General features: G+C 45.2%; 1 protein-coding gene across 1 annotated transcript; it reads left to right on the top strand.

Annotated features, from left to right (window-relative positions):
• Positions 1-12,132: 12,132 nt before the first annotated feature.
• Positions 12,133-53,598, top strand: LOC140395848 (uncharacterized). The gene is made up of 10 exons (XM_072483939.1): positions 12,133-12,191; positions 15,799-15,844; positions 16,734-16,769; positions 31,391-31,672; positions 35,537-35,833; positions 35,966-36,256; positions 36,380-36,676; positions 46,666-46,971; positions 48,575-48,880; positions 53,217-53,598. The coding sequence occupies exons 2-10, from the start codon at positions 15,814-15,816 to the stop codon at positions 53,351-53,353; spliced, it is 1,983 nt and encodes a 660-aa protein (XP_072340040.1). The 5' UTR covers positions 12,133-12,191; positions 15,799-15,813; the 3' UTR covers positions 53,354-53,598.
• The last annotated feature ends 7,350 nt before the right edge of the window (positions 53,599-60,948 follow it).

Raw genomic sequence — 60,948 nt, 5'->3', positions numbered from 1 at the left:
CCCTGTTTGAGCATGGTCTCGGGACTTGTGGCTACCGTGGGGGCTGCTGCGGGGGTGATTTTGTTGAGTTCCTGGTAATCGATGGTCAGTTGCCATGATCCATCGCGCTTCCTCACTGGCCAAATCGGGGCATTATTAGTGGAGGCTCCTGATCTGAGTACGCCCTGCTCTAATAGGCTGTCGATAACTTTTGCGATTTCTCCCTCTGCCTCTTGGGGAAATCCATATTGCTTTTGGGATCTAGGGTCAGGTCCTGTGATTTGAACGGAACCAATCATCCGGCCAGAGTCATGTTTGTGGGTCGCGAATGCTGTCCTGTGCTTCTGCAGAACTGCCCGAACCTGCTTGCCTGTGCTAATTGTGGTCGGGTCAAACCAAAATTCGCCTACTGCGCTAATCTTGTTTGCGTATTCCCCTATTGTGAGCGTTGCGGGAGCTCTTGCGGATTTTGCCATTTTCCAGACACATTGATTGACTGGATCGAAGGACAGATTGTGGGAATTCATAAAATCTAGGCCTAAAATGTGTTCTGCTGTGTGGTGTAGATCGACTAAAACTATGGGGTGCTTGGTGGTGATGTTGCTGATTTGAATGGGTACAGGGGTTGTGATGTGTCCCTGCTGTGAGTGGCCTGTGAAGCCGCTGAGGGTGATGGTGGCTGTAGTGGGCCACGTGTCTTTCTGGAATATGGTGGAGGAATTGATTGTGGGGCGGGACCCTCCTGTGTCCCAGAGAAACTCGATGGGCTGCCCCCGTATTTTTGCTGCAACTACTGGTTGGCCGGACCTATTCCAAAGGGTATCGCAGACCCAAGTGGGGGAGCCCGATCACCGTCAGTCTGTTCGTTCAGGTCCGTCTGATCTGAACGGGAGCTAACGCTATGTATTGGCTTTGTCCTGGTTTTATTTAGAGTGCCTGCCTGCTGGGCTCTCTGTGGCTTTTGTGGGGCATTGCATTCTCTTGCAAAGTGTCCTAACTGCCCACAATTGTAATACTCCTGTGGCTTTTGTGGGGGCTCTTCCTGCCTTCATTTACCCATGCGGGGTTCTGGTGTGCCTCAACTGTGTGTATGTCTGCATTTATTATACACAGTAAATCGCTACTCATGCATAAACTCTACTTTCCAGGCTATTTCTATCACTAACAGGCCTATACTTAGCTTCGGACTGGCCCACCAGGTCAGAGGAACAAATGGCCTTTCGTTCAGGTTCTGAAACTGCAGGATTCAAAAGCTGGTATGGACTGGTAGCTCGGAGCGCCTATCTCGTAGTGAGCATTGACTGGAGACTTACTTTTTTGGCGGCCGCTGGACAGTTCACTCTCAGGGGTTGCTTCGTGTTGCTGAGTGACCCTGTCAAGAAGGACGATTTGAACTTGGGGGCTTAACTTTATACTCCCCAGGGGCTTCCCGCCTTTCGGGGCGGACCCCGTACCTGGTTCCAAGTGATTGGACTTCGTTCCAATAACTTGGTTCGATTTTTCCAATACTGGAGCTGTTCCCTGATCGTTGGGCGGTCTTTAAGTGTCCGTTAACCTCTTTTGTGTTGGCTCCTGCTGGCGCCGAGGAGTCTGGCTTGGCCTTGTTTACCTTAAAATGTTTCAATTGTTCCCGGGGATCGCCCATTACTATGCAGATGGCTGCTTGTATCGATGCTGTCTGGGTTTCTGAAGAGTCTAATACACATGATTTCTGTCTTTGCTAGTCTTTGCCTGTGTTGGCTGAATATCCCTTCATCCTTTGCGGTTCTCCATTTTAAGTCGGGAAATGGCCAACTCAGATGGCTACAGTGGTCAAACGAATGTCTTGTACAAGTTAAACAAGACGTCCCAATTCCTGTATTCAATATTATGACCAATAAAACCTAACACGTTGAATGCCTTTTTCACCACCCTGTCCACCTGCGACTCCACCTTCAAGGAGCTATGAACCTGTACCCCTAGATCTCTTTGTTCTGTAACTCTCCTCAACGCCATACCATTAACTGAGTAGGCCCTGCCCTGATTTCATCGACCAAAATGCATCGCCTCACATTTATCCAAATTAAACTCCATCTGCCATTCATCGGCCCTCTGGCCCAATTGGTCAATATCCTGTTGCAATATTATATAACCATCTTCACTGTCTACTATGCCACCAATCTTAATGTCATCTGCAAACTTATTAAGCATGCCTCCTACATTCTCATCCAAATCATTTATGTAAGCAACAAATAACAGCACCGATCCCTGAGGCACACCGCTGGTCACGACCTCTTGTGTGAAAAGCAACCCTTCATAACCACCCTTTGGCTTCGGTCGCCAAGCCAATGTTGTATCCATCTGGCTACCTCACCCTTAATTCCGTGAGATTTAACCTTTCCAACAACCTACCATGCGGTACCTTGTCAAAGGCTTTGTTAGAGACAATGTAGACAACGTCGACCGCACTGCCCTCGTCTACCTTCTTGGCTACGCCTTCAAAAATCTTAATCAAATTCGTGAGACATGACTTTCCCCTTACAAAGCCAAGCTGACTTTCCCTAATTAGTCCTTGCCTGTCTAAATACCTGAAGATCCTGTGGATCAGAACACCCTCTCACAACTTACCCACTCAGAAGTAAGGCTCTCTGTAGTCCCCAGTTTTATCCCGACAGCCCTTCTTAAACAAGGGCACAACATTTGCTACCCCCTAATCTTCAGGCACCTCTCCCGTGGCTGCCGATGATTCAAATATCCCAGGTACGGGCCCGGCTATTTCCTCCCTAGCCTCCCACTAAGTATAGGGGTACATTTAACCAGATCCGTAGGATTTATCTATCTTGAAGAGCATTAATACCGCCATCACCTCCTTCTCTGTATAACGTACACTCCTCAAGACATCACTTTTTATTTCCCCAATTTCCCTAACATTCGTGTCTTTCTCAACAGTAAATACTGAAGAGGAATATTCATTTCGGACTCTCCCATCCCTTGTGGATCCGCACATAGATGACCTTGTTTATCCTGAAGAGGCCCCACCCACTCCCGAGTCACTTTTTTGCCCTTTGTGTATCTGTAAAAGCTCTTTGGATTTTCCTTTGCCTTGTCTGCCAAGACAATCTCATGTCCCCTTTTTCCCCTCCTGATTTCTCTCTGAACTCTACTCCGACAAACCATATACTCTTGTAGGGAGCCATTTGATCCCAGCTGCCTATGCATGTCATATCGCTCTTTCCTCCTTTTGACCACGGCCTCAATATCCCGAGTCAGCCAGGGTTCCCTACTTCTACCAGCCTTACCCCTCACTCTGAGAGGAATGTGCTCGCCCTGAACCCTATTTAACACCTTTTTGAAAGTCTCCCACTTACCAGCTTACTTGCCCTTGCCTGTAAACAGGCTCCCCCAATCAACTTTTGAAAGTTTCCGCCTAATACCCTCGAAATTGGCCTTGACCCAATTTAGAATTTTAACTTTTGGGCCAGAACTATCATTCTCCATAGCTATCTTAAAACTAATGGAATTATGTTCACTGATCCCAAAGTGTTCCCTCATTCACACTTCTGCCACTTGCCCTTCCTTATTCCCCAAGGTGAAGTCAAGTTTTGCCCCCCCGCTCTAGACGGGCCAGCCACATGGTAAATGAGGAATTCTTCCTGAATACACTTGACAAGATTCTCTTCATCCAAACCCCTGGTGTTATGACTGGCCCAGTTAATGTTGAGGAATTGAAGGTCCCCTGCTAGTACCACCCTTTTTTTCGGCAGCCATCTGTAATCTCCATACATATTTGCTTCTCGATTTCCCGCTGACTACTTGGGGGCCTATAGTACCGTCCTATCAAAGTGATCTCACCCTTCTTATTCATTATTTATACCCATATAGACTCAGTGGGCGAACCCTCGGATATATCCTCTCTCTGCACTGCCGTGATACTGTCCCTAATCAAAAACACAACTCCCCCTCCTCTCCTATCTCCTGGTCTATCTTTCCTATAACATCTGTACCCCGGAACATTGAGCTGCCAGTCCTGCCCCTCCTTTAGCCATGTGTCAGTAATAGCTATAATACCCCAAGTCCCGTATAGCTATCCATGCCCCGAGTTCATCTGCCTTGCCCGTTAGGTCTCTTGCATTGAAATAAATACAGTTCAATCTGTTTCTCTGCCTTCCACTTTTCCCCCTACTGGCTTTTGTTTCCATCCGCTCTTTACTACACAATACTCCACGGCACGGTCGCACAGTGGTTAGCACTGTTGCTTCACAGCACCAGGGTCCCAGGTTCTATTGCCTCTTGGGTCACTGTCTATGCGGAAATTATATATTCTCACTGTGTCTGCGTGGGTTTCCTCCGGGTGCTCCGGTTTCCTCCCACAAGTCCCGAAAGACGTGCTTGTTATGTGAATTGGACATTCTGAATTCTCCCTCAGTGTACCTGACCAGCGACTGGAGTGTAGCGACTAGGGGATTTTCACAGTAACTTGATTGCAGTGCTAATATAAGCCTACTTGCGAGAATAATAAAAATTATTATTATTAAATGTGGTTTGACCAATGATTTGTAGGGGTGAAGCTTCACTTGCTTTTATTTTATAATCGATGCCTCTATTTATAAACCCAAGGATGCTTTTAGCCTTCTTAACAACTGTTTCGACATGCCTGGCCACCTTCAGAGAATTATGCACTTGAACCTTGAAGTCCCTCTGTTCCTGTACTGCCTTCAAAGTTGTACAATTAAACCTATATTGTCTCCCCGTGTTTCTTCTACCAAAATGCATTATCTAACGTTTCGCTGCATTGAAGTTCATCTTCCAGGTGTCTGCCCATGTGGCCAACTTGTCAATATCCCTCTGAAGTGGCTCAGTGTCACCCTCACAATTCACTATTCTCGCTCAGTTAGCATCATCTGCAAATTTAGAGATCTTACCCTCAACGCCCACTTCTAAATCATGTATCTAAATCAGAAAAAGCAAGAATCCCAACACTGGACCCTGGAGAACTCGTCTTTCAACTCGTCTCCAGTCTGTGAAATGCCCATATATACGTACACTCTGTTTCCTATCTGATGGCCAACTTCCAATCCATGCTGCCAAGGACCCATCAATCCGAAACGTTTTTAACTTACTAACCACCCTGCCATGTGGCATTGTATCAAATGCTTTCTGAAAGTCCAAATATACAACATCCACAGCACTACCTTCATCCACTGCCGATGTCACCTCCTCAAAGAACTCCATTAGATTTGTCAGACATGACCTGCCCTGGACAAAGGCTTATTGACTGTCTAGTATTAACTTATTTTTCTCTAAGTGTATATTTATATAATCCCGTATTATGGCCTCCACAACTTTTTCGACTATTGATGTCAAGTTGACAGAACTGTAGTTTCCTGAGTTATCCGTTGCCCCTTCTTTAACCAACGGCATCACATTTGCAATCCTCCAGTCCCCCAGGACTAATTCTGTGTTCAAACAGGCCTGGAAAATTTCTGTCAACGGCTGTGCAATATACTCCTTTCCCTCTCTCAGCAATCTAGGATGTATCCCATCCGGGCCTGGCGACTACTCTACCTGCAGTGCTGCCAGCCTTTTTAGCACATTTTCTTTATCCATAACTATACAGCTCAATTGCTTAACACCCACATTTTCAACTGGGCCATTCTCACCGCCTTCTAATTTGGTAAAGCCAGAAGCAATGTGCTCATTTAGTACCATTGCCATACCCTCTGCTTCAATGAGCAGTTTACCCTACTTATCCCTTATGCGCCCCACTCTGTCCTTCATTAATCCTCCCATTAAATGCTTGCAGAACATTTTTTCTATATGTTTTAGCACAGCCTGCAATCCTTTCCTCTGCTTCCTCTTAGCCTTCCTTATTCCAGCCTTAGCCTCTCTCCTGCATTTGAGATTCTCTCCTGATTTCTATTGCCATTATTATTCCTGTATGCATCATATGCCTCTTTTTTCTTCCTTATTTGATCATCAATGTCCTGAATCATCCATGGTAGTTTAGATTTGAATGCTCTGTATAGATTTCTCATGGCTATAGACCTATCTTGTACCCGATTCACCTCCCTTTTTAAAGTTTCCCATTGGTCATCCACTGTTTTGTCCAAAATGCATTTCCAGTTAACCAGCTCCCATATAACTTTTAGATCCCTAAATTGTGTCCTTTTCCAGTCTGCGAACTTAATCCATGACTGATTTTTTCCCCCTTTCCCAACTTAATATTGTATCGTATTATGTTATGATCGCTACTTTCCAACGGCTCCGCCACTTCTCCACCCGCCCTGCCTCGTTCCCAAGGACCAGGTCCAGCACAGTTTGTTCCCTGGTAGGACTGAAAATGTACTGTTCCAGAAAGTTCTCCTGCACAGGCTGCAGGAATTTCTTCCCCTATCTGCCCACCACTCTACCCGTTTCTACCTGAGGATAATTGAAATTCCGAAATATCACAACCCGACTTGGCCTGCAGATTCCATAATGTGCCTACAAATGCTCTCTTCTCCCCCTCCCTACTATTTGGAGGTCGATACCAAATACCAAACAAGGTCACTGCTCCCTTCCTGTTTCTCACATCCAACCATATAGATTCCAATTCGGGAACTGCATCTCCTTCAAGTGCTCTGATACTATCTTTGATCAGGCCTGCTCCACCACCTCCCTTTTTATCCACCCTGTTCCTACTATCAACTTGATAACCCGGGATGTTAAGTATCCAGTCCTGTTCTGGTCTGAGCCACGTTTCTGTCAATGCTACGATGTCATATTCCCCGAGAGCAATTTCTGCTTCCAGTCCACCAATTGTGTTCACTATACTCCATGTATATACAATACATACAATTTCACCCTAGCCTGATCTCTTTCTTGCCCTTTGGGAGGCGACCATTCTTTGTTCACTGTCAACAATCAATCATTCTTTCACTTCCTTTTCCCTATTCCCCATCTTTTCTCTTTTGACCTCACCAGTACGTCTAAAACTAGGCGTACTAGTCAACCCCCCCCCCCCCAAACCCCCGGTTTACAATGTTTAAATCCACCCCCATTGCACTATTTACTCTCTCCGCTAGGAGATTGGTTCCATTACGGCTCAGGTGAGGCCCATCTCTTCTAAACAGCTTTCTCCTTTCCCAAAACTGATCCTAATGACCCAAAAATCTAAGCCCCTCCATTCGACACCATCCCTCAATCCACACGTTTACCTCCCTGATCTGCCTTTGTCTAAATGGTGAAGGTCGTCGCACAGGTAGTATTTCTGAGGTTACCACCCTGGAGGTTCTACGTTTCAACCTATTCTCTAAGACCCGAAACTGGTCCTGCACGACCATAAAACTGTCCCTCTAGGCATCTAAAATGTCATACCTGTTAAACAGCTACTACGGGTTCTGGGATTCCTGGACCTTCAATCTCGTTCCCTTTCGATGAATGGTCGCCCACTCTCCTGCAATCCCTACACTCCTCCTTGCTTGCTTATCACGATGTGGAGTGACTACTCTGTGGTACGACTGTTCCAGAAACCTCTCTCCTTCTTCTATGGTGCGCAATGAAGATCCAACTCAGCCACATATTGTTCAAAGACTGCTATCCTCTGGCACTTCTTGCAGACATGACTGTCCCGGATGTCTTGTGGATCCAAAACATCGCACATATTACATGCCACACACATCACAACCTGTCCAAAATGCCCGACCATACCTCACGGCGATGCACACTTTTGGGGCTCTGCTGGTTCTAAGCCACAATTAGTTGCGTCATTGGGTGTATGGGTGTCCTGAAGATGCGCTTCCAATGGCTGGACTGCTCTGGCGTGGCCGTCCAAAAAAGCCCTCGGAGGATCTCGCACATCGCTCTGGCCTGCTGTGTCCTGCACAGAGCTGCAACTGGAGGACATGCTGGAGAGGGAGAGGAGGAACGCCAGGCATCATCTGGCGGGAAGGAATCAAACGATGGCCAGGATGGGCAGGGCATAGGTCTCGGGCTCTCACAGGAGGCCACACAAAACGGGCACCAGGGCTATCAACAATGGGCCAGTTCTCCAGCTCCGCATGCGCTCTCCTCATTACCAGTCTCCTCAGTGCCATCATCTTCCTGGCTGGAATGTGAGATTGTGGGGAGCGGAGTGCTGATATTCATCTCCAGCTTCACATGTTCCCAGCGCCAATTCTGGCCCCAATGAATACGACGCCGGCGTCAGTTGGAATTGCAATAGTTTCACGTGCTGGCCCATTCGCATGTCCTGAGGAGCTCCGGGACTGGTGCCCCCAATGGGAATGGGGCACACTCCCAATTCAGTTCCAGCATCAACACCTGTGTCTCTCAAACTGAGGATCTCACCATTGTTTACAGAGGGACCGCCTGCAACAGATACTCCAGAGATATGTAAAGGAAATCAATACAGATCCAATCGCACATCTAAGCATAATGTACAGTCGTAAATGATCAAGTTGCTTCAAGATAATGCATCTCCGCCAAAGCACATTGAAACATAGCAGGGATGCACCCCCAGTAGTTCCTCTGAAACGTGCCTTTATTTTCTTGCTTTTAACAAATTTAAGTTTCATGCTGGTTTTGTTCTTTCTGCCAGGCACCCTGACTACGAGTGTGTAGTCTGCAAAGCGTAAGAGAATCACATATATATATACAGCTAGATATCTGCAACTTAGACAGCCAACGTGTAACCGTGCCATCGGCATTTGTTTCTTTGTAATGTTGTACGTGGAAGTAATTCCTTCTTGATCAACCTGCTTAACATCTCGGTTTCTATGGCAATACTTTGCCAAGTGTAACAGTTCTAAAGGTGCAGATAAGGTAGAGAGCATTTCTGGATATGACAATACCCCAAGCCGAAAACCGAGATTGTCATAGTGTGCAAACTTATGGTGCTGGGTTACCACGTGACTGGTCGAACGTGGGTCTATGTCTCTGCAATATGTCCAGCCGAAGTCTCAGTCGTAAATAGCATGTACGATGCTGGATTTTTGTATATTTATTTCTGTACCACGACTGAATGGCAACAGTTCAAACAACACTTTTAAAACATGAACTCCGTGTGGGATGTCCATCATTGGAGATACATTTCCTGTTGTCAGAAGAGACGTATGGAGAAGTGGACAGAATGAAATTTAATTAAAGGAACATACAATACAAAACAAATCCTGAAAACCGATTTGCTTTCAATACCCAGTGCATGCAGAGTCATTGAGTTGACCAGTAAATTATTTCTTCATATATTATGAGATGTTTCTCTATCAAATCTTAGCAGACGAACACGAAACAATCATACACAACATTAGACTCCTGGGAAGGTGGGACACACATCTTAGGAACGACTTAGTCTGTTAGCATTATATTCGCCGGATTACAGAAGAATGAGGGAAGATTTCATACAACACCTGAAACCATCGAGCAGGACTCGGCAAGGTAGCTGCAAGAAGGAAGTTCCCAAAAGTGGGGTGTCCTGAACAGGGAGGGGGTCACAGTCTGAGGATGAGAGGTAGACCATTTAGAACAGAGAAGAGGAGAAATTGCTTCACTCAGAGAGTGGTGAACCTTTGGAATTTGCTACCGCAGGAATTAGTTGAGGCCAAAACATTGTTTTGCAAGAAGCAGTTAAGTACTGCTCTTGGGGCGAAAGGAATTTAAGGGTCAAAGCGTGAACAGGCTATTGAGTCGGATGATCTGCCATAATCATAATGGATGGCGGAGCAGACTCGAAGGGCCGAATGGTCTTCCCCTGTTCCTATTTTGTATATGTGTATAAGTCCATTTGACCCATCACTGCTGGCTGAGTTCTTTCAGGTATTAAATTAATTCGACTGTTCCGGCCTTTCACCAGAGACCCATAATTCTTAAAAGTTTCCACCATACGGTGAATTCTTTCAATATTTAAAGAAAGGCATTTCATCGGTGACAAAAAAAACATCATTTCTATTTGTGTCGCTTGTGAGTGCAGTACTGTGCCTCTGACTAACTAACATTCTGTCCCTGCAGACAGTTTCTATTTACGGACTCTATGTAAACCAGTCCTCAATTTGAGCACCGTCTCTGACTAACATTCTATCACTACCTACAGTTTCTATTTACGGATTCTATGTAAACCAGGCCTCAATGTGAGCACTGTCTCTGACCTCGTGCTTCTGTGGTCTGAGAGGAAGATCACAGCTGCAATAGTCAGGCCGCCTGCACTCAGTCAACCATCGCTTCAAATCAAACCTCTTTAAGAAATCCTCGGCATGATTGAAAACTAACTGCTCAGAGCAAACTGTACTGGGTCTGGTTTAGCACAGAGCTAAATAGCTGGATTTTAAAGCAGACCAAGTCAGACAAGCAGCGTGGGTTCAATTCCCGTACCAGCCTCCCCGAACAGGCACCAGAATGTGGCGACGAGGGGCTTTTCACAGTAACTTCATTTGAAGCCTACTTGTGACAATAAGCGATTTTCACTTCATTTCATTTCCTCTCCAAAGGCCTTAATTGTACGTGACCTCCCAATTCTGGATATCTATTCCAGAACTCCATGTTTGGGTCCCTGAATTCTGGCTTCCTCCCTCGGCTCTGTTACAAAACAGTTTGACCGCAAATTCCTTCTCCAACAAGTTTCTATTGCCGTCCAGTTGCACCTGACTGTATGTGTCCCATTCACGTCTGTGCCACCGAGTCTCATGCAATTACATCTCATGGTCTCCCGGTGTTGGCAAAATGAATTGGTAAGTGGTGAAACGTGGAGATTTTCATTTCACATGGGATTGTTAAAAGGAAAAGCTGTGCAATGGGATTCCATGGTAACGTTAATCAGACACGTAATTAAAGAGGGTTAGCTCCAATATTCGGCGAGGAATGAGATGGTGTACAATTAAATTGGAGGCGTGTCAGTGCCTGCACCTCCTCCTGTGCTGTGGTATCCTGTGAATAGACTTATACAACAGTACATTCCTGATCTATTATCTGAACTATATATGAAACATGGCAATTTCAGGAGCCCTTCGTCTGTCTTCAGTCCCTGCAATGAAACTGACAGGATTGGAATTTGAAGGACTGTCAAACATTTATCCGAGCAACGGTACAAATAAAAATATTGAACTCAACAAGCGCTGCGGTACCATTGCTTCCAGTACCAGGATCCCAGGTTCGATTCCTGGCTTGGGTTACTGTCTGTGCGGAGTCTGCACGTTCTCCCCATGTCTGTGTGGGTTTCCTCCGGGTGCTCCAGTTTCCTCCCACAAGTCCCAAAACTCGTGCTTGTTAGGTGAATTGGACATTGTGAATTCTCCCTCTGTGTACCGAAACAGGCGCCGGAATGTGGCGACTGGGCCATTTTCACAGTAATTTAATTGCAGTGTTAATGTCAACCTATTTGTGACAATAATAAAGATTATTATTATATACATACACTGAAACACAAACACGCACACACAGAAACAGACAGACACATACACACACACACAGAAACACACACATACAGAAACACACACACATACAGAAACACACACACATACAGAAACAGACAGACACATACACATAAACACACACACAGAAGCACACACACACAGAAACGCACACACACATACACAGAAACACACACACACACAGAGAAACGCACACACACATGCAGAAACACACACACACAGAAACAGACAGACACATAAACATAAACACACACACAGAAGCACACACATACAGAAACACACACACAGAAACACCCACACAGAAACACCCACACACAGAAACACACACACACACACAGAAACAGACAGACACATACACATAAACACACACACACAGAAACATACACACACACAGAAACAGCCAGACACATACTCATAAACACACACACAGAGAAGCACACACATACAGTAAAACACACACACACACACAGAAACACACAAACACACACATACACACAAGGAAACATCCACGCACACATACAAATACGCCCACACAGAACTCATCATATCTCAAAGACACGAACAATACGAAAGTGTAATTTATAGAATTAACGTTCAGTTTCCAGCCGGAAGCTCTGAAGCCACTGGCATTGCAATGCTGGATTGTCCAATGTGCAGATCTGCTGATGTCCGTTGCAGTTGTCACGTAGTTGATTATTTCAGTCAACCCAACTAAATACTGACTTCCTGTTCTCAGAGGCTTTGATAGCAAGTTTGTTCTGTTGTGAAACGATGCAGCTTAACCAAGGCAGCCGGCATTCCGTGCAAGCAAGACTTGAAGCCAGACAATAAGCAGTGAGTAAACGGTGCATTTCCTATCACCTAAAACCGCCACAGGGTTCTTTTTGCCTGACTGATCTGTCGCAAATATTTGATTTGTTTGTTGCTACTTTAATAATCAATCGAATTTCTATTGTTAATGTAACATAAATACAGTCTAACACTTTAAGCGTATTGGCTACATAATTTGTGTTATTTTAATGCATTTTTATTGTGATAAATGTTATATGAAGTCTAACCTCCCAGCTGACTGAGGACAATCCAATGCTACCATTGTGAGAAACAGCAAGGGAAATCTCTTAGGTTCTGGTCAGTATATTTCCCTCCATCGCTCATGTTTGCAATAATCAGCTTGTTATTTGTCGAGACTGGCAGTGCAGAAATTTGCTGAGGGTTTCCTGTATGACAAAAACGATGGTATTAAAATATATTTCCTCATTGTCTGAAAAACGCTTTACGCCGCCATGAGATTGTGAATTGTGGGTAAGCAATATTTTTATTCAGATGTCTCTTTAACCGTGAGTAATAAAGCATTCTGTTCCCGCCAAAGTCATTATGTTCTTTATTCCTGGAGCTTTACAAAGAACCCCACGTCGGCTAGGATTTTGAGACAGGAACCTGCTGCCTTTTGTTCATTCAGGCATCAACGTGCTGACTGTCGGGACAGCCACAGAGTTTCACTCGGCCGACTGTCACTCCTCTGTGTTGTATTCTTGTGTTCTTTGCGTTCACATCAATGACTATTCTTAATTCCCATTTTAGAGAGGGAATATTTCGGTCCTTGTGCACCAACTTCGGGAAGAAAGAGGAGGAAATTTGGATTCAATAAAAACCTGAATTGAAAGCCGAAATAGAACCACGAATCGATTGTGGTAAACATCCATCTGGTTAACTAATGTCCTTTACGGCAGGAAATCTGCCCTCGCCAACAGACTCCAGATCCACAATAATGTGTTTGCCTGTTAAATGCTCACTGAAATGACGCAGCAAGTACTTAGCAACAGGAAATTCGGGATGGACAATAAACGCTGGCCAAGCCTGTGACACCCTCATCCCATAATACATTTTATAAGTGAGGGCGGCACGGTGGCGCACTGCTGCCTCACGGCGCTGAGGACCCAGGTTCGATTCCGGCCCTGGGTCACTGTGTGGAGTTTGCACATTCTCCCCCTATCTGCATGGGTCTCACCCTCACAACTCAAAAGATGTGCAGGGTCTGTGGGTTGGCCACGCTAAATTGCCCCTTCATTGGAATAAAAGACAAGTGCATGCATCAACATTCATGCTTGGACGTAGCGTCAGCCTCCATAGGACCTGGAACAAAAGTAGGCAATTCGGCCCATCGAGTCTGCTCCGTCATTCAATTAGATCGTATCTGATAAGCCTTACCTCCACTTTCCCACCTTATCCCCATAAGTCTTGATTCCCTTTCTGTTGATTTCTGCCTTGGCCATACGTAGCAACCCAGCCTCAAAAACCCTTTGTAGGAAAGAATTCCACAGCCACACTACCCTCTGAGAGAATAAATTCAGGCTCTTTAATGGGCGACCACTGATTCTGAGATTATCGCCTCAGGTCCTTGACTCTCCAACAAGGGGAAAGACACTCTCAGAAACTATACTGACAAGCCAGTTGTGAATCTTATCTGTCCCAATAAGGTGACCTTTTTCTTCTGAATTCCAATGAGCACGGACCCAACCTATCCACCTTCTGGTCATCAGAAAATCCCTCCATACCCTGGCCCAATCTACTGAACCTTCATTGATTGCTTCCAATGTCAATATATTTTTCCATATATAAGAAGACTGAAACTGTTCACATAATTCTTGGTATGGTCTGACAAGAGTCCTCTGTAGTTCCAGCAATGTTTATATTATGTTCCTTTGAAATTAAGGTCGACGCTCCATTTACCTTCCCTATTAGCTGCTGAATGGGCATGCTTTCTTTTCGTGATGTGTACAGGAGGACCTCTAAATTCCTCTGTGCTACAGCTTTCTGCAATGTTTATCCATTTAAATAATTGATTATTCAGCTCCGTTGTTCTTCTGTAACATGAACTGACCAGATGAGAGAAGAAAAATTTCAATATAAAGAAGGATTTCTACTTTGTCTTTAACCCACGATTATCTGTCCTCATTTGAACGGGTCGGGACAGATTGCCTTTTTCCGCCTGGAGTTCATTCTGTTCTTGTGCTGAGATGCAAGGGAATAGACATGTGCCTGTTTAAAACAGTGGCGATCTGCCCAGATTCTATGCCACATGACAAGTTAATTTGTATGTCGAATTGATGTTTTCAAGGCATCCGTGGCAAATCTATAATTTGTTGTTTATCTCTAATCGCCCTTGAACTGAGTGGCAGTTCAGCGTGAACCACAATGCTGCCGCCTGGGTCGCCTTTCGGCCAGGAAGCAGATTTCCTTCCAGTTAGTGAACCTGATGTCTCTTACAATCCCTAATGGCTTTAAGGTTCTAAGTAATCCCTTCAATTCCAGATTTTATTGAATTGAAATTTCATCACCTGTGGCAGGATGGAAACCGGCGTCCTGGGATACAGAGCAGTATCCTGGATCACTGGATTATCATCTGCACCGATAGCAACTCCGCCACTGCCTCCCCCAATTTCCGCCATTGTATATCCCACATTAATCGAATTTCAAAATCCAACACAACGCATTTGCATTTATGGACAGTTTCATAATAATGGTGGCTGCAAACTACAAGTTCACAAAATCTGACAGGACTGACGGAGGTCCTCGCACCAGTACCTTCCTTTAAAAATGTATCCAATTCGGCAACGTGAATATCAGTGTGTCCCTCGATTATTCTTTTCAATGCATATCTCTTTATTTATTCAAAGCTAATTTAGTTTTACTTTCCATCAGTAGTACAAGCAATCTGGGGTGATACTTTATTTTTAATATTCGTATACTTCCTTGTCCATTTGCTAAAAATAAATCTTGCCTTTCTGCCCCATCGTTATTAAAACCCAGTGCAAATTGTTAACTGGTATTTATTCTACGCGGTTTCCGGCTTCATCTATAACTTCGCCCCTTCCGTCTTCCCAACTTTCAGAGAACAACAGCAGATTCCATAAACTTTCACATGTAACTGAAAACATCAATTCTAGGTTCCAGTTCTCGAAACCACCTCTTCGCCTTCTGCAGTACATTGGACTCCTTCCGAACGTCTGGTGATAAGAACTGGAAACAATAAACCAGGTGGCTGCTTTAGCACAGAGCAAAATCGCTGGTTTTGAAAGCAGACCAAGGCAGGCCAGCAACACGGTTCAATTCCCGGATCAACCTCCCCGAGCAGGCGCAGGAATGTGGCGACTCGGAGCTTTTCAAAGTAACTTCATTTGAAGCCTACTTGTGGCAATAAGTCATTTTCATTTTTCATTCATGTTGCCTAACCAGTGGGGTTTTAACGTTTAGCATCACGCCATTGGGTCCATATGTTCTGCCTCTGTATATAAAGCCGCGGGTGCGGTATGCCTTTGTGAGAGTCTCGCCAGGTTACGCTGCCACATTCAGAATTTCCTCTATATGCCTCACCAGCCATGTTTTGTGTCTTTATTGAAATACAGAACTTGTTTTTAATTTTTCATATTCTTTCCAATAGAGATTTGCAGATATAATGGATTTGGATAAATCTGAAGTCGTCTTGCGTGAGTCCTCAAAATTTAATTCCCTGCAGTTGTTTAAATTAGATATTCTTTCTTTTTTGTAATTTTTAAGTAGCCAATTCTTTTTTTTCTCCAATTAATAGGCAATTTAGCGTGGCCAATGCACATACCCTGCACATCTTTGGGTTGTTGGGGTGAGACACACACAGGGAGAATGTGCAAACTCCACACAGACAGTTACCAGGGGTCGAGATCAAACCCGGGTCATCGGCATCATGAGGCAGCCGTGCTAACCACTGCGCCACTGTGCCGCCCTTAAATTAGATATTCTGACATAGAACAGATAATTGCTGTTTTCTTCACCATTTCTCTGTTGATTGTGATAATTTACCTCGATTGTCAGAAGGCGAATTTCTTAATTTTTGAGATAATCTGCCTGTTTTATATTGAGCATATTTAGATCAGTTTTACGTTGCATGGGATGTAAATTTAATATTTGCAGCCATCCTGTCATAGTAGAATTGTCGCTGGAACTATCCAGAGACCCAACGTAATGACTTGGGGATTTGGATTTCAATCCCGACATAGTAGATAAAGAGACTGGAATTCAATTGAATCAACATTTGGAATTAAAAGTCTAATTGTCTGAACTCGATTATCGCAAAAAGCCATCCAGTTCAATAATGTCCTGTCAGGGTGAAAACTGGCATTCCTTACGTGGTCTGACTTACATGTGACTCCAGACCCAGATCAATTTACCTGACCCAAAAATGCGACTTAGCTCAAGGGCCATTCAGGTTGAGTAATTGATGCTGGCCCAGCCAGCGATGCCCACAGCGCATGAATGAATTGTTGATATATCTTGTGAACCACTGTCATGTCATCGCCATTATTGATATGAATTCAGCTAATTATTTTCTATTCATTTTAGTGCTCCTGGTTGGGACTTACCTTGTTCTTTGCAAAGGTCAGTAATTGTGCTGATTATCGAATCGATGTCTGTTCATAAACCTCCTCTTATCGAATTCGTGATATTGATTCCAAAGCAGATTTGAATGTTACAATTTGACAACAAAATCGATTACTCCAGCAACGTTCTATCTTCAGACAAGGACACCCAAGTCGCGCTGCACACTCCCCTCTCCCAATTTACAACCGTTCCGGGAGTAATCTGCCGTCCTGTTTTTGTTTACAAAGCGACCAACACCACACTTATCCAAATTATCCTGCATCTGCCATTTGGTTTGCCCACTCGCCCAACCTGTCCAGTTCATGCTGTAGGATCCCTGCATTCTCGTCACTGTTACTGTCCCACCCAACTTGGCATCACCTGCAGACTTTGAAATGTTACATTTTGTTCCCTCATCCAAATCATTAATATATATTGTGAGTTTCTGGGGTCCCAGCGCCGATCCCTGTGGTACCCACTAGTTACTGCCTGCCAATTTGAAAATGACCCATTAATTCCTACTCTGTTTCCTCTCTGCCAACCAGTTTTCTATCCACCTCAATACATTTCCCCCAATCCCATGCCTTATGAAAGTCCAAATATACCACATCGACTGGCTCCCCCTTGACAACTGTACTGGTTATCTCTTCTAAGAATTCCAACATGATTTCCCCTTCATAAATCCATGCTGACTTTGACTGATCCTGCCACTGCTTTCTCAATGTTCCGCTATATAATCCTTGATAATGTATTCAAGAATGTTCCCCACTACCGATGTTAGGATTACTGGTCTATAATTCCCTGTTTTCTCTCTACCTCCCTTTTTGAATATTGGAGTGACGTGAGCTACCCTGCAATCTGCAGGGACAGTTCCAGAGTCTATCGAATACCGGAAGATGACCACTAATGTATCCACTATTTCCAGAGTCACCACCTTAAGCTCTCTGGGATGCAGATTCTCCGGTGCTGGGAATTTATCCGCCTTCAATCCCATCAATTTCCCCATGCACCATTTCCTCTCCTAATATTGATCTCCCTCAGTTCTTTTCTCTCACTAAACCTTTCATTCTCCAACATTTCTCGTATCTGATTTGTGTCACCTTGTGTGAAGACAGAACCAAAGTATGTATTCAATTTCTCAGCTGTTTCTTTGTCCCTTATTTCCATGTTTCTGTCTGTAGTGGGCCTACATTTCTCTTTAACTTCACATATCTATAGAAAATCTTAGTGTCAGTCTTTATGCTTCCTGCAAGTTTACTTTATACTGTATTTTCCCCTTCTCAATCAAACCCGTCGCCCTTCTTTGCTGAATTCTAAACTATTCCCAATCCTCAGACCTATTATTTTTCTTGGCCAATCTGTATCCATCTTCCTAGGATCGGAAACTGTTTCTAATTTCCTTTGTAAGCCACGGATTGGCCCTCTTACCCATTTTACTTCTGTGCCAGACAGGAATGAGCAGTTGCTGAAGTTCCGTCATGCATTTCTCGAATGTTTGCCATTACCTATCCACTGTTATCCCTTTACGTAACTCTCCCCAATCTATCAAGGCTAACTCACGCCTCATATCTTTAAAGTTTCATGTATTAAGATCAGTACCATCGTCTCCGAGTCAACTACTTCACTCCATCTTAATAAAAAGCCTATCATGTTATGGTCGCTCATCCCCAAGGGGTCTCGTACAGCCAGATTGGCAATAATTCCCTTCTCATTACACAATACCCAGTCTGAGATGGCCTGCTCTCTTTTCGCTTCCTCCACATATTGGTCAAGAAAACAATCCCATCTACACTCCAGGAATTCCTCCTCTACGGCATTGTGGCTAATTTGATTTGCCCAATCTCTGTGAAGATTAAAATCACCCATGATCACCGATATTCCCTCATTACATGCATCTCTAATTTCGTGTTTAATTCCATTCCCAACATCACCACTGCAGTTTGGGAGTTTATATATGACACCCACTAATGTTTTTGGTCCCTTGGTATTTCTCAACTCGACCCATACAGACTCCACATTGTCAGAGCTAATATCCTTTCTCACTATTGTGTTAATTTCCTCTTTAACCATCAGTGTCACGCCACCACCTTTTCTTTATGCCTGTCCTTCCTAAATACTGAAAACCCTGGGACATTCAGTTCCCATCCCTGGTCACCCTGCAACCATGTCTCCCAATTATATTGTACCCATTTATATCTATCTGCGCGATTAGTTCATCCACTTTATTGCAAATGTCCCACGCTAGGCTGTAAAGCATGCAATTCATCCCTTGTGACTAACTAATTTTTTTAAAAAAGCGTAATTCTGGTTCCATTTGGTTATTTAATTACATGCCTTATCCTGCTGCTGGTCCCACTTCCATGAGTAAACATAAAATTATTTTTATCCGGGCTGGCTTTCGTGTCAAAGTCTCTGTGATATATAGGATTGCAGGTTTGCGGGCGACACAAAGGTTGGGAGCAGGTTCGGGGCAGCACGGTAGCATTGTGGATAGCACAATTGCTTCACAGTTCCCGGGTACCAGGTTCGATTCCGGCTTGGGTAACTGTCTGTGCGGAGTCTGCACGTCCTCCCCGTGTGTGCGTGGGTTTCCTCCGGGTGCTCCGGTTTCCTCCCGCAGTCCAAAGACATGCAGGTTAGGTGGATTGGCTGTGATAAATTACCCTTAGTGTAGGGTGGGGTTACTGGGTTATGGGGATAGGGTGGAGGTGTTGAATTGGGTAGGGTGCTCTTTCCAAGAGCCAGTGCAGACTCGATGGGCCGAATGGCCTCCTCCTGCACTGTAAATTCCAAATTTCATGGTGGAATTGTGGACAGTGATGAGGACTGTCAGAGGATACAGCAGGACTTAGATAGTTTGGAGACTTATGCAGCGAGATGGCAGATGGAGTTTAATCTGGACAAATGTGAGGTAATGCATTTTGGAAAGTCTAATAGAGGTAGAGAATATACAGTGAATGGTAGAACCGTCAAGAGTATTTACAGCCAGAGAGATCTTGGTGTACAGGTCACAGGTCACTGAAAAGGGCAAAACAGGTGGAGAGGGCAGTCAAGAAGGCAGGCGGAATGCTTGCCTTCATTGGCCGGGTCATTGAGTATAAGAATTGGCAAGTCATGTTGCAGCTGCACAGAACCTTAGTTAGGCCACACTTGGAGTATAGTGTTCAATTCTGGTCGCCACACTACCAGAAGGATGTGGAGGCTTTAGAGAGGGTGTAGAAGAGATTTACCAGGATGTTGCCTGGAATGGAGGGCATTAGCTATGAGGAGAAGTTGAATAAACTTTGTTTGTTCTCACTGGAAAGAAAGAGGTTGAGGGGGCGATCTGATAGAGGTCTACAAAATTATGAGAGGCACATACAGAGTGGATAGTCAAAGACTTTTTCCTAGGATAGAACATAGAACATAGAGAAATACAGCACAGATCAGGCCCTTCGGCCCATGATGTTGTGCCGAACCTTTGTCCTAGATTAATCATAGATTATCATTGAATTGACAGTGCAGAAGGAGGCCATTCGGCCCATTGAGTCCACACGGCTCTTGGAAAGAGCACCCTACCAAGGTCAACACCTCCACCCTATCCCCATAACCCAGTAACCCCACCCAACACTAAGGGCAATTTTGGACACTAAGGGCAATTTATCATGGCCAATCCACCTAACCTGCACATCTTTTGACTGTGGGAGGAAACCGGAGCACCCGGAGGAAACCCACGGGCACACATAGAACATAGAACATTACAGCGCAGTACAGGCCCTTCGGCCCTCGATGTTGCGCCGCCCTGTGAAACCACTCTAAAGCCCATCTACACTATTCCCTTATCGTCCATGTCTATCCAATGACCATTTGAATACCCTTAGTGTTGGCTAGTTCACTACTGTTGCTGGCAGGGCATTCCACGCCCTTACTACTCTCTGAGTAAAGAACCTACCTCTGACCTTTGTCCTACATCTATCTCTCCTCAATTTTAAGCTATGTACCCTCGTGCTAGACACCACCATGCGAGGAAAAAGGCTCTCACTGTCCACCCTACCCAATCCTATGATCATCTTGTATGCCTCAATTAAGTCACCATTTAACCTTCTTCTCCCTAACGAAAACAGTCTCAAGTCCCTCAGCCTTTCCTCATAAGATCTTCCCTCCATACCAGGCAACATTCTGGTAAATCTCCTCTGCACCTTTCCCATGCTTCCACATCCTTCCTATAATGCGGCGACCAGAATTGCACGCAATACTCCAAATGCGGCCACACCAGAGTTTTGTACAGCTGCAACATGACCTCATGGCTCCGAAACTCAATCCCTCCACCAATAAAAGCTAACACACCGTACGCCTTCTTAACAACCCTCTCAACCTCGGTGGAAACTTTCAGGGATCTATATACATGGACACCGAGATCTCTCTGCTCATCCACACTGCCAAGAACCTTACCATTAGCCCAGTGCTCTGTCTTCCTGTTATTCCTTCCAAAATGAATCACCTCACACCTTTTTGCATTAAACTCCATTTGCCACCTCTCAGCAGCGCTGCAGCTTATCTATGTCCCTCTGTAAGTTGTAACATTCTTCAGCACTGTCCACAACTCCACCGACTTTAGTGTCATCTGCAAATTTACTCACCCATCCTTCTACGCCCCCCTCTAGGTCATTTATAAAAATGACAAAGAGCAGTGGTAACTGGACTCCAGTCTGAACATTTCCCATCAACCATCACCCTTTGTCTTCTTCCAGCTAGCCAATTTCTGATCCAAACTGCTAAATCACCCTAAATCCCATGCCTCCGTATTTTCTGCAGCACCCTACCATGGGGAACCTTATCAAACGCTTCACTGAAATCCATATACCGTGGGCAGCACAGTAGCATTGTGGATAGCACAATTGCTTCACAGCTCCAGGGTCCCAGGTTCGATTCCGGCTTGGGTCACTGTCTGTGCGGAGTCTGCACATCCTCCCCGTGTGTGCGTGGGTTTCCTCCGGGTGCTCCGGTTTCCTCCCACAGTCCAAAGATGTGCAGGTTTGGTGGATTGGCCATGATAAATTGCCCTTAGTGTCCAAAATTGCCCTTAGTGTTGGGTGGGGTTGCTGGGTTATGGGGATAGGGCGGAAGTGTTGACCTTGGGTAGGGTGCTCTTTCCAAGAGCCGCTGCAGACTTGACGGGCCGAATGGCCTCCTTCTGCACTGTAAATTCTATGATATACACCACATCAACTGCTTTACCCTCATCCACCTGTTTGGTCACCTTCTCAAAGAACTCAATAAGGTTTGTGAGGCACGACCTACCCTTCACAAAACCACGTTGACTATCTCTAATCAAATTATTCCTTTCCAGATGATTATAAATCCTATCTCTTATAAACCTTTCCAAGATTTTGCCCACAACAGAAGTGAAGCTCACTGGTCTATAGTTGCCGGGGTTGCCTGTACTCCCCTTCTTGAACAAGGGGGCAACATTTGCTTTCCTCCAGTCTTCTGACACTATTTCTGTAGACAAAGATGACTTAAAGATAAAAGCCAAAGGCTCAGCAATCTCCTACCTAGCTTCCCAGAGAATCCTAGGATAAATCCCATCCGGCCTAGGGGACTTATCTATTTTCACACTTTCCAGAATTGCTAACACCTCCTGATTATGAACCTCAAACCCTTCTAGTCTAGTAGCCTGAATCTCAGTATTCTCCTCGACAACATTGTCTTTTTCCTGTGTGAATACTGACGAAAAATATTCATTTAGCACCTTTCCTATCTCCTCGTACTCCAAGCACAACTTCCCACCACTGTCCTTGACTGGCCCTACTCTTACCCCAGTCATTCGTTTATTCCTGACATATCTATAGAAAGCTTTAGTGTTATCCTTGATCCTACCTGCCAAAGACCTCTCATGGCTCTTCTTAGCTCTCTCTTTAGGTCCTTCCTACCTAACTTGTAACTCTCGAGCGACCTAACTGACCATTCATGTCTCATCTTTACATAAGCCTCCTTCTTCCTCTTGACAAGTGTTTCGGCTGCTTTAGTATACGACGCTTCCCTTACTCGACCACTTCCTCCCTGCCTGACAGGTACATACTTATCAAGTACACGCAGTAGCTGTTCCTTGAACAAGCTCCACATTTCCATTGTGCCCATCCCCTGCAGTTTTCCTCTCCATCCGATGCATCCTAAGTCTTGCCTCATCGCATCATAATTGCCTTTCCCCCACATATAACTCTTGCCCTGCGGTATATACCTATCCGTTTCCATCGCTAAAGTAGACTTAATCGAATTGTGGTCACTAACACCAGAGTGTTAGTGACCACAATCGAATTGTGGTCACTAACACTACCTCCAAATCTAACACCTTTGCAATCCTTTCCTCTACATCTCTGGAACTTTTAGGAGGCCTATAGAGAACCCCTAACAGGGTGACCTCTCCTTTCCTGTTTCTAACCTCAGCCCATACTACTTCAGTAGACGAGTCCTCATTAAACGTCCTTTCTGCCACCATAATACTGTCCTTGACTAACAATGCCACCCCTCCCCCTCTTTTACCACCTTCCCTGAGCTTTCTGAACTATCTAAACCCCGGCACCTGCAACAACCATTCCTGTCCCTGCTCTATCCATGTCTCCGAAATGGCCACAACATCGAAGTCCCAGGTACCAACCCATGTCGCAAGTTCACCCACCTTATTCCAGATGCTCCTGGCATTGAAGAAGACACACTTCAAACCACCTTCCTGCCTGCCGGTACACTCCTGCAACTTTGAAACCTTACTCATGACCTCACGACTCTAAACTTCCTGTATACTGGAGCTACAATTCAGGTTCCCAAGCCCCTGCTGAACTAGTTTAAACCCTCCCGAAGAGCATTATCAAATTCCCCCCCCCCCCCAGGATATTGGTACCCCTCTGGTCCAGGTGTAGACCATCCTGTTTGTAGAGGTCCCACCGACCCCAGAATGTGCCCCAATTATCCAGAAATCTGAAACCCTCCCTCCTGCACCATCCCTGTAGCCACGTGTTCAACTCCTCTCTCCCCGTATTCCTCATCTCGCTATCACGTGGCACGGGTGACAACCCAGAGATAATAACTCTGTTTGTCCTGGATCTAAGTTTCCACCCTAGCTCCCTGAATTGCTGCCTTACATCCCCATCCCTTTTCCTCCCTATGTTGGTACCACGACTTGGGGCTGCTCCTCCTCCCCCTTAAGGATCCCGAAAACACGACCCGAGACATCACGCACCCTGGCACCTGGGAGGCAACACACCAACCGCGAGTCTCTCTCGTTCCCACAGAATCTCTTATCTATCCCCCTAACTATGGAGTCTCCAATGACTAATGCTCTACTCCTCTCCCCCCTTCCCTTCTGAGCAACAGGGACAGATTCTGTTCCAGAGACCTGTTGCCCATGGCTTACCCCTGGTAAGTCATCATCCCCAACAGTATCCAAAGCGCTATACTTGTTACGAAGGGGAACGACCACAGGGGATCCCTGTACTGACTGCTTCCTCCCGGCCCCTCTCACCGTCACCCATCTATCTTTATTCTTAGGAGTAAATACATCCCTGAATCTTCTAGGTCCCCTAACAGAGATATTTGAATCATCGGCAGCCACAGGTGAGGTGCCTGAAGATTGGAGAGTAGCGAATGTTGTGCCCTTGTTTAAGAAGGGCAGCAGGGAAAAGCCTGGGAACTACAGACCGGTGAGCCTAACGTCTGTAGTAGGTAAGTTGCGAGAAGATATTCTGAGAGACAGGATCTACAAGCATTTAGAGAGGCAAGGACTGGTTCGGGGCAGTCAGCATGGCTTTGTGCGTGGAAAATCATGTCTCACAAATTTGATTGAGTTTTTTGAGGGGGGTGACCAAGAAGGTAGATGAGGACAGTGCAGTAGACGTTGGACTTTAGGAAAGCCTTTGACAAGGTACCGCATGGTAGGTTGTTGCAGAAGGTTAAAGCTCACCGGATCCAGGGTGAGGTTGCCAATTGGATTCAAAATTGGCTGGGCGACAGAAGACAGAGGGTGGTTGTAGAGGGTTGTTTTTCAAACTGGAGGCCTGTGACCAGTGGTGTGCCTCAGGGATCGGTGCTGGGTCCACTGTTATTTGTGATTTATATTAATGATTTGGATGAGAATTTAGGAGGCATGGTTAGTAAGTTTGCAGATTACACCAAGATTGTTGGCACAGTGGATAGTGAAGAAGGTTATCTAGGATTGCAACGGGATCTTGATCAATTAGGCCAGTGGGCCGACGAATGGCAGATGGAGTTTAATTTAGATAAATGTGAGGTGATGCATTTTGGCAGATCGAATCAGGCCAGGACCTACTCAGTTAATGGTATGGCGTTGGGGAGAGTTATAGAACAAAGAGATCTAGGAGTACAGGTTCATAGCTCCTTGAAGGTGGAGTCGCAGGTGGACAGGGTGGTGAAGAAGGCATTCGGCATGCTTGGTTTCATTGGTCAGAACATTGAATACATGAGTTGGGGCGTCTTGTTGAAGTTGTACAAGACATTGGTACGGCCACACTTGGAATACTGTGTGCAGTTCTGGTCACCCTATTATAGAAAGGATATTATTAAACTAGAAAGAGTGCAGGAAAGATTTACTAGGATGTTACCGGGACTTGATGGTTTGAGTTATAAGGAGAGGCTGGATAGACTGGGACTTTTTCCCTGGAGCGTAGGAGGCTTAGGGGTGATCTTATAGAGGTCTATAAAATAATGAGGGGCATAGATAAGGTAGATAGTCAACATCTTTTTCCAAAGGTAGGGGAGTCTAAAACTAGAGGACATAGGTTTAAGGCGAGCGGGGAGAGACTCAGAAGGGCCCAGAGGGGCAATTTCTTCACTCAGAGGGTAGTGAGTGTCTGGAATGTGCTGCCAGCGGTAGTAGTAGAGGCGGGTCAAATTGTGTCTTTTAAAAAGCATTTAGATAGTTACATGGGTAAGATGGGTAGAGAGGGTTATGGGCCAAGTGCGGGCAACTGGGACTAGCTTAATGGTAAAAACTGGGCGGCATGGACTGGTTGGGCCGAAGGGCCTGTTTCCATGCTGTAAACGTCTATGATTCTATGATTCTATCTATGACCACCTCTGCCTCCCGAATGATCCGTAGTTCATCCAGCTCCAGTTCCCTAACGCGGATTCTGTGGAGATGTGCGCGGGGAGGATGTGCAGACTCCGCACAGACAGTGACCCAAGCCGGAATCGAACCTGGGACCCTGGAGCTGTGAAGCAATTGTGCTATCCACAATGCTACCGTGCTGCCCTTAAGAACAATTTAATCTACACAATATCATTCTATCGTAATCCATGTACCTATCCAATAGTTGCTTGAAGGTCCCTAATGTTTCCGACTCAACTACTTCCACAGGCAGTGCATTCCATGACCCCACTACTCTCTGGGTAAGGAACCTACCTCTGACATCCCCCCTATATGTTCCACCATTCACCTTAAATTTATGTCCCCTTGTAATGGTTTGTTCCACCCGGGGAAAATGTCTCTGGCTGTCTACACTATCTATTCCCCTGAACATCTTATAAACCTCTATCAAGTCGCCCCTCATCCTTCTCCGTTCTAATGAGAAAAGGCCTAGCACTCTCAACCTTTCCTCGTAAGACCTACTCTCCATTCCAGGCAACATCGTGGGAAATCTCCTTTGCACCTTTTCCAAAGCTTCCACTTCCTTCCTAAAATGAGGCGACCAGAACTGTACAGTCCTCCAAATGTGACCTCACCAAGGTTTTGTACAGCTGCATCATCACCTCACGGCTCTTAAATTCAATCCCTCTGTTAATGAACGCTAGCACACCATAGGCCTTGTTCACAGGTCTATCCACTTGAGAGTGGCAACATTCAATGATATATGAACATAGACCCCAAGATCTCTCTGCTCCTCCACATTGCCAAGAACACTACCGTTAACCCTGTATTCCGCATTCATATTTTCCTTCCAAAATGGACAACCTCACACTTTTCAAGATTAAACTCAATCTGCCACTTCTCACCCCGGCTCTGCATCCTATCTATGTCTCTTTGCAGCCGACAACAGCCCTCCTCACTATCCACAACTCCACCAATCTTCGTATCGTCTGCAAATTTACTGACCAACCCTTCAACTACCTCATCCAAGTCATTAATGAAAACCACCAACAGCAGAGGACCCAGAAATGATCCCTGCGGTACGCCACTGGTAACTGGGATCCAGGCTGAATATTTGCCATCCACCACCACTCTCTGACTTCTATCGGTTAGCCAGTTCATTATCCAACTGGCCAAATTTCCCACTATCCAATGCCTCCTTACTTTCTGCATAAGCCTACCATGGGGAACCTTATCAAATGCCTTACTAAAATCCATGTACACGACATTCACTGCTTTACCTTCATCCACATGCTTGGTCACCTCCTCAAAGAATTCTATAAGACTTGTAAGGCAAGACCTACCCCCCACAAATCCGTGCTGACTATCCCTAATCAAGCAGTGTCTTTCCAGATGCTCAGAAATCCTATCCCTCAGTACCCTTTCCATTACTTTGCCTAGCACCTAAGTACGACTAACTGGCCTATAATTCCCAGGGTTATCCTTATTCCCTTTTTTGAACAGGGGCACGACATTCGCCACTCTCCAATCCCCTGGTAACACCCCTGTTGACAGTGAGGACGGAAAGATCATTGCCAACGGCTCTGCAATTTAATCTCTTGCTTCCCATAGAATCCTTGGATATATCCCGTCAGGTCCGGGGGACTTGTCCATCCTCAAGTTTTTCAAAATGCCCAACACATCTTCCTTCCTAACAAGTATTTCCTCGAGCTTACCAGTCTGTTTCACACTGTCCTCCCCAACAATATGGCCCCTCTCATTTGTAAATACTGAAGAAAAGGACTCGTTCAAGACCTCTCCTATCTCTTCAGACTCAATACACAATCTCCCGCTGCTGTCCTTGATCGGCCCTACTCTCGCTCGAGTCATTCTCATATTTCTCACATATGTGTAAATTGCCTTGGGGTCTTCCTTGATCCTACCCGCCAAAGATTTTTCATGCCCTCTCTTACCTCCCCTAATCCCTTTCTTATGTTCTTTCCTGGCTATCTTGTATCCCTCCACCGCCCTGTCTGAACCTTGTTTCCTCAGCCTTACATAAGTCTCCTTCTTCCTCTTAACAAGACATTCAACCTCTGTTGTCAACCATGGTTCCCTCACTCGACCATCTCTTCCCTGTCTGACAGGGGCATACATATCAAGGACACGTAGTACTTGTTCCTTGAACAAGTTCCACATTTCACTTGTGTCCTTCCCTGACAGCCTATGTTCCCAACGTATGCACTTCAATTCTTGTCTGACAACATCGTATTTACCCTTCCCCCAATTGTAAACCTTGCCCAGTTGCACGCACCTAACCCTCTCCATTACTAAAGTGAAAGTCACATAATTGTGGTCACTATCTCCAAAATGCTCCCCACTAACAAATCTATCACTTGCCCTGGTTCATTACCAAGTACCAAATCCAATATGGCCTTCCTCTGGTCGGACAATCTACATACTGTGTGAGAAAAGCTTCCTGGACACACTGCACAAACACCACCCCATCCAAACTATTTGATCTAAAGACTTTCCACTCAATGTTTGGGAAGTTGAAGTCACCCATTACTACTACCCTGTGACTTCGGCACCTTTCCAAAATCTGTTTCCCAATCTGTTCCTCCACATCTCTGCTACTATTGGGGGACTATGGAAAACTCCCAACACGGTGACTGCTCCTTTCCTATTTCTGACTTCAACCCATACTACCTCATTAGGGTGATACTCCTCGAACTGCCTTTCTGCAGCTGTTATACTATCTCTAATTAACAATGCCACCCCCCACCTCTTTTACCACCCTCCCTAATCTTATTGAAACATCTAGAACCAGGGACATCCAACAACCATTTCTGCCCCTGTTCTATCCAGGTTTCTGTGATGGCCACCACATCGTAGTCCCAAGTACCCAAGCCTTACGTTTACCCACCTTATTCCTGATGCTTCTTGCGTTGAAGTATACACACTTCAACCCATCCCCATGCCTGCAAGTACCCTCCTTTGTCAGTGTTCCCTTTCCCACTGCCTCACTACACACTTTGGCGTCCTGAATATCGGCTACCTTAGTTGCTGGACTACAAATCCGGTTCCCATTCCCCTGCCAAATTAGTTTAAACCCTCCCGAAGAGTACTAGAAAACTTCTCTCCCAGGATATTGGTGCCCCTCTGGTTCAGATGCAACCCGTCCTGCTTGTACAGGTCCCACCTTCCCCAGAATGCGCTCCAATTATCCAAATACCTGAAGCCCTCCCTCCTACATCATTCCTGCAGCCACGTGTTCAACTGCACTCTCTCCCTATTCCTAGCCTCGCTATCACGTGGCACCAGCAACAAACCAGAGATTACAATTCTGTCTGTCCTGGCATTTAACTTCCAGCCTAACTCCCTAAACTCGTTTATTACTTCCACACCCCTTTTCCTACCTATGTCGTTGGTACCAATGTGCACCACGACTTCGGCCTGCTCCACCCCCCCCCCCCTTAAGGATCCTGACGACACGATCTGAGACATCCCTGGCCCTGGCACCCGGGAGGCAACATACCTTCCGGGAGCCTCGCTCGCGATCACAGAATCTCCTATTTATTCCTCTAACCATTGAATCTCCTATTATCTCCCTCCTTCCCTTCTGAGCCTCAGAGCCAGACTCAGTGCCAGAGACCTGGACGCTAGGGCCTTCCCCCGGTAAGTCATTCCCCCAACAGCATCCAAACCGGTATACTTGTTTTGAAGGAGAACGGCCATGAGGGATCCCTGCACTGTCTGCCTGTTTGTTCACTTTCCCCTGACTGTAACCCAGCTACTCTTGTCCTGTACCTTGGATGTGGTTACATCCCTGTAACTCTTATCTATAACCCCCTCTGCCTCCCGGATGATCCGAAGGTCCCTAACGCGGTCTCTGAGGAGCTGGAGTTGGGTGCACTTCCCGCAGGTATAGTCAGCGGGGACACCGGTGCTATCTCTCACCACCCACATCCTACAGGAGGATCATGCAACTGGCCTAGCCTCCAACCCCTCTTGCCTTACAGAATATAGCTGCCCTGTGGACCAACTGGAACTCCGCCTTCAGACTCTGCTCCCAGTCAGCTGCACTCTCTGTAAACTCCTGGCTCTCTTCTCGCTCTTTGCGGAAATGTAGGAAACGAAATGAAAGGAGCACTTTACTCCCTCCTCACCTAACTCCCTCAGTCACCAAACCCTCACTATAGCACTCAAATGCACTCAGTGCAAACAAAGTCTGCACTGTAGGTGGATCACTTTTATACTGTGAATCTAGCCTCTGAAAACTGGCCTAATCCAATTAACTATAAAACAAGCTCCAGTTGCAAGTACCTACAAGTAGAACCTTTGTTTAAAGCTGATTGAAAATTCACCTTCTTACAAACCAAAGAGCAACTTTTAAGTCAATTCACTAAATAAAAGAAAGATTAGACTTTAGATAAAAATGAACCCTTATACTCCCTCAGTCACCAAACTCTCACTATAGCACTCAAGTGCACCAAATTCAGCACTCAGTGCAAACCCAATAGAGGGGTCAATTACTCAAGGTCATAGGTTTACAGTGCGAGGGGCAAGATTAGAGGGGATATACGCGGTAAGTGTTTTACACAGAGAGTAGTGGGTGCCTGGAACTCGCTGCCGGAGGAGGTGGTGGAAGCAGGGACGATAGTGACATTTAAGGGGCATCTTGACAAATACATGAATAGGATGGGAATAGAGGGATACCGACGCCGGAAGTGTAGAAGATTTTAGTTTAGACGGGCAGCACGGTCGGCGCAGCGTTGGAGGGCCGAAGGGCCTGTAACTGTGCTGTACTTTTCTTTGTTCTTTGTTCTTCTTCTTTTATTGCATTTAATTTAAGCTCTACGATGGGTTATGATAACTTTTTTATTGAGTGATCCGTTAGAAATACAGAAGATATATAATTGTGATCATTTCTCCTGTTGCTGCTTTTTGTTAGAATTTTTGACTATTTAAGAAGAAAAACCTTAGAATTCCATGGCGGTATGCCCAGTATCTGCTGAGGCGGTAGGCCCAGTATCTGCTGAGGCGGTAGGCCCAGTATCTGCTGAGAAACGGTGAATTTGGAATGATTATTAAATTGTCGCTCACCGTTTAGATAAATTTGGAAAATATGTTCAACATGTTCAACATGTCATCCCTGACAATACATCTTTTGAGGCCTTTCCTCGGCACGAACCCAGTGTCCAAGGTTTCAAATTGGTATTTATGTCCAAGGCATCTGAATTTAATCTGAGGACACTATTTATCCGTCTGGATATTTTGTGAATCTTATTGCCACCTTACATGTCCATTTCAATGACAAATTGAGTTATGTCTTTATTTCCGGAAATGGGTGAACCGATTTAGATTGCATTTCTCGAGAGCAAAACCCACTTATTTCAAATAAATCACAAAGTGTACGTGATGTTCCGATCTCTTGAAACTGCGAAACACATTGCAGGCATATAAGCGACCATCAGAGCACACAATTATTTGGCGGAATTGCATTAAGTCCTGTGTTTCCAAGTCCCACCTTATTGATATAACCTTGACTTGATTAACCTGTTTTGATATATCTGTGAAGGTGAACAGAAGCCAACCATCACAATGAATCCACCATTGGCAGCGTTCGTTCAGGGCGAATTTGTCAAAATAACCTGCAACCTTGAATCTGGCTGCTCAGGATCATGGGTTTCTGTGTATAGCAGCAAAGACAACAAATATCTTAGCGCAGGTCATACGACTGGTGATCAATGTTCTTTCAGCATCAGATTTGAAGTAACTCAAACATCAAGTTATACCTGTGACTACTCGCTAACTGATCCTTCGAAGTTGAGAAGTGACCCTCTGATTGTTACTGCAATCGGTAAGTTTTGGAATACTGTACATAATGGAAAAATCCACGCAATCTAATTAATCGGAAGTTATTGCAGTCACGTCAAGATCATGTTGAGAATGAACTTCTAGGTTTATAACGAACGAATGTTTACGGCCCTTCAAAGTAGAAACTCTGAAATATTTGTTGACTTGCACTATTTGGAGAGTCGTTTTTCCATCTTCACATTCTCCCTTGTCGCCCTGGGTTTCCTCCGGGTGCTCCGGTTTCCTCCCACAAGTCCCGAAAGACATACTTGTTATGTAAATTAGACATTCTGAATTCATTCTCTGTGTACCCGAACAGGCGCCGAAGTGTAGAAACTGGGGGATTTTCATTGTAGTTTCGTTGCAGTGTTAATGTAAGCCTACTTGTCACTCTGATGAAGGTTATCACTACTTCCAGTATTTATGAATACCGACATTGTTCATTTAAAAACCCTTTATTTCCTTAACATTTGGTGCCTGCAATATGTCAAAGTTCATGTTGTTATTTAAAGAAACACTTGCTGCGCTAGTATGGTGAATGTATTCGTACGTTTTGACCCTCAGTCCCTTGTTATGAAAACTGCTGGCACTTTGCGTTAAGGCAGTGACATTTGATTTGACACTCCGCAGTTTAGAATTGCTCCAAAAATCTAGTTCCAGTCGGGGGACACTTCAGCAGTCGAGGCCATTCAGCCTCTGATCTTCGGGTAAGCTTTCTCCAAGGCGCCTTCAGGATGCGCGACAACACAGAATCGGCGAGCCGAAAGGTACAGCCAAGTTTTGCACACATGAGTACGGCGTCAACCGGGACCTTGGATTCATGTTGCATTACATTCACCCCCCCCCCCCCCCCCCCCCACCAACACCAACACCTGGCCTGGGGTTGCGAAATCCTACCAACTGTCCTGGCTTGAGACAATTCACACCTCTTTAACCTAGGGTACCCCTCTCTTCGGCTCGATAAAGACGTAATTACCTGCAAATTCTCGCATTAAAAGTGTCGTCTTGCATCTTTGACTTTGTCTATATAAATGTTTCTGGAATCTACCTCATCATTCACCTGAGGAAGGAGCAGTGCTCATAATTTGATTTGAAACAAACCTGTTGGACTTTATAATATATATTTTCCCCAATCTTTCCCTCTATCTTATCTTTCCTTACCTTGTCTCCCCTTTGCTTCTCCTCCCCCCCTCCCTTTTCTCATTTAATCTCTCTCCCACCCATGTACCCCCTTCCCCCACATCTACATCAGTCACAGTTCATCCTGTGATGTTAGTTTCTCTGCTGTTTGGCCTCTCGGACTTTTTATTCTCTCTGGAGACTGCCAGTGGCACTCTATTCACTTGTTTCTCTGGCTGTGACTCATCTTTTATTCCGTCACCCTACAGTATAAATATTTCGCACCTTCTTTCAGCCTGGATCCCAGTTACCAGTGGTGTACCGCATGGATCAGTTCTGGGTCCTCTGCTGTTTGTGATTTTCATTAATGACTTGGATGAGGGAGTTGAAGGGTGGGTCAGTAAATTTGCAGACGATACGAAGATTGGTGGAGTTGTGGATAGTGAGGAGAGCTGTTGTCGGCTGCAAAGAGACATAGATAGGATGCAGAGCTGGGCTGAGAAATGGCAGATGGATTTTAACCCTGAAAAGTGTGAGGTTGTCCAGTTTGGAAGGACAAATATGAATGCGGAATACAGGGTTAACGGTAGGGCTCTTGGCAATGTCGAGGAGCAGAGAGATCTTACCCAGAGAGTAGTGCGGGCATGGAATGCACTGCCTGTGGAAGTATTTGAGTCGGAAACATTAGGGACCTTCAAGCAGCTATTGGATAGGTACATGGATTCAGGTAGAATGATATAGTGTAGATTAACTTGTTCTTAAGGGCAGCACGGTAGCATTGTGGGTAGCACAATTGCTTCACAGCTCCAGGGTCCCAGGTTTGATTCCGGCTTGGGTCACTGTCTGTGCGGAGTCTGCACGTTCTCCCCGTGTCTGCGTGGGTTTCCTCCGGGTGCTCCGGTTTCCTCCCACAGTCCAAAGATGTGCGGGTTAGGTGGATTGGCCGTGATAAATTGCCCTTAGTGTCCAAAATTGCCCTTAGTGTTGGGTGGGGTTACTGGGTTATGGGGATAGGGTGGAGGTGTTGACCTTGGGTAGGGCGCTCTTTCCAAGATCCGGTGCAGACTCGATGGGCCGAATGGCCTCCTTCTGCACTGTAAATTATATGATAATTTATGATTAATCTAGGAGAAAGTTTCGGCACAACATCGTGGCCCGAAGGGCCTGTTCTGTGCTCTATTTTTCTATGTTCTATATTTTTCTTGCCTTTTAGCCTTGACACAGAGTCATTGGATCAAAACGTTAGCTCTTTTCTCTCCCGACAAATGCTGCCAGACCTGCTGAGATTTCCAGCATTTTCTCTTGTGGTTGGATACTCCAGCATCCGCAGTAATTTGGTTTTAAACAAGACATACCCACCCCAACCTCCCCCCCAACAATTGTAGAACCCCTCCTTCATCGCCCTCAGTTCGAACTTTATCTTCTCTCGGGCCAAAAGCTCCAGTAAATTCCCCACTACGCCGAGGCACAGGGTGGCGAGGCTGACCTCCACCCCAACAAAAGCCGCCTTCAAGTGATCAACCAGGCGAAGGCTAAGATATCCTCCCCTGCGCCCGCCTGCAGCTCGAGCTGGTCCGACACCCCGAAAATGGCTTCTAGGGGGCCGGGCTTCACATCCACATGCAGCCCCCCGAAACTATCCTGAATACTGACCTCCAAAATTTTCTAGTTTCAGACAGGCCCAAAGCATGATTCGCGGGTCCCCTCCCACATCCCTCACAGGCATCCTCCACCTCCTGGAACAGCCGGCTCATCCTTGATTTAGTGAGGTGAGCCCTGTAACAATACCTTCAGCTCCATCAGCCCCAACCTCACCCAAGAAATGGAGGCATCACACCACAATCACTCTTGAATCACCATCCCCAACTCTTCATTCCATTTCATCCTCATCCCCTCCATAGACACTTAATCCTCCTCCAGGATCAGCCCGTAAATCGCCTGGATGACTTTCTTCTCTTATTCCCCCGCTGTCGACACTTCCTCCAAAATCGAAGGGGCCGGCGCTACTGGGAACGTCGGGAATACCTTTGTTGTGAAGTCCGCTTCCGGCATATACCTAAACCCACCTGTGTCAATCCATATTTCTTTCCCAACTCCTGTAGACTCGAAAATCGTCCCCCAAGAAACAAATCCTACGTCACATGATTCCCATTCTCCCCCCAGCCGCCAAACCTCGAATCCATCCTTCCTGACCCGAAACCGTGATTCCCCCGAATCGGCATCCCCCCTTACCCAGTCCTCCATTTAAAGTACTGCCTAAACTGCCTCCAGATCCTCAGTGTGGCCACCACCACCTGACTCCCCGAATTCATGGGTAAGACAGTATTATGTGGCGACCAAGTCAGGAGACTGTCACCTGTCCTATTTAATCTCGGTCCGCTCAAATACAGAACAGCTGGTGCGAAATTGCCTTTATTTCCCACCGCAGTGAGACTCTGATAAGTTACGATGTTGTTTTACATCTGCATGTTTTACTTTGGCCAATTTGCGTAACTTGTTCTTCGGGTTTAATTTCCCCCATAGAAATGAAATGAAAATCGATTATTGTCACAAGTAGTCTTCAAATGAAGTTACTGTGGAAAGCCCCTAGTCGCCACATTCCGGCGCCTGTTCGGGGAGGCTGGTCCGGGAATTGAACCGTGCTGCTGGCCTGCCTTGGTCTGCTTGCAAAGCCAGCTTTGAAAGAAAAGCAGGAGAGACTTTTTGGACTGACTAAATGTTTGTCCATTTCACTATTTTGCATGCACAGATCGACCGAAAACTCCGTCAATCGCGTTGAACATCCCGTTCGCCGTTTCTATGAAAGGCGAATTCGTCACGATTATCTGCTTCGTTAGTTCTCATTATTCATGCAACTGGATGGCCCTGTCCAGAAACGGTGAAGAAATACGGCGGGCGTCAGCTCAGAGTGACGTCAATTACCATTCGGCTAATTTCCGAATTGCAACAACAACTTCGGCAATTTATACATGCAGATGTGTAACGCCAGTGTCAGATAACTGGCTGATATCAGAGCACAGTGAACGGATCACTATCACGGCAATAGGTAAATAGCAGGACCAATGATTATTCACTGTTAATATTGCAGAGATTTTCTTCAGATTCAATTTTCTTTGTTTTAATGTAAACTTAACATCTCCCCCAGTAGTTGAGACAAATTTATTTTTCTTTTCGACAGACAATCCGCGGAAACCCACCATCTCTCTCAGTCCCTTGCAGAATATGTTTGTTATGGGAGAAATAGGGACCATTAATTGCAGCGTCGATTTTCACTCCTCCGTTTATGGATTCCATCTTTATGACGCTGGTCAGGATATTAACAGCTGCTACACCGAAGGGAACAGCCATTTTTCCACTTTCCAAATACAGCCACTAATTACCGCCGATTACACCTGCGTCTGTTGGGTAAAGGTTTTCGACCAGTGGGAATGTTCTGTAAAGAGTGACACAATCTCAGTGACTGTAGTTGGTAAGTGATGGGTTTTCCACTTACGATGCCAGTAGAAACTAACCCTCCATTTCTAGAAATTCCAGTTGTTTGTTTTCAATTAATATTCAACTCGATGTCATTGTCTTTCTTTATTTAAATCAGATCGCCCCCCAAAACCATCTATCAGGTTAAATGAGTCTGAAAGCATTTTTCTGAAAGATGAACGTATCACTGTTACCTGTGAGGCTGGACTTCAGCAAGCACCCATCCAGTTTAATTTGTACCAAGGCGGAGTCCGCCATTCCGTCTTCAGGAGCAGTAGGACTGGATACAGTAACGTTGCCACTTTCAGACTGGTAGCCGGTAAGACGGAAGATTACTGGTGTGCTTATCAAATAGCCCAAAACGGGCGTCGCATAGCCTCAGAAAACAGCACAAATATCCAGGCTCCTGTTATTGGTGAGCTGAACAATATTTCACATTTTTGTTATCACATGTTGCTATGAAATATAATTTACAAAATGTAGAGACATTACTTGCCTTGAGGTCATGGAAACGCACTTCAAGACATCGATGTAAGCTCTTGCATTTGAGACCACATTGGAGAACGCTCGGATCATTGCTGTTCCTCAGCGGTTTGTGAAGCCAGTATCCGCAGAGGGAGAAGGTACTTTTTTTTTGTGACAGCGTTGGGGGGTGGAAGTGAGTCTGCAGGGTGTATTTTCCAATATATGTCCCTGATCTAACAACATGATTCTGGCATAAGGTAAACAAAAAACCAGGAAATAGAGCAGGAGGAGGCCTGACGGCCCTTCGAGGCCGCTCCGCCATTTATTATGATTATGACAGATCATCAAGTTTAATACCCGAAACCCGCCTTTCCCCCATATCCCTCGATCCCTTTATCCGCAAGAGCTATATCTAATTCCTTCTTGAAATTACACAACGGTTTGGCCTCAACTACTTTCTGTGGGAGGCTAATCCACAGATTCACCGCTCTCTGGGTAAAGAAATTTCTCCTCACCTCAGTCCTAAAAGGTTTACCCCTTATCGACAAATTGGCTTCACCAATGCCCCATATAATTGCAGTAAAACATCTCTATTCTTCTACTCAAATCCTCTCGTTATGAAGGCAAACATATCATTTGCCTTCTTTACTGCCTGCTGTACCTGCGTGCTTACTTTCAGCGACTGATGCACGAGGACAGCAAGGTCTCGCTGAGTATCCGCCTCCCTCAATTTACACCCATTCAAATAATAATCTGCCTTCCTATTTTGGCTACCGAAGTGGATAACCTCACATGATAGAAATGAAGCTATGACAGGTGAGGACCTTGAGAGGATTATTATCACTAAGGAGGTAGTGATGGGCAAGCTAATGGGGCTAATGGTAGACAAGTCTCCTGGCCCTGATGGAATGCATCCCAGAGTGCTAAAAGAAATGGCTAGGGAAATTGCAAATGCGCTAGTGATAATTTACCAAAATTCACTAGACTCTGGGGTGGCCCCGGCGGATTGGAAATGAGTAAATGTGACACCACTGTTTAAAAAAGGTGAGCAGAAAGCGGGTAATTATAGGCCACAAAGCTTAACCTTGGTAGTAGGGAAGATGCTGGAATCTATCATCAAGGAAGAAATAGCGAGGCATATTGATGGAAATTGTCCCATTGGGCAGACGCAGCATGGGTTCATAAAGGGCAGGTCGTGCCTAACTAATTTCGTGGAATTCTTTGAGTACATTACCAGAGCGGTAGATAACAGGGAGCCAATGGATGTGGTATATCTGGATTTCCAGAAAGTCTTTCACAAGGTGCCACACAAAAGATTGCTGCAAAAGGTAAAGATTCATGGCATTAAGGGGAAAGTAGGAGAATGGATAGAGAATTGGTGAATTCATAGAAAGGAAAGAGTAGCGATTGATGGGTGTTTCTCTGGTTGGCAATCAGTAGCTAGTGGTGTCCCTCAGGGATCAGTGTTGGGCCCACAATTGTTCACAATTTACATAGATGATTTGGAGTTGGGGACCAAGGGCAATGTTTCCAAGTTTGCAGACGACACTAAGATGAGTGGTAAAGCAAAAAGTGCAGAGGATACCGGAAGTCTGCAGAGGGATTTGGTTAGGTTAATTGAATGTGCTAGGGTCTGGAAGATGGAATATAATGTTGACAAATGCGAGGTTATCCATTTTGGTAGGTATACCAGCAAAAGAGATTATTATTTAAATGATAAAATATTAAAACATGCTGCTGTGCAGAGAGACCTGGGTGTGCTAGTGCATGAGTCGCAAAAAGTTGTTTCACAGGTGCAACAGGTGATTAAGAAGGCAAATGGAATTTTGTCCTTCATTGCTAGAGGGATGGAGTTTAAGACTAGGGAGGTTCTGCTGCAATTGTATAAGGTGTTAGTGAGGCCACACCTGGAGTATTGTGTTCAGTTTTGGTCTCCTTACTTGAGAAAGGACGTACTGGCACTGGAGGGTGTGCAGAGGAGATTCACAAGGTTAATCCCAGAGCTGAAGGGGCTGGATTACGAGGAGAGGTTGAGTAGACTTGGACTGTACTCGTTGGAATTTAAAAGGATGAGGGGGATCTTATAGAAACATATAAGATTATGAAGGGAATAGATAGGATAGATGCGGGCAGGTTGTTTCCACTGGCGGGTGAAAGCAGAACTAGGGGGCATAGCTTCAAAATAAGGGGAAGTAGATTTATGACTGAATTTACGAGGAACTTCTTCACCCAAAGGGTTGTGAATCTATGGAATTCCTTGCCCAGCGAAGCAGTTGAGACTCCTTCATTAAATGTTTTTAAGATAAAGATAGATAGTTTTTCGAAGAATTAAGGGTTAAGGATTAAGGATTAAAGGTTATGGTGTTCGGGCCGGAAAGTGGAGCTGAGTCCACAAAAGATCAGCCATGATCTCATTGAATGGCGGAGCAGGTTCGAGGGGCCATATGGCCGACTCCTGCTCCTAGTTCTTATGTTCTTATTTACATTATACTGCATCTGCCATGCATGCGTCCACTCACTCAGCCTGTCCAAATCCCGCTGAAGCATCTCTGCATCCTCCTCACAGCTCATCCTCCCACCCAACTTTGCATCATCTGCAAATTTAGGAACAGCAGATTTATTTTCCGTGTACAAATCATTAATATATAATGTGAACAGCTGGAGCCCTAGCACAAATCCCTGCGGTATCCCACTGGCCACTGTTGCCAATTCATAAAGTCCCATTTCTTCCACCTTTTTGCTTCCTGTCTGCTAACCGGTTTTCTAGCTAACTCAAGACACTATCCGTAATCTCATGCAATTTAACTTTACATATTAATTTGCGATGTGCGACCTTGTCGAAAGCCTTCTGGAAATCCACATAAACGACATCCACTCTCCCTGGTCATCTCTACAAGTGATGTCTTTAATGTATTGAAAGGTCGGCACCCTGTTTGGCATATTGTGAGGTGAGAAACATATATTGCTGAAGAACTAGTAATTTCTTTTTGGTTTTCGAGTTCTCGGCATCCCTTTTAGGCACGAAATGACTGACAGGTAATATTGTTCACGAATCAATTTCATATGGAAGTGCCAAACAAGTTTGGCATGAACTATGTCAATAAAAATCATCGAACCATACAATCCCTACAGTGCATAACTAGGCTATTCGGTCGATCGAGTCTGCACCGACCGTCTGGAAGAGGAGCCCATCCAGGTCCAATCCCCACTCTATCCCCGTAACCTCACCTTGGAGAAAATTAGTATAGCCAACCCACCTAGCCTGTACATCTTGCACAGTGGGAGGAAACCAGTACTCGCAGAGGATAAGCACAGACACGGGAAGAATACAGGAAGGGTGTGGAAGCATTGGAAAGGGTGCAAAGGATGCTGCCTGGTTTGCAGGATACGTCTTATAAAGAAACGTTGAGGGAGCTGGGCTTTTCACTTTGGAGCGGAAGAGGATGAGAGGCGATTTAACAGAGGTTTATAAGAAGTTGAGGGGGATAGATAGAGTGGACGTACAGAGACTATTTCCTCGGGTGGATGTAGCTGTTACAAGGGGGCATAACTATAAGATTCAGTGTGGGAGATATAGGAGGGATATCCGAGGTAGGTTATTTACTCAGAGAGTGTTTCGGGTGTGGTTGGACTGCCTGCTGTGATAGTGGAGTCAGACACTTTAGGAACTTTCAAGCGGTTATTGGATAGGCACATGGAGCACACCAGAATGACAGGGAGTGGGATAGCTTGATCTTGGTTTCGGACAAAGCTAGGCACAACATCGAGGGCCGAAGGGCCTGTTCTGAACTGTACTGTTCTATATCAATAATGTGAAAACTCCACAGAGGCAGTCATCCGAGGTTAGAATCGAACCCAGGTCTCTGGCACTGTGAGGCAGCAGTGTTAACCACTTTGCCACCGTCAACGTGCAAAACATTCGCTGCACTCCCTCGAGAGCAAGAACATCCTTTCTCAGACAAGGAGACAAAAACTGCTCACAATATTCTAGGTTTGGCCTCACTAAGGCCCTGTACAATTGCAACAACACACCCCTGCTCCTGTACTCAAAACCTCTCGCAATGAAGGCCAACAAACCATTAGCCTTCTTTACCGCCTGCTGCACCTGCATGCTTACCTTCAGCGACTGGTGCACAAGGACACCCAGGTCCCGCTGCACACTCCCCTCTCCCAATTTACAACTGTTCAGGTAGTAATGTGTCTTCATTTTTTTTGCTTCCAATGTGAATAACCTCACGCTTATCCAAATTATACTGCATCTGCCATTGATTTGCCCACTCGTCCAACCTGTGCAGTACATGTTGTAGGATTTCTGAATCCTCGTCACAGTTCTCCCTCCCACCTAACTGGGTATTATCTGCACACTTTGAGATGTTACATTATGTTCCCTCATCCAAATAATTAATATATATTTTGAATAGCTGGGGTCCCAGACCGATCCCTGTGGCACCCCACTAGTTACTGCCTGCCAATTTGAAAAGGACCCATTAATTCCGAACCATTGTTTCCTCTCGGGCAACCAGTTTTCTATCTACCACAATACATTTCCACCAATCCCATGCGCTTTATATTGTAGTTCCTGTTAACATTTCAGGTGACATTTTATTTGCTCAAGTTTATTCGCTATATTGGATTTAGAACAAAAAAATAAAATTTCAGGCACAATTTAGCGAGTAATTTGAGAAATTCATCCCACATTAACTGATATCACTGATAGACAGGTGGGGTTTGACAATGTTCCAATTAACTCTACCAAATAATTTAGACTCAGAAAACCTCATACATTCTTCATACGTTGATTGCCAAAATATTATTTGTTTATACCCATAAACTTTAGATAAATCGGGTTTTGAGTATTTGGAAGAACATCTCATATCAATTTAGTTCATTATTGTCAATTACCCTTAGCAGTATTCAGGATGTGGGGCAGAAAATAAATCAGGAGATTGAGAAAGCATGTAAAAAAGGCACTATCACAATAATCATGGGGGACTTCAATATGCAGGTGGACTGGGAAGATCAGGTTGGTAGTGGATCCCAAGAAAAGGAATTTGTGGGATGCTTAAGAGATAGTTTTTTGGAGCAGCTTGTGACAGAGCCCACTAGGGAACAGGCAATTTTGGATTTGATGATGTGTAATGAGGCAGACTTGATTAGGGATCTTAAGGTGAAGGAACCCTTAGAGAGCAGTGACCACAATGCTATCGGCCAGGGTTTAGACAACACCAAAATGTATCATGGAGTTTACCTGACCCAGAACTGTTTATAGATTTTAGTTATGAGGAGCACAAGGGCTTAACTTTCAGGTGTTATTCAACAGAAACCTTCAGCACTTTTAATCAAAAACAACGTTTTTTTCTGCGAATTCGGTTAACATTTCTACAAACTCACACACAGTAAGCATTTTTATCAACTAAAATATAAATGCCCCACACAGCTGCAGTTCTCTCTCTATATATAAAACCTTTAATAACTTCCCTTTCTGCTGTTTCAACCTGATAACAACATCCAATAAAACCAGAACTACCCCTTTTACCAAAACAGTAGGTTTGAATTCATTACAGTAAACAGTTATCACTTTAAAATTATCAAGTGGTCTGGACACATTTTAACGTGCAGAGAGAGAGAGAGAGAGCAGAGAAGCCTTCTTTGTCTGAATCCAGCTTACAAAGGGCAGCACGGTAGCCTTGTGGATAGCACACTTGCTTCACAGCTCCAGGGTCTCAGGTTCGATTCCGGCTTGGGTCACTGTCTGTGCGGAGTCTGCACATCCTCCCCGTGTGTGCGTGGGTTTCCTCCGGGTGCTCCGGTTTCCTCCCACCGTCCAAAGATGTGCAGGTTAGGTGGATTGGCCAAGATAAATTGCCCTCAGTGTCCAAAATTGCCCTTTTCTGTTGGGTAGGGTTACTGTGTTGTGGGAATCGGGTGGAGGTGTTGACCTTGGGTAGGGTGCCCTTTCCAAGAGCCGGTGCAGTCTCGATGGGCCGAATGGCCTCCTTCTGCACTGTAAATTCTATATCTATGTTAAAGGTGTAAAGGAAAGTAAAACTCAGAGCCACATCCAGCTCCCTGCTCAAAAGCAAAAGCCAGAGCCACAGCCCAGCTCCACCCACACAATGACACCACTGAAGCTAATTGAAGAACACACATTTCTTAAAGGGACACTCCCATGACAACAATAAGATAGAATTTACCCAGCGGTTTGAGAGGCAGAAGCTGGAGTCAGGCGCTACGGTATTACAATTCAATAAGGGTAGCTACAAAGACACGAGGGAGGAGCTGGCCAGAGTTGATTGGAAAAGGAGACTAGCAAGGAAGGCAGTGGAACAGCAATGGCAGGAGTTTTGGGGGTTATTCGGGAGGCACAGCAGAAATTCATCCCAAGGAGGAGGAAACAAGGACAGGACAAGGAATCCATGTTGACGACGGAAGTGAAAGGCAGCATAAAGGCAAAAGAAAAAGCATACAATGTGGCAAGGATTAGTGGGAAGCCTTTAAAAGAGACCAGAGAACGACTAAAAAAGCAATAAGGGGGGGAGGGGGGAGAAGATGAAATATGAGTGCAAGCTAGCTAGTAATATAAAAGAAGATAGGAAGAGATTTTTTCAACATATAAAAGGTAAGAGAGAGGCAAAAATTGGCATTGGACTACTGGAAAACGTGGCTGGAGAAGTAATAATAGGAAACAAAGAAATGGCAGACGAACTAAATAGTTACTTTGCATCAATCTTCACGGTGGAAGACACCAGTGAGATGCCAGAGCTCCAGGAGAACCAGGGGGCAGAGGTGAGTGCAGTGACCATCACCAAGGAGAAGGTTCTGGGGAAATTAAAAGGTCTGAAGGTGGATAAGTCACCTGGGTCAGATGGACTATACCCCAGGGTCCTAAAAAAGATAGCTGAGGAGACTGTGGAGGCATTGGTGGTGATCTTTCAGGAATTACAGGAGGCAAGACGGGTCCCAGAGGTAAGATTTTAGAGTCTGTAATTAAAGATGAGATCACGGAGTACTTGGAAGCGCATGGTTAAATAGGACTGAGTCAGCACGGCTTCGTCAAAGGGGGGTCATGTATGTCAAATCTGTTAGAGTCCTTTGAGGAGATAATAAGGAAATCAGACAAAGGAGAACCAGTGGACGTGATTTATTTAGATTTCCAGGAGGCCTTTGACAAGGTGCCGCACAGGAGACTTAAATAAATGAAGAACCCATGAGGTTAAGGGTAAGATCCTGGCATGGATAGAGGATTGGCTGACTGGCAGAAGGCAGAGAGTGGAGATAAAGGGGTCTTTTTCAGGATGGCAGCCGGTGACTAGTGGTGTGCCTCAGGGGTCTGTGCTGAGACCACAACTTTTCACAATATACATTAATGATCTGGAAGAAGGAACTGAAGGCACTGTTGCTAAGTTTGCAGATGAGACAACGATCTGTAGAGGGACAGGTAGTATTTAGGAAGCAAGGGGGCTGCAGAAGGAATTGGACAAGCTAGGAGAGTGGGCAATGAAATGGAGAATGGAATACAATGTGGAGAAGTGTGAGGTTATGCACTTTGGAAGGAGGAATTTAGGCATAGACTATTTTCTAAATGGGGATATACTTAGAAAATCAGAAGCACAAAGGTACTTGGGAGTCCTTGTTCACGATTCTCTTAAGGTTAACGTGCAGGTTCACTCGGCAGTTAAGAAGGCAAATGCAATGTTAGAATTCATGTCAAGAGCGCTAGAATACAAGACCAGGAATGTACTTCTGAGGCTGTATAAGGCTCTGGTCAGACCCCATTTGGAGTATTGTGAGCAGTTTTGGGCCCCGTATCTAAGGAAGGATGTGCTGGCCGTGGAAAGGTCCAGAGGAGGTTCACAAGAATGATCCCTGGAATGAAGAGCTTGTCGTATGAGAAACGGTTGAGGACTCTGGGTCTGTACTCGTTGGAGTATAGAAAGATGAGGGGGAGGGGGGGATCTAATTGAAACGCACAGGATACTGTGGGGCCGGGATAGAGTGGACGTAGAGAGAATGTTTCTAATTGTAGCAAAAACTAGAACCAGAAGACACCATCTCAGACTAATGGGACGATCTTTTAATAATAATAATAGCTCAATGACGTTACTGTGAAAAGCCCCTGGTCGCCACATTCCGGCGCCTGATCGGGGAGGCCAGTATGGGAATTGAACCCGAGCGACTGCCTTATTCTGCATTATATGCCAGCTATTTAGCCCAGTGTGCTAAACCAGCCCCAATAAAACAGATATGAGGTGGAATTCCTTCAGCCAGAGGGTGGTGAATCTGTGGAACTCTTTGCTGCAGAAGGTTGTGGAGGCCAATTCACTGAGTGTCTTTAAGACAGAGATAGATAGGTTTTTGATCAATAAGGGGATCAGGGGTTATGGGGAGAAGGCAGGAGAATGGGGCTGAAAAAATATCAGCCATGGTTGAACGGCAGAACAGACTCGATGGGCCGAGTGGCCTAATTCTGCTCCTATGTCATATGGTCTTCTGGTCAGATTACAGGGAGCATTGTCCAATTTGCGGCTGAATCGTGATTTCCGTCCGAGACGGGAGCGTTTGCCACATTTAAACCTAACTTTCATATCTCCGGTTCTTAAAGATTTTGCCAAGAAAGAGAGCCGATAGTAATAAATGGCGTGAATGGTGAAAACAGTTGTATTTGATTCAAGTTCAATTTCACCCAATAACATCTTGACCTTGTTAAGTTTTAGAAAGGTAATCAGAGGGACTTGGAGTGTTATCTCAAATTAAACCATCTGCTGGGTTACTGGGAAAGGCAGGGGGAGCGACAATAGATGCATTGGTCATTCCTGGAGCCGGCGCGGCCATGAGGAATATAAACCCCTCCTACTTCACTGAGACAATTCTGTAAGAGCCAAATCAGTGGTAAGGGGACAGTAAAATAAGTTATCAAAATGCACATAAGAGGTGCCACTGGCTTCATAGCAGCCATCCGAATAAAAATGGAACAATAGCGTAAATAACAGAAAAAACAAAATGAATGGCACAGAATGGGATTATCATCTCTATTCGGTGTATTGCAAAGGCTGTAGTCCGCCCAGTCTAAGGATAACTTGCTGTTTCTTTGGGGAGCATTGAACGTCTTTGGAAGACCTGGACAAGGAGTACAGTTCGGGGGCAAGACCAAAGGGCGGGAATTCCCAGACGGGAGAAATTTCATGGGCAGGCCAGCTTTTCAATAACCCGTCAACTGTTCCATTTCCGCGCTGGGTGGGATCGGATAATTTACCTCAATGAGTTTACAACTAGCTCAGATGGTGAGACAGCTTGGACAGGAGGGCATGTTCTTTCTGGACATGATCTCCCGTAGCTGACGTTGGGAAATGTGAAACAAAACTTATCTGCTGTTATGACCAAAGCAAATATTAATTCGTGAGCAACTCGCAGCCCCGAGAGAAGCTTGGCTCACACACCACGACCTTCCTTTGTATTCTACAAACGAGCTGAGAACATACTGACCACAGCACTCCACTAACACTGCTGATTTTAAAAAATGAAAGTAAAATATTTACAAAGAAGAAGTAAGATAAACTATGAATAGAACATCACAGTTCGAAATAGTTCCCCCAAAAGATTTGCTACTTGGTCCGACTAGCAAGTAAACTGTTCTGAAGAATCGACTCCTTTAGAATATTTTAACTGAAAATCCAGTAATACCACAAAAGACAAAATTGCTGTTAATTAAATAAAGGTATTTCACGTAACCGCTCCAACTAACGTCCACTCTGCTGTGGAATTCTAATCATCAACAGGTTAGGACATTTTCTTTACAGTGCAATCATTTTTTGGCTTAACAGGATGGCGAATTCCAACTTTACCATTTCCCAGGCTAGACCTGTTTCCTGGCGATCTTCTTATTTAACAACAGAGATTATTGTGCCTCTGTCTATATGTGAACTTTGATTCTAATTTCAGATCCCCCAATAACACCAACGCTTTCGCTGAATCAGAATTTTACGACAATTTTAAGGGGAGAATTATTGTTATTGACTTGCAAAGCCCCACCTCGAGATTCGGACACAATATTTTCTCTGTACAAGTTGAACAACTCATTTACACCGGCAGCGCACAGAATCGTGAAGGGGAGATATTCAGTTACGTTTAACATCACAGGGGCTCTGAATCCTGGTGTAGATGATTATCGATGCATGTATAGCACGAACGTCTCAGGCCGACTGCTCAATTCGGCACAGAGTGACCCTATGGTCTTGACTGTAATAGGTGAGTGCATTTTCTCTCTGAATTGTATGTAAATAACACCTCTACAAACATTAAATTTTATCCTGATCAAATTACAGTTGCCTTGCAAACTCGAGTAGGTTTTTATTCAGCTGATGTTTCTTCATTGAGATAATTTGATCGGTTATTGCTTTTTTCGACAGTTATTTCCAGTTAATACCTAGTATTTAAATTCCAAGTTCTGAATGTTGTTATTCATTAAATACGAAAGCATTGAGTTTACTCGGCAAAGCAATTATGTCTCCCTCTATTGTTCACTCATCATCTACGGGGGTCCAACTCTATCATGCGCGAAAAATCTCTAATTACTTTACACCGGTGGTGTATTTTGCTGTGATACACGAATGGATTTAGTCTGCATCCAATACAGAATGGGGTGACAAGGAATTAAAGAACCGTCCACAGCCATATCCTCACGCCCACCCAGCGACTTTCATGCCCTCGGGATCAATGGAATTTAAATGCCGGCCATAATTCTGCTCCCCCCCCCACCCGACCCCCTCCCCCCCCCCCCCCCCACACCCCCGTCCCGCGGGCGGGAATGGAAAGTTAGCGATCTGACATGCTTCTGTTTAAGAACAGACAACCTTATGAGGAGGAGTGTTTTCGAAGTATTCTGCGGTAATCTCCTTAATATTGGATCCCAGTAATTTGTCCGTGGCAATAACCAATGCCTCCAACTCTTCCCCAGCCCCTTCTTTTCAAACGCTCGGACTCTCGCATTTGTCCAACATTTGGTCTAATAATTTCTTTCTGTCCGACATCCCTTAATCTCTTGAGTCTCAAGTGTAAAAGGACATTTGAAAATTTCACAAAACTACAAAGTAAATCTGGATAGCAACAACTCAACCAACAGAAGAAAAGCAAGCAGTTTGTTCAGAAAACAATGGATATCATTACACATGGCACTAGGAATCGTGTTGCATTGACATTAGCAAGTTGGTAGGTAAGAAGGTCGGATAAAAAAAACGACACTAACAGTTTGATTATCTGAAAGCAGAGCGATGCTTTGTGCACATATCTTGATGCTGTCAACAGAATGTAGATCAACAATGACTAATTATTTTAATTTATGTAGTGCCTCGCTGGAAAAAATTGGGTAAACAAAGCGCTAGATTAAAAGATGGAGAAAAGGTGATTTCATAGAATTTACAGTGCAGAAGGAGGCCATTCGGCCCATCGAGTCTGCACCGGCTCTTGGAAAGAGCACCCTACCCAAGGACCACACCACCCTATCCCCATAACCCAGTAACCCCACCCAACACTAAGGGCAATTTTGGACACTAAGGGCAATTTATCATGGCCAATCAACCTAACCTGCACATCTTTGGACTGTGGGAGGAAACCGGAGCACCCGGAGGAAACCCACGCACACACGGGGAGGATGTGCAGACTCCGCACAGACAGTGACCCAAGCCGGAATCGAACCTGGGAACCTGGAGCTGTGAAGCAATTGTGCTATCCACAATGCTACCGTGCTGCCCTGATCAATAACAGCAGTAGTTTACTCGTGTAAAACATCAACATGAGTTCATGCATATTGCATTTCGTAATTGCACTTAATGTTTCGTTTTGTACTTTTTAGACCACCCCTTAAAACCGATCTGCGTGTTGGAAGCAAAAGGGCCCACTTCTGAAAATGAACAGAATATTACTTTCAACTGCACGGCGCCGAATTCCTACTCTGCGGTGACATTTTATTTCTACGTAAATTCTCAAATACAGTTTCATATTCCTCAAGAAAATGTCGGGAAGAACGGTGCCAGCATCTCTCTCACTGTACCTCGTTTGCAGAACAGGACAGACTTTTATACATGTCGATATGAATTCCAAGTTGCTGGGCGAAGAGTAGAGTCAGAGGCATGTAATCCTCAGAGCCTTCTGCGATCAGGTAAGGTGTTCCAGTATATGTTGCAAATTCTAATGTATATTATTCACTGTGTCACTGATACAGATTAATTCTGCTTTAAAAGTATTGTCAACTGAGTTTTCTCGCCGTCCTGACTGTTGTATTCTGCAGCAAACATTTATAGGTGGAATGCAACTGGTGAGGAGAATGCAAAGTCTGCAGAGCGATTCAGACAGGTTATGTGAGTGGGAAAACTGTAGGAAATAGGATTTAATGTTGGAAAATGCACTTTGGCAGGAAGAAAGAAGAAGCTGATATGGTTCAGATGGCGAAAGGCTGCAGAAATTTGCAGCACAGAGGAGATTCGGTGTCCTCGTACATAATTCGCATACAGCTAGACAAAATGAAAACGAGAACCAAAGAATCGCTACCGTGCAGGAGGAGGCCATTCGGCCCATTGAGTCTGCGCCGACCCTTTGAAAGAGCACTCTATCCAGGCCCAATACCCCGCCACAAACCCAACATTGCGAGATTGGGAACCAATTTAGTACGGCCAATCCACCGAACCAGGTCATCTTTGGACGGTGGGAGGAAACCAAAGGACCGGAGGAAAGCCACGCAGAAACGGGGAGAATAGACAAACTCCACACAGACCGTCCCTGGTGCTATGGAACAGCAGGTCTAACCTTGTGCCACCATTCTACCCGCGAGTGAAGGGGGCAAGATGGAAACGTAGAGTTCCAGATTGTCATATAAAATCAACCATGATCTAATTGAATGACATGGACATGCGATGGGTCGACTTATGTACTTCTGCTTCTACGGATTATGTTAGTATGGTCTAATTTCTACACGTCAAATAACAATTAGAACATAGAACATAGAACATAGAACATTACAGCGCAGTACAGGCCCTACGGCCCTCGATGTTGCGCCGACCTGAGAAACCACTCAAAAGCCCATCTACACTATTCCCTTATCGTCCATATGTCAATCCAAAGACCATCTGAATGCCCTTAGTGTTGGCGAGTCCACTACTGTTGCAGGCAGGGCATTCCATGCCCTTACTACTCTCTGAGTAAAGAACCTACCTCTGACATCTGTCTTATATCTATCTCCCCTCAATTTAAAGCTATGTCCCCTCGTGCTAGACATCACCATCCGAGGAAGAAGGCTTTCACTGTCCACCCTATCCAATCCTCTGATCATCTTGTATGCCTCAATTAAGTCACCTCTTAACCTTCTTCTCTCTAACGAAAACAGCCTCAAGTCCCTCAGCCTTTCCTCATAACCATACCAGGAAACATTCTGGTAAATCTCCTTTGCACCCTTTCCAATGCTTCCACATCCTTCCTATAATGTGGTGACCAGAATGCACGCAATACTCCAAATGCGGCCGCACCAGAGTTTTGCACAGCTGCAACATGACCCCATGGCTCCAAAACTCAATCCCTCTACCAATAAAAGCTAACACACCGTACGCCTTCTTAACAACCCTCTCAACCTGGATGGCAACTTTCAGGGATCTATGTACATGGACACCGAGGTCTCTCTGCTCATCCACACTGCCAAGAATCTTACCATTAGCCCAGTACTCTGTCTTCCTGTTATTCCTTCCAAAATGGATCACCTCACACTTTTCTGCATTAAACTCCATTTGCCACCTATCAGCCCAGCGCTGCAGCTTATCTATGTCCCTCTAAAACTTGTAACACCCTTCCGCACTGTCCACAACTCTAGCGACTTTAAAGTTATCAGCAAATGTACTCACCCATCCTTCCACGCCTTCCCCCAGGTCATTTATAAAAATGACGAACAGCAGTGGCCCCAAAACAGATCCTTTTGGTACACCACTAGCAACTGGACTCCAGTCTGAATACTCCCCATCAACCACCACCCTTTGTCTTCTTCCAGCTAGCCAATTTCTGATCCAAACTGCTAAATCACCCTGAATCCCATGCCTCCGTATTTTCTGCAGCAGCCTACCGTGGGGAACGTTATCAAACGCTTTACTGAAATCCATATACACCACATCAACTGCTTTCCCCTCATCCACCTGTTTGGTCACCTTCTCAAATAACTCAATAAGGTTTGTGAGGCACGACCTACCCTTCACAAAACTGTGTCGACTATCTCTAATCAAATTATTCCTTTCCAGATGATTAAACATCCTATCTCTTATAAACCTTTCCAAGATTTTTCCCAGAACAGAAGTAAAGCTCACTGGTCTATAGTTACCGGGGTTGTCTCTACTCCACTTCTTGAACAAGGGGACAACATTTGCTATCCTCCAGTCTGCTGGCACTATTCCTGGAGACAAAGATGACTTAAAGGTCAAAGCCAAAGGCTCAGAAATCTCCTCCCTAGCTTCCCAGAGAATTCTAGGATAAATCCCATCCGGCCCAGGGGACTTATCTATTTTCCCACTTTCCAGAACTACTAACATCTCCTCGTTATGAACCTCAAGCCCTTCTAGTCTAGTAGCCTGAATCTCAGTATTCTCCTCGACAACATTGTCTTTTTCCTGTGTGAATACTGACGGAAAATATTTATTTAGCACCTCTCCTATCTCCTCGGACTCCAAGCACAACTTCCCACTACTGTCCTTGACTGGCCCTACTCTTACCCTAGTCATTCGTTTATTCCTGACATATCTATAGAAAGCTTTAGAGTTATCCTTGATCCTACCTGTCAAAGACTTCTCATGTCCCCTCCTGGCTCTTCTTAGCTCTCTCTTTAGGTTCTTCCTAGCTAACTTGTAACTCTCGAACGCCCTAACTGAACCTTCATGTCTCATCTATACATAAGCCTCCTTCTTCCTCTTGACAAGTGTTTCGACTGCTTTAGTAAACCACGGTTCCCTTGCTCGACCACTTCCTCCCTGCCTGACAGGTACATACTTATCAAGGACATGCAGTAGCTGCTCCTTGAACAAGCTCCACATTTCCATTGTGCCCATCCCCTCCAGTTTTCCTCTCCATCCGATGCATCCTAAGTCTTGCCTCAACGCACCATAATTGCTTTTCCCCCAGATATAGCTCTTGCCTGCGGTATATACCTATCCCTTTCCATCACTAAAGTAAACGTAATCGAATTGTGGTCACTATCACCAAAGTGCTCACCTACCTCCAAATCTAACACCTGTCCTGGTTCATTACCCAGTACCAAATCCAATATGGCCTCGGCTCTCGTTGGTCTATCTACATACTGTGTCAGGAAATCCCTCCTGCACACATTGGACAAAAACGGATACATCTAAAGTACTCGAACTATAGCGTTTCCAGTCAATATTTGGAAAGTTAAAGTCCCCCATAACAACTACCCTGTTGCTTTCGCTCCTATCCAGAATCATCTTTGCAATCCTTTCCTCTGCATCTCTGGAACTTTTCGGAGGCCTATAGAAAACCCCTAAAGGGTGACCTCTCCTCTCCTGTTTCTAACCTCAGCCCATACTACCTCAGTAGACGAGTCCTCATCAAATGTCCTTTCTGCCACCGTAATACTGTCCTTGACTAACAATGCCACCCCTCCCCCTTTTTTACCACCTTCCCTGAGCTTACTGACATATCGAAACCCCGGCACCTACAACAACCATTCCTGTCCCTGCTCTACCCATGTCTCCGAAATGGCCACAACATCGAAGTCCCAGGTACCAACCCATGCCGCAAGTTCACCCACCTTATACCGGATGCTCCTGGCATTGAAGAAGACACACTTTAAACCACCTTCCTGCCTGCCGGTACACTCCTGCAACTTTGAAACCTCACTCATGACCTCACTACTCTCAGCCCCCTGTATGCTGGAGCGACAATTCAGGTTCCCAAGCCCCTGCTGAACTAGTTTAAATCCTCCCGAAAGCATTAGCAAATCCCCCCCCCCCCCCAGGATATTGGTCCCCCTCTGGTCCAGGTGTTGACTGAGCAGTCCATCAGATGATGGCACCGTTGGTTGTGACAGCATTTACTGGCCACCCCTAAATGCCATGCACGACCAGACAACTTTAGAGGGCACTTCAGACTCACATTGCTGTGGATCTGGAGCCGCATGTAGAACAGACCAGGTGAAAGCGGCAGGTTTCCTTTCATGTAGATCACCAATGGACCAGATTTATTTTTACTGACAATCGACCATATCGAGTTTTACTTTCAATTCTAGATGTATTCGGACATCGGTCCCCAGAACATGACCATGGGTCTCTGAGTAACTAGTACAGTGACAATAACACTGCTCCAACAGAAATGTGTGCAATGGGTCGCGTGCCTCAATGTGTGATTTTCTATTCATTTGAACTATTTATTACGAAGTTGCCAATTTGAAAACAAAATATCTTAACTGCCTGCAGAATACAATAGACCCTATTCATGTCATTTTGTTTCAGATGGAATGAACATATATATTTTAATTGCTTTGGGATCTGCGATACTTCTATTTCTGTTGATCACTATTTCAATATGTAGCGTGGTGATCATGAAAAAAGGTAATCGGTCAATTGTTGTCAACAAATGTGATGATTAAATGTGTATGCCTAGTGCCTGCTGGATATTCTATAAGTTGCTATTGTGTCTATGGTCAGGAAACACCACACATAGCAAATGCACTGACGGTCATAATGTTTTCCCGCAAGAAAAAGACCCTTCGGCCCACGGTGTCTGTGCTGACTATCAAGCACTTATCTTTTCGAATCCCATTTTTCAGCACTTAACCTTGTAACCTCTGGCATTTTTAGTTGTCACCCAAATATTTCTGAAATGTTGTCAAGTTTCCCGTCTCTCTAACACTTTCAGACAGTCAGTTCCAGATTCCCATTTGACTCTGGGTGCAAAAGCTGTTCCACAAATCCAGTTACTATCTTCGTACTTACCTTACAACTATGCCTCTTTGTCATTGACCCCACCGCTAATGGAATATATTTCTTCCTATGCACCTTATCTATGCCAATCATAATGGTTTACATCTCAATCAGGTCCCCCCTCAGCCTTCTCTGCTCTGAGGAAAATAACCAAAGCCGTACTAACCTCCCTTCTTATCTGAAACGCTCCAACCAAGGACAAATCCTGGGGAATTTCCTGGGAATCCACTTTGTGCAAATCATATCGTTCCTATCGTGTCGTAAACAGAGCTGCCCACGGTTCTCGAGTTCTGGCTGCGTGGGTTTCCTTCAGGTGCTCCGGATTCCTCCCAGAAGTCCCGAAAGACATGCTGGTAGGTGAATTGGACATTCTGAATTCTTCCTCTGTGTACCTGAACAGGCGCCGGAGTGTGGCAACTAGGGGATTTTCACAGTAATTTCATTGCAGTGTTGATGCAAGCCTGCTTGTGACAATAAAGATTATTATTATCATTTGCCATTAGCACCGTCTGTAGAAAAGCGGTGGGAAAATGCGTAAATAGAGCGTCAACTTCTTTGGTTGGCACTACAGCCTCACGACGCAAAGGAACCGGTCCTCGGTCACTGTCCCTGTGGAGTTTGCACATTCTCTGTGTAGGTCTCACTCCACCAACTCAAAGATGTGAGGTTACGGGAATTAGCCACGCTAAATTGTCGCTTAATTGGAACAAAAAAATTGGGGACTTTAAATTTATATTAAAAAATAAAAACAAGAACTAACCAACTAATTCTTAATAAGTAAAATTGCAGCCAGAAGATTTGAGCCACGTGAACACGACTGGAAAGAATTAGCTCTGGTAGCATTATCCTACCCTGAGCATACTTTACGTACGTGTTATTGTAAATAGAATGAGACCCATTTATTTATGTCAGTTATAGAAGTATTAACTCTAATTGTTTTGGCAAAGTAAATCATTTGGGGACACTCCCATATGGAAGTCCCCTCCAAGCGACAAACTCTCCTGACTTGAAAATATATCGGCTGATGCTTCACTGTCGCTGGGTCAAAATCCTGGAACTCCCTCCCAACAGTACTGTGGGTGTATCTACGCGAGAGGAACTGTAGCACTTCAAGAACACTGGTCACCATTTCCTTCTCAAGGGCAATTCTGGATAGACAATAAATGCTGGCCGAGACACAAATCCCACATCTCTTGAAAGAATATTTTTTTAAAAGTGCATTAGCATGCAGTGAGTAAAGGTTGGCAAAAAGACATGCCGCTCAGCCCCTCTGTTTCCATCTCCATTCAACTGTTCCATAGCACCACTGCATCTCAGATCCATTTCCCACATTGTTCCATATACGTTAGTATGTTTTTCTTAAAACTAAACTGAGTGTGGTTTTATTTCATGCACCCCAATGTTTGGGGTAATAAAGTCTAATGGCTAAGAATGTTTGGAAAGAGCTCTTCCTGATTAACCTCTTAAAATGATGAATTCGGATGTTCATATATCTTTGTGCTCCTGATATCCACACCTCCCACACTTTTGAACTCTTTTGATTAATTTGTTGCTCCATGTCCAACGCTCGATGGAATGAAGACCCCATGAATACTATTCCCTCAAAATCGAGCTTCCTAAGCTCAACATTACAATGGTGAATCTGCACGGGGGTTATATCTTCACTCCCGTCCAGAAATCCCGAGACTTTTGCTGATATTTGCCGTCCGGATCTGATCGCCTTAATAAAATGGATTATGAACAGCACATTGCATAACTGAAGTATTATCTTGTTCCCCTCATATCGTAGTTCCCTTCATTCTATTAGCGCTTCATTTTATTTTACGAGCTGACTAAATTTCATTAATGCCTTATGCATTTGGACTCGAAAATCTGTTGTTCCTCCGCAGTTTATGGTGCCTACCCATACTTCTGATATAAAAAGTGTATGCTCTCCAATTCGCCTAAAGTAAACTCCATTTTACGTCATAATTAGAAAATACAGCACAGAACAGGCCCTTCGGCCAAAATGTTGTGCCGAACCTTTGTCCTAGATTAATCATAGATTATCATTGAATTTACAGTGCAGAAGGAGGCCATTCGGCCCCCTGAGTCTGCACCGGCTCTTGGAAAGAGCACCCCACCCAAACTCAACACCTCCACCCAACACCAAGGGCAATTTTGGACACTAAGGGCAATTTATCATGGCCAATCCACCTACCCTGCACATCTTTGGACTGTGGGAGGAAACCGGAGCACCCGGAGGAAACCCACGCAGACACGGGGAAGACGTGCAGACTCCGCACAGACAGTGACCCAAGCCGGAATCGAACCTGGGACCCTGGAGCTGTGAAGCAATTGCGCTATCCACAATGCTACCGTGCTGCCCTTAAGAACAAATAAATCTACACTATATCATTTTACCGTAATCCATGTACCTATCCAATAGCTGCTTGAAGGTCCCTAATGTTTCCGACTCAACTACTTCCACAGGCAGTGCATTCCATGCCCCCACTACTCTCTGGGTAAAGAACCTACCTCTGATATCCCTCCTATATCTTCCACCTTTCACCTTAAATTTATGTCCCCTTGTAATGGTTTGTTCCACCCGGGGAAAAAGTCTCTGACTGTCTACTCTATCTATTCCCCTGATCATCTTATAAACCTCTATCAAGTCGCCCCTCATCCTTCTCCGTTCTAATGAGAAAAGGCCTAGCACCCTCAACCTTTCCTCGTAAGACCTACTCTCCATTCCAGGTAACATCCTGGTAAATCTTCTTTGCACCTTTTCCAAAGCTTCCACATCCTTCCTAAAATGAGGTGACCAGAACTGTACACAGTACTCCAAATGTGGCCTTACCAAAGTTTTGTACAGCTGCATCATCACCTCACGGCTCTTAAATTCAATCCCTCTGTTAATGAACGCGAGCACACCATAGGCCTTCTTCACAGCTCTATCCACTTGAGTGGCAACTTTCAAAGATGTATGAACATAGACCCCAAGATCTCTCTGCTCCTCCACATTGCCAAGAACTCTACCGTTAACCCTGTATTCCGCATTCATATTTGTCCTTCCAAAATGGACAACCTCACACTTTTCAGGGTTAAACTCCATCTGCCACTTCTCAGCCCAGCTCTGCATCCTATCTATGTCTCTTTGCAGCCGACACCAGCCCTCCTTACTATCCACAACTCCACCAATCTTCGTATCGTCTGCAAATTTACTGACCCACCCTTCAACTCCCTCATCCAAGTCATTAATGAAAATCACAAACAGCAGAGGACCCAGAACTGATCCCTGCAGTACGCCACTGGTAACTGGGATCCAGGCTGAATATTTGCCATCCACCACCACTCTCTGACTTCTATCGGTTAGCCAGTTCGTTATCCAACTGGCCAAATTTCCCACTATCCCATGCCTCCTTACTTTCTGCAGAAGCCTACCATGAGGAACCTTATCAAATGCCTTACTAAAATCCATGTACACTACATCCACTGCTTTACCTTCATCCACATGCTTGGTCACCTCCTCAAAGAATTCAATAAGATTTGTAAGGCAAGACCTACCCCTCACAAATCCGTGCTGACTATCCCTAATCAAGCAGTGTCTTTCCAGATGCTCAGAAATCCTATCCTTCAGTACCCTTTCCATTACTTTGCCTACCACCGAAGTAAGACTAGCTGGCCTGTAATTCCCAGGGTTATCCCTAGTCCCTTTTTTGAACAGGGGCACGATATTCGCCACTCTCCAATCCCCTGGTACCACCCCTGTTGACAGTAAGGACGAAAAGATCATTGCCAACGGCTCTGCAATTTCATCTCTTGCTTCCCATAGAATCCTTGGATATATCCCGTCAGGCCCGGGGGACTTGTCTATCCTCAAGTTTTTCAAAATGCCCAACACATCTTCCTTCCTAACAAGTATTTCCTCGAGCTTACCAGTCTGTTTCACACTGTCCTCTCCAACAATATTGCCCCATCTCATTTGTAAATACAGAAGAAAGGTACTCGTTCAAGACCTCTCCTATCTCTTCAGACTCAATACACAATCTCCCGCTACTGTCCTTGATCGGACCTACCCTCGCTCTAGTCATTCTCATATTTCTCACATATGTGTAAAAGGCCTTGGGGTTTTCCTTGATCCAACCCGCCAAAGATTGTTCATGCCCTCTCTTGGCTCTCCTAATCCCTTTCTTCAGTTCCCTCCTGGCTATCTTGTATCCCTCCAATGCCCTGTCTGAACCTTGTTTCCTCAGCCTTACATAAGTCTCCTTTTTCCTCTTAACAAGACATTCAACCTCTCTTGTCAACCATGGTTCCCTCACTCGACCATCTCTTCCCTGCCTGACAGGGACATGCATATCAAGGACACGTAGTACCTGTTCCTTGAACAAGTTCCAAATTTCACTTGTGTCCTTCCCTGACAGCCTATGTTCCCAACTTATGCACTTCAATTCTTGTCTGACAACATCGTATTTACCCTTCCCCCAATTATAAACCTTGCCCTGTGGCACGCACCTATCCCTCTCCATTACTAAAGTGAAAGTCACAGAATTGTGGTCACTATCTCCAAAATGCTCCCCCACTAACAAATCTATCACTTGCCCTGGTTCATTACCAAGTACTAAATCCAATATTGCCCCTCCTCTGGTTGGACAATCTACATACTGTGTTAGAAAAGCTTCCTGGACACACTGCACAAACACCACCCCATCCAAACTATTTGATCTAAAGAGTTTCCACTCAATATTTGGGAAGTTAAAGTCACCCATGGCTACTACCCTGTGACTTCTGCACCTTTCCAAAATCTGTTTCCCAATCTGTTCCTCCACATCTCTGCTACTATTGAGGGGCCTATAGAAAACTCCGAACAAGGTGACTGCTCCTTTCCTATTTCTGACTTCAACCCATTCTACCTCATTAGGGTGATACTCCACGAACTGCCTTTCTGCAGCTGTTATACTATCTCTAATTAACAATGCCACGCCCACCTCTTTTACCACCCTCCCTAATCTTATTGAAACATCTATAACCAGGGACCTCCAACAACCATTTCTGCACCTTTTCTATCCAAGTTTCCGTGATGGCCACCACATCGTAGTCCCAAGTACCAATCCATGCCTTAAGTTCACCCGCCTTATTCCTGAAGCTTCTTGCGTTGAAGTATACACACTTCAACCCATCTCCGTGCCTGCAAGTACTCTCCTTTGTCAGTGTTCCCTTCCCCACTGCCTCATTACACGCTTTGGCGTCCTGAATATCGGCTACCTTAGTTGCTGGACGACAAATCCGGTTCCCATTCCCCTGCCAAATTAGTTTAAACCCTCCCGAAAAGTACTAGAAAACCTCCCTCCCAGGATATTGGTGCCCCTCTGGTTCAGATGCAACCCGTCCTGCTTGTACAGGTCCCACCTTCCCCAGAATGCGCTCCAATTATCCAAATACCTGAAGCCCTCCCTCCTACACCATTCCTGCAGCCACGTGTTCAACTGCACTCTCTCCCTATTCCTAGCCTCGCTATCACGTGGCACCGGCAACAATCCAGAGATGACAACTCTGTCTGTCCTGGCTTTTAACTTCCAGCCTAACTCCCTAAACTTGTTTATTACCTCCACACCCCTTTTCCTACCTATGTCGTTGGTACCAATGTGCACCACGACTTCTGGCTGCTCGCCCTCCCCCTTAAGGATCCTGAAGACACGATCCGAGACATCCCTGACCCTGGCACCCGGGAGGCAACATACCTTCCGGGAGTCTCGCTCGCGTCCACAGAATCTCCTATCGATTCCCCTAACCATTGAATCTCCTACAACTATTTCTTTTCTATTCTCCCCCTTCCCTTCTGAGCCCCAGAGCCAGACTCAGTGCCAGAGACCTGGCCGCTAGGGCCTTCCCCCGGTAGGTCATTCCCCCCAACAGCATCCAAAACGGTATACTTGTTTTGAAGGGGAATGGCCACGAGGGATCCCTGCACTGTCTGCCTGTTTGTTTTTTTCCCCCTGACGGTCACCCAGCTATTCTTGTCCTGTACCTTGGGTGTGGTTACCTCCTTGTAACTTTTCTCAATCACCCCCTCTGCCTCCCGGATGATCCGAAGTTCATCCAGCTTCAGCTCCAGTTCCCTAACACGGTCTTTGAGGAGCTGAAGTTGGGTGCACTTCCCGCAGGTATAGTCAGCGGGGACACCGGTGGTATCCCTCACCACCCACATCCTACAGGAGGAGCATGTAACTGGCCTAGCCTCCATCCCCCCTTACCTGACAGAATATAGCTGCCCTGTGGACTAACTAGATCTCCGCCCTCCGACTCTGCTCCCAGTCAGCTACACTTTCTGTAAACTCCTGGCTCTCTTCGCACTCTTTGTGGAAATGTCGGAAACAAAATGAAAGCAGCACTTACTCCCACCTCACCTAACTCCCTCGGTCACCAAACTCTCACTATAGCACTCAAAATTCAGCACTCAGTGCAAACACAGTCTGCACTGTAGGGGATCACTTTTATACTGTGAATCTAGCCTCTGAAAACTGGCCTAATCCAATTAACTAATTAACAAGCTCCAGCTGCAAGTGCCTACAAGTAGAAGCCTGTTTAAAGCTGATTCAAAATTCACCTTCTTCTAAACCAAACAGCAACTTTTAAGTTATTATGCCGCCTCATTTAATCCTTCTCTGTCACAAAGTTTTTTTCTGCTGAAAAAGATATGGGAACGTGACTGAATTTTCTCTGAGGCGATGTTTCCGCTCATGTGAGAAACTAAACCCACGAGGCCCCGGCGAAACAATACGTTTATTCTCATTTGAAATGGAGATAAGGATTATTCTGTTTTCTCTCCCAAAGAATCATTTCTCTGTGGTATTCGTTTCCGCAGAGAGCAGGGGGAGGGGAACGGGGGTGGTGGGGGTGGGGGTGGGGGGGGGGGGGGTGTGTGGCATTGATTAATTTTCAAACTGAGTTTGACATGTTTTTGGCTGAAAAGGCACAGGGAGGTTATAGGATGCAGAGAGGGGAGCAGAGCAGAGGCGATAAGCAGACGAGCAAATGGAGAATCAGACTGGATGCTCCGAAAAAGTCCCGCCAATGAACACGCAAAAAGCTGGCAAAGTGCATTTAATATGCCATAAATTGCTCATGAATGCTACCTATCCAATCCATTGCTAAATCCAATGAGGAATTCCAGATATTTCCATTTTATGTGCAATATTCATTCGTCCGCAAATATGCGTCAATTAACCGTATTTTATTCGAATTACCTGATGTTCTTTTTTCATTTATTCTATGGCAC

Source organism: Scyliorhinus torazame, chromosome 19, assembly GCF_047496885.1.
Source record: "Scyliorhinus torazame isolate Kashiwa2021f chromosome 19, sScyTor2.1, whole genome shotgun sequence".
Classification (NCBI taxonomy): Eukaryota; Metazoa; Chordata; class Chondrichthyes; order Carcharhiniformes; family Scyliorhinidae; genus Scyliorhinus; species Scyliorhinus torazame.
This window is presented reverse-complemented; position numbering and strand designations above follow the sequence as displayed.

Bases quoted from the DNA above. Each gene is read 5' to 3' on its own strand.
- LOC140395848 (XM_072483939.1), top strand. From the start codon at position 15,814: ATGGATTTGGATAAATCTGAAGTCGTCTTGC. The intron at 36,257-36,379 runs GTAAGTGATGGG...TATTTAAATCAG, and splicing joins AATCTCAGTGACTGTAGTTG to ATCGCCCCCCAAAACCATCT. The intron at 48,881-53,216 runs GTAAGGTGTTCC...ATTTTGTTTCAG, and splicing joins TCAGAGCCTTCTGCGATCAG to ATGGAATGAACATATATATT.